We start from the raw sequence: 72,089 nt of genomic DNA, 5'->3' as shown, positions 1-72,089 counted from the left end.
ATCTGCAGTATTTTGCTCCGGTGTTACTTTGAAAGTTAAAACTGACCCACTTGTCTACAATTCACACTGGGGTCTCCCATGAAATGATTCTGTATAATGTTGATGGAAGGAATACAGACTCTGAGCACAGAGCTTCCTGTGGGGAATTGGGGATATGAAAACCAGCAGACTCTGCAGGAATTTCCACTGGGAGCACAAATTCACAAAATCTACCTTTTATATATCGATTCATTTTGATTGTCCTTCTGGAAAATTATTTTGAAACAATTTAAACATCAACCCACAGCTCCATGACTGGGCCAATTATGAGGTCATCCTCTGACACGTCATGTGACAGCTGGAGCCACAAGACATCAGAACCAGATTTGTGACTGGATTAAAACCCTGAATCCTGTCCCAATGGCTTTTCAAATAAAGCTGTTGCTGTTTGAAAACACAGCAGTTAAACTTTCTGCCTGACCATGAGGGGAGCTAGGGAGAAATTTACAAAACTCAATCCTTCAACAAAATAGTTCGAAAACCATTAATATAGAAATCATGTGAGGATTCATATGCAGGAGAAGCAAGCAAAATACAGAAAGTACAAAGGACAGCTGAAAAGGGAAATGAGATCAGCAAGAGAGTGTGTGAGAAAAGATTAGCAGGTCACATAACTGGGAACACTGAAGTCTTTTACCAACATATGGACAGTCAATGAAAGGGTGGGTCAATTAGGAGATCCTGTGGAGGCAGAGGGCGTGCCTGAGGCACTAATTAAGTACATTGCATCTGTCACAAAACAAGCAGATTGTGCAAATGCCACACAGTAAAGGAGGAGGATGTGGAGAAATAGGAGGGGATGAAAATAGATAAAGAGGAAATAATTACAAGGTTAGCAGTGCTCACAGTAGAAAAGTCACCCGGTCTGGATGGGCTGCATCCTGGGTTGCTGAGGGAAGTAAGGGTGGAAATATCAGAGACTCGAACCACAATCTTTCAATCCTCCTTTCTATGGGAATGATGCCAGAGGACTGGAGGATGCAGGTAAGCTTGGGTAGTTCGATCTCAGTTTAACTTGACCATTTTTATAATGTATCTGTTGTAATAACTCATAAGGTCAAGGAAGCCATTTTACAATTAACACATGACCAAAGGAGCCATTTTGTGTTCAGTACTAACGTTTATATCCTGCATAATTAATGAGTAGCTATCCATCATGAAACAGATGATTGTAAAGGTAATGAACCTTGATTGAGTTGTAAATAATGAATCAATAATCATTTTAGAGAGAATGGGTTTTCATTTAAAGTTAGTTCAATCTAATTACTGTGAGTTTCTGTGTCTGTGTGGGAAAGGGCAGTTTCAGCGAAATTTATTCAAACAATGGACCTTTCCAGGACACCTGATAAAACCCATGGTCTGGTACATCGTGACCTTCAAGAGTCTCGATTTAATGAATAGGAAACTTGTTTCAGATCAGATTGGGAGACAGTGTGAAACCACTCCATTGTACTCATGTCTGAGATTCTGAGGACAGGTGACTTTTCGTGGAAGACATCATTAAGAACTTATTAAATGTACCTAGCAACAGCTCGGACCAAATATTATTTTACAAGGTGGTGTGATGGCCATCCAGGGGTTAAAAGTAGGGATTTTGTAAGGTTTCAGTGTGCAGGAACACTAGAAGATCTCAGGGGTAAAGGCTCAGATCATCAACCAATTTCTCCACCTGATGAGGTTTCAGTGTGCAGGAACACTAGAAGATCTCAGGGGTTAAGGCTCAGATCATCAACCAATTTCTCCACCTGATGAGGGATCTAGGCTGGACAAAGAGGACCGTGACATTCTGAGACCAAGCTCGACCAGTCCACACACCTGATCGAGCAGTAAAGTTATATTGTCCAAGTTTGTGAAAGATAATTTTGCTTTCAATTATTAAGCACTATTTTACTCTCAATAAAAGTTCTGGACTTACTAATCAAGTATTCTGTTACTTTAATTGGTTAAAGTCATGCCCAAAGAGATTGTCCACAATAGAATTTCAAGAATTAAAAGATACATCTGCAAGGATTGCTAATTTTACAGCCCTGTTTAAAAAGAGAGATAAACCCAGGAACTACAGACCAGTTAGTCTAATGTCAGTGGTGGGGAAACTTTTAGAGACAAATATCCAGGAGAAAAATAAGTGTCACTTGGTAGAACATGGCCTAATAAATGACAGCCAGTACAGATTGGTTAACAGAAGATTGTGTCTGAATTAATTAATTTCTTTGATGAAGTTTCAGAGAGAGTTGACCAGGGTAGTGGGGTTATTGGTGTGTGTCTGGACTTCAAAATTGTGTTTGAAAAAGTACCATAAAATAGACTTGTGAACAAAATTCGAGCAGATGGGATTAGAGGGGGCAGTGGCAGCATAGATACAAAATTGGCTGAGGGACAGAAAGCATAAAGTAGGGTGAATGCTTGTTTTTCAGAATGGAGGGACTAATCCAGGAATGTCACTGTTGTTGCAGTATGTGCAGTGTCTGACCCTGAGCTGTCCGAGGGAGGGGGCTGTTTGTGATGTTCCTGTGGGGTGCATTATCATCAGGGTATCTCCCTGAGCTGTCACAGGGATGGGGCAGTGTGTGATATCCTTGTGCATGTCATGCAGGCCCACTGGCGTGTGGTTCCATCCTGATGCCAAGAAACAGAGCCCCATCTATGGGCAAAAAGTCTCACTTCCCTGTGGATGGCTTGAGAGAGAAGAAGGCTTAGGGAGTAAACCTGGACAGTAAATCCGGAGTGGAGTCCCATAGGCGGTTACCTGTTACTTATCAGGTAGTTTTCCAGCAACTCCTACAGCAGAGCAATACCAAACAGTACTGTTTTTTCCTTTCCTTTGGACAATACTAGCAATGCTGAGAGGGGGTCCTGATGCTCAGTGTCTCCATACTATTTGCCCAGGCCTGTGCCCTGGAGAGGACACTCCAGCTTTGTGGTTAAACATTAGCACAACACGGGAAGAAACAGTTACTGATTGTAAGCTCTCACTCAATTGGTGTAGAGTATGAGCACCAGGGGTTACTTCTGACAGAGGGAGAGATCATCATGTCTCATTGGATAGCTACCACCAACTCAGTTAACAGCTGTCCTGCCACGACCTACTTGCTTCAATGGGTGCTTGGAGCTTAGAGAGATACCTCTCAACAGGCGGTTCGATAATCAATGCACCAGGCAAGACAAACTTAACAAAGAAGACACCAGTCCTTCGCATCGCAAGCTGGAATGTGAGGACCATGTGTCCTGGCCTTACTGACAACCTTCTGCAGGTTGATGACACACACAAGACAGCTGTGATCGACAAAGAACTCACAAGGCTCAATGTGGACATTGCTGTGCTGCAAGAAACTAGACTCGTTCAAAGTGGATCCCTCAAAGAGAAACACTACACCTTCTTCTGGCAGGGGAAAGCCCAAGAGGCAACTCGTGGGTTTCACAGTAAAAAACACGCTACTTGCAATGAGTGAACCACCCACAGGAGGCTCAGAGAGACTTCATGCTCTTCACTTGTCAACAAGCGCGGGCCCAGTTAATCTCATGTGCATCTATGTCCCGACACTCACCTCCACCCCAGATGTCAAGGATCAATTCCATGAGACACTTGACGCTGCCATCAGTAGAATTCTCAGCACTGAGGGATTGTACCTTCTAGGAGACTTCAACGCAAGTGTGGGTACTGACTATAGCTTGGCCAACGAGCATAGGGCACCAGGGGATTGGCAAGATGATCAAAAATGGACAGAGGTTGCTGGATCTATGCTGTCACCATGGACTCTGTGTGACAAACAGCTACTTCCAGTTCAAGCTGTGCCACAAGGTGTCCTGGAGCCATCCAAGATCACGCCACTGGCACCAGCTAGAACTTAACATCACCAGACGTACCACCCTCAGAAGTGTCCTCATCACTCACAGCTATCACAGCGCTGACTGTGATACTGACCACTCCCTAGTGCGTAGCAAGGTCAGGCTTCAGCGAAGGAAGCTTCACCCATCCAAGAAGAAAGGTCCTTCACGGATCAACACTTGCCGAACCACTGATCCAGAAAGGACCCAGGAGTTCCTCAACATCCTTGATCAGACTCTTTCAGAAAACACCCAAGGCCTCAGTGCGGTGTCAAAGTGGAATCATCTGCACGCCACCATCTATAACTCTGCACTCGCTGTGTATGGGAAAAGAGATGGGAGGAATGCTGACTGGTTTGAGGCTTATTGGACTGAAATGGAGTCAGTTACTGTAACTAAGAAGAGAGCCCTCATGAACTACAAACCAGTCCCCAGTAAACAAACTCGAGACGCTCTCAGAACTACCAGAAACAAGTCTCTGCAGACTGCTCGGCACTGCACCAATCAACAATGGTTAAAACACTGCAACAGTATTCAATCTGCCGCTGAATCTGGGGGATGCTAGAGGGACATAGGAAGGATTTCAACACACCAAGGTTCCTTGGACAGCACCTTCCATACCCGCAACCTCTGCCAACTAGAAGGACAAGGGCAGCAAATTCATGGGAACATCACCACCTGCAAGTTCCCCTCCAAGCCACACACTATCGTGACTTGGAACTATATCGCCTTTCCTTCACTGTCGCTGGGTCAAAATCATGGAACTCTCTTCCTAACAGCACTGTGGGTGTACCTACCTCACACAGACTGCAGCGGTTCAAGAAGGCAGCTCACCACCACCTTCTCATGGGAAATGAGGGATGGGCAATAAATGGTGGCTTAGCCAGTGATGACCACATCAGATGAATGAATAAAAAAAAATTATGAAAGTAACGGGCCCAGCAGTAACTAAATCAGCACCTTTGAAGACAAAGACAGGGACGATCATCACTGAAGCTAACAAGCAGATGGAAAGGTGAGTGGAGCATTACCTTGAACTCTACATAACGGAGAACATTGTCATTGAAGTCGCTCTCAGCGCCAATCCAGACTTCCCTGTCATGGAGGAGTTGGACAGTGACCCCACTATCATAGAGCTCAACAACGCCATTGACCGTCTTGCCAGTGATAAAGCCCTGGGAAATGATGGTCTTCCACCTGGAATCATCAAAAGTGGAAAAGCGGCACAGCTGTAGCATCTCTATGAACTTCTGTGGCTCTGTTGGAAGGAGAGATCTGCGCCTCTAAACATGCCTGATGCAAACATTGTCACCTTGTACAAAAATATAGGGGATCACAGTGACTGCAGCAATTACCGAGGCATCTCCTTGCTAAGTATTGTGGGGAAGGTCTTTGCTCACATTGCTCTGACCAGATTGCAGACCCTGGCATCACACATCTATCCTGAGTCTCAGTGCAGCTTCAGTGCTGGTAGATCGACAGTCGACATGATCGTCTCACTTCGGCAGTTACAGGAGAAGTACTGTGAACAGTACAGACCGCTCTACATTGTCTTTATAGACATCACCAAGGCCTTCGATCTTGTCAGCAGAGACGGACTCTTCAAACTGCGATGGAACATAGGCTGCCCTCCTGAACTCTTGGGCATCATCTCTTCTTTCGACGAGAACATGCACTGTTCCGTCAGTTACAATGGAGCGACATCAGATGTTTTCAAGATCAGCAGTGGGGTCAAGCAGGGCTGTGTCCTGGTAACAACTCTCTCAGAAACAGAGGAACATAGGAGGAGGCCATTTAGCCCGTCGAGACTGTTCTGCCATTCAATTCGATCATGGATGATCATCTACCTCAACACCACTTGCCCGTGCTATCCCCATATCCCTTGATGTCATGAGTATCAAGGTTTCTATCAATTTCTGTCTTGAACACGCTCAATGATTGAACTTCCACAGACGCCTGGGGTAGAGAATTCCAAAGATTCACCACCCTCTGAATGAAGAAACTCCACCCTATCTCAGTTTTAAATGGCCTTTTAAATGAAACTTTGAGGAATACAAGCCCAGTTTCCTCATCCCAGGGATTAGTCTGGTGACCCTCCGTTGCACTCCCTCTGTGGCAAGTATATCCTTCCTTAGATAAGGAAACCAAAACTGTACACAATACTCCAGCGCAGTCTCACCAAGGCTCTATACAATTGCAGCAAGACATCTTTATTCCTGTACTCAAGACCCTTTGTGTGAAGGCCAACATACCATTTGCCTTCCTAATTGATTGCTGCACCTGCACAAGAGCTTTTAGTGTCTCATGAACAAGGACACCCAGGTCCCTTTGGACATTAACACTTATTCAGCTCTCACCATTTAAGAAATACTCTGTCTTTCTGTTTATTCTACCAAAGTGGATAACTTCACACTTATTCATATTATGTTCCATCTGTCATTTCATTGACTTATCCTATCCAAGTCCCCTGGAAGCCTCCTTGTAACCTCCTCACAGCTCACATCCTTTACAATTAGCATACTCTTCTCCATGCTGCAATTGTACATTTTCAGTGACTCAGATGGGGGTGTCCACCTGCATACCAGAGCTGATGACAAGCTGTTCATCTTGGCAAGACTGCGCGCCAAGACTAAAATGAGTCAGTTCCTTGTCTGTGAGATGCTGTTTGCTGATGACGCTGTGCTGACATCCCATAATGAAATTAACTTGCAGCAGTTTGTATATCGGTTCTCCCTGGCCTGCAAGGAGTTTGGACTGACGATCAGCCTCAAGAAGATCAAAGTTATGGGCCAGGACGTCGAGACTCCACCTTCCATCAAAATCGACAACCTCACTTTGGAGGATCAACAATCACCAGCAATCTGTCCCTTGATACTGAAATCAGCACCAGGATTGTCAATGCTGCAGCTGTCATGTCAAAGTTGAGAAGCCGAGTGTGAACCGACAGCAAACTGATCGAAAATACGAATCTCTGCGTGTAACAGGCTTGTGTTCTCAGCACCCTCCTTTATAGTTGAGAAGCATCAACAACTTATACAAGCCAAGAAAAGCAGCTGAACAGCTTCCACCTCCGCTGCCTCAGATGGATATTGGGCATCTCCTGGCAGGACAGAGTGCCGAATGCGGAAGTACACCAGCGTGCAGTGATCAGCAGCAAGTTTGTCCTCGTGCGTCAGCGGTGACTCTGTTGACTGGGTCATGTGTGCTGAATGGATGACGGTCGCATTGCCAAAGACATGCTCTATGGTGAGCTTGCTATCAGCACGAGAGCAACAGGTCACCCACGTCTGTGATACAAGGACATCTGCAAATGAGATCTCCAGCAGACTGGGAGTGTAGTCAATGCATGGGAAGTCCTTCCTGCTGACTGGAATTCCTGGAGAAAGGCATTCAGGAAGACGATGGGAAAAGCAGAGGACAAAAGAAATGACCAGTTGGGGGGAAAGAGAGCTCAGAGGGAGGAAAAATTATCAGTCGACCTCGGGCCAATGATATTCATCTGTACCAGCTGCGGAAGTTATTGTCACTCACGAGTCATCCTCGACAGCCACAACAAACGATGTTTAATACAGAAGTGACCTACACGCCAGGCGTAGCCCATCGCCGTCCGAGACGGACAGTTGCCTATTACTATTACAGCTGCAGCTACAACTACAAGAGCGGGTCAGAGGCTGGGAACTCTGCGGCGACTAACTCACCTCTTGACTCGCCAAAGCCTGCCCACCATCTACAAGGCACAAGTCAGGAATGTGATGGAATATTCATGCCTGGATGAGTGCAGCTCCAACAACACTCAAGAGATTGACACCATCAGGTCAAAGCAGCCCACTTGATTGGCACCCCATCCACCACCTTAAACATTCATTCCCTCTCGCACCAGTGCAGAGGGGCAGCAGTGTGTAACATTTACAATATGTACTGCAGCAACTTGCCAAGCCTCCTTCAACAGCACCTTCCAACCCACAAACTCAACCACCTAAGAGCACAAAGGTAGCAGACGCATGGGAACATCACCACCTTCAAGTTCCCCTCCAAGTCACACAACCTCCTGACTTGGCACTATACCGCCATTCCTTTACTGTTGCAGGGTCAAAAACCAGGAACACCCTCCCAAAAAGCACTGTGGAGGTGCCAGAGGACTGAACAGTGGCAAATGTGACTTCCTATTTCAACAAAGGGTGTAAGGGGTAACTACAGGCCAGTGTGATTAACAGCAGTGGTGAGTAAGGTTTTAGAAACAATATTAGGGAAAAAATCAACAGTCACTTGGAGAGATTTGAGTTAATTGAGGAGATTGAGCATGGATTTATAAATGGGAGTTCATGCTTGACTAACTGCATTTTTTGATGAACTAACAGGAAGATGATGCAGCGAATGTTGTTGATATGGATTTTAAGAAAGGATGGATGGATGGATTCAGAATGAATGATAAGGTAGCACATAAAAGGGTGGTTAACAAAATTGAGGTTCATGGAATAGGAGAGTCACTGTCCAATTGGATAGAAAATTGCTTTAAGGACAGAAAATAGCGAATCATAGTAAACGGTTCTTTGTCAGGCTGGAGGATAGTCGACAGTGGGTGTTCTCCAGTGGTCACTGTGAGAACCACTGCTTTTTCTGCTATATGTAAATGACTCGGATCTTGGAATATCGAGTAGAATCTCAAAATATACCGATAACACCAAACCTGGAGGAGTGGTAAACAGTGAGGATGATATGACCTGCCTGCAACAGGACAGTGATAGGCTAGCAGAATGGGCAGACAGGTGGCAGATAGAATTTAATAGTGACTAGTGTGAGGTGATGCATTATAGCAGAAGGAATTGGGAGAGACAATATATACTTAATAGCACAGTTCTAAATAGAACTAAAAATAATGCACCTTGTAAGTGGCTTGTTGGTCTAGGTGTATGATTCCCACTTTGGGTGTCTGATTGGTTAATATGCGAGAGGTTAACAGACTAGCCCTTCTTCATTTGTGTTTTTAGTTGAAGGTCATCAATTGGTTGCAGCCTTACAGAAAGCGAAATTGACGTTCATACAGATCCTGTTTGAGGACCAGAGAACTGGATTCAAAGAGCCTGTCGACAAAATTGAAATGAACAAAATGTACAGGTCACCAAGTGGGTGTCTGAAGGTGGAGCAGTAACTGAGAGCTGGATACAAAAACAACACGACTAGTAGCTAATATGGAATGGAATTCTTCTGTGTTTCTGTTGTTCGGTTTCGATTAGGTTGGCACAGTGGCGCAGTGATTAGACCCACAAACTCACAGTTTCAGATCCCTGGGCTCAATTCTGAGTACTGCCTGTGTGGAGTTTGCAAGTTCTTCCTGTGTCTGTGTGGGTTTTTGCTGGGTGCTCTGGTTTCCTCCCCCCTCCAAAGACTTGCAGGTGATAGGTAAATTGCCCGTAGTGTAGGTAGGTGGTAGGGAATATGGGATTCCTGTAGGGTTAGTATAAATGGGTGGTTGTTGGTTGCCACAGACTTGGTGGGCCGAAGGGCCTGTTTCAGTGCTGTATCTCTAATAATAATAACTGATCGATTTTCTTGTTTTTCTCTTTTTTGATGCGTTTGAATAATTGTGGATCCTTCTTCAGGGTGTTTCCATTCACCAGGAAGTTCTGACCTCTGATGATGTTGATCATAATAAGCTTCTGATATTTTTGGAACTGAGCAAATTTCCTTTGCTTGAGTCTGCAAGATGTAACTCAGACTGACATGTGGATCCAAGGGAGGATTTGAAAGCCACCCATGCATTGGAGCATACAGTTGTATCCATCCAATAGGAGACTGAGTAGAAGTGACAGTTCAGTCAGTCGAATATGAGACTTTTAATCTCAGGGTTGTGAGTTTGAGTGCCATTCTGTTTTTCCCTTTTTTGAAGCTTCATTAGCAGAGAGTACAAGGAGTGTTTGAAATGAAATTCAACAACAGTATGAGAAAGTCTCACTTTGATTCTTCTCTCTGCAGCATCTCACTGCAAAAGATTGAACTTTATCTCATTTCTTTCTCAGCTCGGGGTCAGTGCGGCTCGATGGGACTTCTGGCTGTCTCCCGCTTCACAATCCATCAGTACTGAGAAAGCAATGGGGAATATTACTCACATGTTGTGTTCTGTAACCTTTCGGAAAAATTGAATGTATGTATTTTCTTCCAAAACAAGGACACAAAGACATTAACAATGTGGGGCTGAAATAGCTCAGTTGGGGGAGTGTTAGATTGAAGATCTAAAGGCAATTTCAATTCTTTATGCGTCCCATGTTTTTGTTCTGATTTTTCAGTTGTACAATTTACTTTGAAATTATTTACCAAGCACCAGTGGATTGAATTTGAGAAACAACACAGAGTCATTTGCAGCATAGAAGGTGGTCATTTGGCCTATCGTGTCCATGCTGGCTCTCCCCGGAGCAATCTAGTCAGTTCCACTCACCAGCTCGATCCCTTTCCTCCTGCAAGTTTCTTTCCTTCAAGTATCCATCCAATTTCCTTTTCAAATCATTGATTGTCTCTGCTTCCACCTCACTCGTGGGTCAGGTCATTACCACCCACAACATAAAAAGCTCCACCTCATCAAGGATGGGAAATATTTATATCTTCTATATTTAGCTTATTGTTTATTTCTATGAGAAGAGAATGGCAGTCAACATGAAAGGGAACCCAAAGATCTTTGAGCAGTATATAAGTAATCAGTGGGTAGTAAGAGGTGGAGTGGGCCTTATTAAAGACAAAGAGGATAGTACATGCTGAGAGGTGCTGGGCAATGTTAATATATTTAATGAGTACTCTGTATCAGTGATCACTAAGGAATTGGAATCTGACAAAATATCAGTAGAAGCGGAGAGAGTAGTGGCAATGGATAGGGTACAAATTGAGAGAGGGAGCTTCTAAAAAGGCAGGCTGTGCTTAGGGTAGCTAAATCACCTGGTACGGATGGCTTACATCCCAGGTTGCAAAAGGAAATGCGGATGCAGATAACAGAAGGGCTAGTTTTAATCTTCCAATCTTCCCTGGATACGGGGGAGGTGCCAGAGGATTGAACAGAGGCAAATGTGACACCCTTATTCAAGAAAGGCTGTAAGGACAGTCTGGGTAACTACAGGCCAGTTAGATTAACAGCAGTGGTGGGTAAGGTTTTAGAAAGAATAATCAGGGTAAAAAATGAACAGTCACTTGAGAGGTTTGAGTTAATTAAGGATAGCGAGCAGGGATTTATAAATGGGAGTTCATGCTTGACTAATCTTAACAGCATTTTTTGATGAACTAACAGAGAAGGTCGATGAAGGGAATGCAGTGGATGCTGTTTATATGGATTTTATGAAAGTATTTGATAAGGTATCACATAAAAGGGTGGTTAACAAAATTGAGGTTCATGGAATAGGAGGATCAGTGTCCAATTTGATAGAAAAGTGGCTTAAGGACAGAAAACAGTGAGTCATATTGAATGGTTCTTTGTCAGACTGGAGGATAGTCGACAGTGGTGCTCCCCAGGGGTAAGTGCTAGAACCACTGCTTTTTTTGCTAAAGATAAATGACTTGGATCTTGAAATATAGAGTAGAATCTCAAAATATGCCGATAACACCAAACCTGGATGAGTGGCAAACAGTGAGGATGATATGAATTGTTTGCAACAGGACAGTGATAGGCGAGCAGAATGGGCAGACAGGTGGCAGATGGAATTTAATAGTGACTGATGTGAGGTGATGTATTTTAGCAGAAGGAATAGGGAGAGACAATATATACTCAATGCTACAGTTGTGAAGAATGTGCAGGAGTAGAGGGACTTGGGTGCATGTCCATCAATCTTTGAAGTTGGCAAGACATATTGCGAGAGTGGTTAGCAAAGTATATGGAATCTTGGGCTTTATAAATAGAGGCATTGAGTACAAAAGCAGGCGAATTATGCTGAACCATTATAAAGCTCTGGTTTGTCCCCAATTGGAGTGTTGCGTCCAGTTCTGCTCACCACACTTTAGAAAGAATGTGCGGATCCTTGAGAGGATGCAGAGGAGATTTACCAGAATGGTTCCAGGTATGGAGGATTATAGTTTCAAGGTTAGTCTCGAAAAGCTAGGGTTGTTCTGCCTGTATCAAAGGAGATTGAGGGGAGAATTGATAGAGGTGTATCAGGCTATGACAGTTTTAGATAAGTTGGCAAGGAAAAATTGTTCCCATTAACTATTGGTACAAGGACTAGGGACACAGATTGAATGTTTTGGGCAAGAGATGCAGGGGGAATGTGCGGAAGAACCTTTTTTACGCAGTGAATGGTAATGATCTGCAACTTGCTGCCCATGAGGGTGATGGAAGTGGAAACAATCGATGATTACAAAAGGAATTTGGATGGGCCCTTGAAGGAAATAAATTTACAGGGCTACGGGGATCGAGCATTCGAGTGGGACTGACTGGATCGTTCCCTGGAGAGCCGCCATGGATTCGATGGGGCGAATGGCCTCCTTTTATCCCACAAATGACTCAGTGACTCAATGACTCCAGGTCACTCGCAGAGTCAAGAAAACAGAGTGATGGATTGAACACAACATTATAAGTTATGTTTGTTTTGACAAAATGCAATAATAACTCGTCTCCACTCCTCGTGTTTCGAAATCCCACACATTCACTATAATGTGAACAATTATTTCCTGTTGTGTCTCTCTCAGATTTGTAAACTTCACTGTATTGGAGTGAGGTGACATCTACTGGCAGGAAACAAGAACTGCAATCAAGCGGCAGAAACTCCATAGTCTGTCAGGGTTAAAGAAACATTGCAATGTGAGGAAATAGCGAAGTGGTTTGATTGGGTAGATGGAGACATGATTCCACTTGTGGTGGTGTCCGAAGCAAGGGCCGGAAATATGAAATTGTCATTCATAAAAGAAATGAGGAATTCATGAAAAATGTAATTACGTAGTGAATGGTTAGAATGTGGATAGAATAGAAAGTGAGATTGGATGGACAGAAGCAGTCTGAAAGGATGGCTGAGACAAAAGGTGAACACCCTGAAATGTTAACTGTGTTTCTCTCTCCACAGATGCTGCCAGAGCTGTTGAACATTTCCAACACTTTCTGTTATGATTTCAGCATTTACAGGATGTTGCTTTGATCTGAAAAAAAATGGATGAACAGCTTTTCCACAGGAGCTAAAAATACATGTACTGTAAGTGGATTGTTGGTCTAGAGGTATGATTCTTGCTTTGGGTGTATAATTGGTTAATATGCGAGAGATCCCGGGTTCAACTCCCGGACGAGCCCATTCTCTTTTGTGTTTTTAGTTGAAGGTCATCGATCGGTTGCAGCCTGATAGCAGGCGGAATTGACTTTCATGCGGAGCCTGTTTGAGGACCAGAGAACTGGATTCAAAGAGCCTGTCGACAAAATTGAAATGAACAAAATGTACAGATCACCAAGGGGGTGTATGAAGGTGGAGCAGTAACTGAGAGCTGGATACAGGAACAACACGACTAGTATCTGGTATGGAATGGAATTCTTCTGTGTTTCTGTTGTTTGCCTTGGATTAACTCATGGATTTATTGGTTTTTCACTTTTTTGATGCGTTTGAAGAATTGTGGATCCTTCTTCAGGGTGTTTTCTTTCACCAGGTAGTTCTGACCTCTGATGATGTTGATCGTAATCAGCTTCAACTCACGGATAGTTTTGGAACTGAGCAGATTTCCTTTGCTTAAGTCTACAACATGTAACTCAGACTGACATGTGGATCCATGGGAGGATTTGAAAGCTGCCCCTGCATTGGAGCATACAGTTGCATCCATCCAATAAGAGACTGAGTAGAAGTGACAGTTCAGTCAGTCGAACATGAGACTTTTAATCTCAGGGTTGTGAGTTTGAGTGCCATTCTGTTTTTCCCTTTTTTTGGGGCTTCATTAGCAGAGAGTACAAGGAGTGTGTGACATGAAATTCAACAACAGTATGAGAAAGTCTCACTTTGATTCGGGACTCCTCTCTCTGTAGCATCTCGCTGTGAGAGATTGAACTTTATCTCATTTCTTTCTCAGCTCGGGGTCAGTGTGGCTCAGTGGGACTTCTGGCTGTCTCCCGCTTCACAATCCATCAGTGCTGAGAAAGCAATGGGGAATATTACTCATATGTTGTGTTCTGTAACCTTTCAGAAACAATTGGATGTATGTATTTTCTTCCAAAACATTCATTCTCAGTACTGGGAAAAATAGAGTATATGATTGACTGTATCAGGAAGTGAGAAATGTTTAAAATATGTTGTGACCAGTGGAGAAATGGGATGAGAATATAGTGCCCTCTTCTGATTTCAACTGTAGAAACATTTGTTATTTGGTTCTGTAGCTTAGTTGGCTAAAACACCTGTTTATTAAATAGGAGATCATGGGTTCAACTCCCAGTGGAGCAATATGTCATTATTAGCAACATGCTTTAGAAGTTCACATCTGTGTCTTGTGAGCTTGAACTCATAATTCAAGTTACATGATGAATTTCAGTCACAGGAGAAAACAACCTTTGTGAAGGATGTGAGTTTGGAATGGCTGTTCCTCCTTGTCCAGAAATTCAGTCCTGATATTTCAAAGGTAACTTCTTTGATAGAAATTTGTTCACCGTTCCATTCAACCTGGAAAACAGCTTGACATTAATCTCACTTAAGGAACGTGTGACCGTGTTCTGTGTTGCAGAGTGTTTGTGTCATTATGTGTTGCTTTTAACCGAGACTGGGACATGACGCAAGTGGGAGATTAGATTTTAGATACAGCACTGAAACAGGCCCTTCGGCCCACCGAGTCTGTGCCGAACATCAACCACCCATTTAGACTAATCCTACATTCCCACCAAACATCCCCACCTGTCCCTATATTTCCCCTACCACCTACCTATACTAGTGACAATTTATAATGGCCAATTTACCTATCAACCTGCAAGTCTTTTGGCTTGTGGGAGGAAACTGGAGCACCCGGAGAAAACCCACGCAGACACAGGGAGAATTTGCAAACTCCACACAGGCAGTACCCGGAATCGAACCCGGGTCCCTGGAGCTGTGAGGCTGCGGTGCGAACCACTGCACCACCGTGCCGTCCACAACTGGGTTTATCTGAGGTTTGGAATATTTGTCAGTCAGGAACAAGAAAAATCAAAGTAACCAAATAAGAAAACCTATGTCTCGTGGTTACCAAGAAAAATTCAGAATATATTAAACTTTGTTCCATTCAATACAACTGTGTGAACTTTGACCTTTCCTGCCTTTTATAAACAGTATTTGAAGTGTCTCAGTAAAAATGTTCAGTGTTGATGAGAGTGGGGTCTGGGTGAGCATCTGCTGAGTGTGACAGGGTCAGGACTGGATGCAGGAAGTTCTCTGACAGTCTCTCTCTCTCTCTCTGATGGGTTGAGTTGATTTTCAACTGGCAGCTGTTGGTGTAGTATAAGGATGGAAAGGGTTAATGCTGAAGACAGTGGGATCAACCCCTCCCACTGTCAGAGTGGTGATGTAACAGTCACATGAGATGAGGTTTGGGAGAAGAGAGAGCAGCACCAAGGATGCTAGCTTCGGAGGCTTGATGAGTGTGTATATAGTATTGTGTAAATTAGAAAAGAGTTCTTAGTTCTTTCAGCAGGAAATGTGTCCAGAAAATATCGAGAAACTCACAATTTTATTATTCAGGAGTCGGAACACAGATATTAACACCAAGTGACAGTTCTGGGTTCATTAACAAAAAAAAGGTAGCGAATAATATTGCTGACTGATTGAAATCCCCCAGTGAGGAGACAGGTAAACAGGTGATCTGTTGGGACATCCTTCGATCCAAGCTTTCTGCAGCGTTTAATCTCCCTTTTTGGTGAAATTCTCTGTTATTTGCAACTTTTTTTAATCCAGCTTTGATGGGCGAGTGGAAAAACTGAAAAAAATTGAACAGTTCCATTCTTTCTTTTCTTCCTTCTTCCCTTCTTTCCATCAGTTTCGCTTTTCTGTCTCAGATCAATATGGTGATGAGAATCCCAATTTAATCTGTTGTTTCTGGTGTTTTATCCATTCCAATCAGAATTCAACATTCCAATCTAATCTATTTGTTATTCCACAGTGTCTCTCCATGTGGTTTATTCTGTTGCATTCTCTCACAGTCTGTTTGATGATCAATGTTACATCTCACTCTCTGTTCTGGTGAAGATCAGAAGCAGTGATATCTGTTTACACCACCCGACAAGTCGGTCTGAGGCTGTGCCTCGCTGATCATGTGGGGTTCGGAACATAGGAACAGGAGTCGGCCATTCAGCCGATCGAGTCTGCCCCGCCATTCAATATGATCATGGCTGATCATCCACTTCAATGTCCTTTTCCCCACACTTTCGTCATATTCCCTTATGTCATTTGTATTTAGAAATCTGTCAATCTCTGCTTTAAACATAGTCAATGACTGAGCTTCCACAGCCCTCTGGGGTACAGAATTCCAAAGATTTACAACCCTCTGAGGAACAACATTTCTCCTCATCTCTGTCCTTAGTGGCTTCCCCCTTATTTTGAAAATGCGTCCCCTGGTTCTCGACTCCCCAACCAGGGGAAACATCTTAGCTGCATCTACCCTGACTGTCCTTTAAGTATTTTGTAGGTTTCAATGAGATCACCTCTCATTCTTCGAAACTCTAGAGAATACAGTCCCAGTTTCCCAATCTCTCTTCATAGAACAGTCCCGCCATCCCAGGAACAAGTCTGATGAACCTTCGTTGAACTCCCTCCATGGCAATAATATCCTTCCTAAAGTAAGGAGACCAAAACTGCACACAGTACTCCAAGTACGGTCTAACCAAGGTTCTATACAATTGAAGCAAGAATTCACTAATCCTGTACTCAAATCCTCTTGTGATGAAGGCTAACATACTATTAGCCTTTCTAATTGAGTGCTGCACCTGCATGTTAGCTGTCAGTGACTTATTGACATGGATACCAGGTCACCCTTATACTTTATACCTCAGTTAATAAAGGAAAGGATTCCATATACCTGCTGAACCACCTTATTGACCTGTACTGCTACTTCAGGGATCTGTGGACATTCACTCCAACGTCCCTCACTTCCTCTGCATCGTTCAGTGTTCTCCCATTAATTGTGTATTCCTTTGCCTTTTTTGACCTCCCAAATGCATCACCTCACACTTGTCCAATTTGAATTCCATTTACCACTTCTCTGCCCACCTGACCAGTCTATTGATATCTTCCTGCAGTGTACAGCTGTCCTTCTCCCGATCAACAACACGGACAATTTCTGTGTCATCTGCAAACCTCTTGATTGTGCCGTCTATATTTATGTCCATATCATTAATATATACCACAAAAAGCAGGGGACCTAGTTCTGAGCCCTGTGGAACACCACTGGAAACAGTCCTCCAGTTGCAAAAACACCTGTAACCAATTCCTTCTTGTTTCCTGCCACTGAGCCAATTTTGTATCCAGCTTGCTACATTCCCCTGGATCGCATGCGCATTTATGTTTTTTTAACCAGTTTGCCATGTGGGACCTTGTCAAAAGCCTTGCTAAAATCCATGTAGACCACATCAACTGCACTATCCTCACAATCCTCATTGTTACTTCTTCAAAAAATTCAATCAAGTTCGTCAGACAGGAGCTTCCCTGAACAAATCCATGCTGATGATACTTGATTAATCTGTGCCTTTCTAAGTGACAGTTTATCCTGTCTCTCAGAATTAATTCCAATAATTCGCCCACTATTGAGGTTAGGCTGACTGGCCTTTAATTGTTCCCTCGCTTCCTTTTTCAAGAATGGTGCAATGTTAGCAATAAGAGCAAAAAGTGCTGGACATACACAGCAGGTCTGGCAGCATCTGTGGAGAGAGAAGCAAAGTTAACATTTCAGGTCAGTGACCTTTCATCAGAACAGAAACATTAACTTTGCTTCTCTCTCCACAGATGCTGCCAGTCCTGCTGTGTATTTCCAGCGCTAATAGTTTTTATTTCAGATTTCCAGCATCTGCAGAATTTTGCTTTTATTGCAACGTTACGAGACCTCCCATCGTCTGGCATCACACCTGTATCCAGTCAGGGATTGGAAACTGATGGTCAGACCTTCCAATATTTCCTTCCTGGCTTCTTTTAACCTCCTGGGGTACATTTCATCCGGCCCTGATGATTTATCCACTTTCAAGGATGCTAATCCCATTTATACTTCTTCTCTCCCTCAGTTTATCATGTCCAATACTTCACACTCCTTCTCCTTAATTACAATATATGCATCACCACCTCATTTGTGAAGACAGTAAAGTATTCATTAACAAACATACCCACATCTTCCACCCTGATGGGCCCTACTCTTTCCTCAGTTGCCTCTTACTCCAATGTATTGATGAAATATCTTTGGATCCATTTTGATTTTGCTTGTCAATATTCTTTCATGCTCTCTGTTTGCTCTTCGTCGCTGCTCCCAAATGCCTCTAGTTAAGTCAAAAGACAACTTATCAGAAGTGGGATCACAAGGCCGAAAGTGGGGATGTTCACTGATGATTGCACAATGTTCAGCACCATTCATGACTCCTCAGATACTGAAGCAGCCCGTGTCCAGATGTAGCAAGACCTGGACAACATCCAGGCTTGGGCTGATAAGTGGTTAATAACATTTGCGTCACATAAATGCCAGGCAATGACCATCTCAAACAAGAGAGAATCTAATCATTTCCCCTTGATGTTCAATGGCATTACCATCACTGAAACCCCCACCATCAACATTGGGGGAGTTACCATTGACCATAAACTGAACTGGACCAGCCACATAAATGCATTTGCTGCAAAAGCAGGTCAGAGGCTAGGAATTCTGCAGTGAGCAACTTACCTCCTGTCTCCCCACATCTTTACATCTTTCCACCATTTACGAGGCACCAGTCAGGAGTTTGATGGAATACTCTCCACTTGCCTGGATGAGTGCAGCTCCAACAACACTCAAGTAGCCTGCTTGATTGCCCCCATCCAGCAGCTTCAACATTCACTCCATTCACCACGAATGCACAGTGGCAGCAGTGTGTACAATCTACATGATGCACAACAGCAACACACGAAGGCTCTTTCAACAGTACCTTCCAAACTCTGAACCTCTACTACCGAGAAGGACAAGGGCAGCAGATGCAAGGGAGCACTACCACCAGCAAGTCCCTCTCCAAGCCACACACCATCCTGACTTGGAACTGTATCGCCATTCCTTCATTGTCGTTGGGTAAAAATCCTGGAACTCCCTTCCAAATTCCTGCATCTCAAGGACTGCAGCGGCTCAAGAAGGCAGCTCACCACCACTTTGTCAAGGGCAATTTGTAATGGGCAATAAATGCTGGCATAGCCAACGATGCCTATGTCCCAGGAACAAATGAAAAAAAGTGAGGAAATAGTGAAGGGCTTTTATAGAATACACGGAGACATGTTTCCACTTGTGGTGGTTTCTGAAATAAGAGCCAAAAATATAAAATCAACATTCATAAAACCAATGAGGAATTCATGAAAAATGTATTTATGCAGTGAATGGATAGAATCTGGAATTTTCTATCACAGGGAGAGGTTGGGGTGAATAGTATTGATGCACTTAAGGGGAGGTGGAACAAATGAACAAGTGTATGGGGAGAAATGAATTGAGGGATATACATATCGGGCTTCATTTTTAAAAATTTGTGCATATGAAGCAGGATGGCTGGAAATATGTGTAGAGCATAGAGCAGTTGGGATGATCCCAATGCAGTGTTTTGTCTGTATGGATCTGCCCAGAACACTTGTGATACAGGAGCTGGGAGGTTCAGTACTTCAGTGGAGGCTGATACTGACACCGGTTTTCATTAGTGGGTGTTCTTAATGATTATTAATTGAGAAATTAAATTCACCTCTTTGATATTTTGCCCCTCACCTGTTCTTGAGTTATAAGATATATTTTTTCTTCATAGAGGCAAATATTTGAAGATATTGTGATGAATGTGATGGTTGCTGCACTCGAGGCACAAGGAACAGTGCAGCCAACTCCTCTCACACACAGTAGGTACATTATCACTCAGAGTACAGAGGGATAGACAGTTCATCAGTTCCCTAGTCTCAGACTGCAGAAGTAGTCAGGCTCACATTGATCCCGAGTTCCAGAGACACATTTTCAATCAAACAAAGCAGGAGAAAAAGAAGTTGTTTCCATTTCGCCCCAATTCAGTCCCACTGACAGTCAGATACATCAATCCCAGGTCAAAATCACACTCATTAACAGATTGAAATACAATGTGTCAATCTAAATATAATGCAGACTTAGCTAGCAAGAAAATACAGGATAGAATTGGCACACGCTACTGATTGAATGGTACAGAATCTAAGCTAATGATGTACCCTGAGATTTAAATTAAATATCATACCCAAAGCTCACACCCAATTCATTATAAAGGATGTTTAAACATCCCCATAGTGTACCCTGAGATACAAGTTACATACAAGTCCAACATTCATTACAGAGAAAGTTTCAAAGATGCTGAAAGATATTGTAAGCTGAGACACAAATTAGATACCAGTTCAGAACTCACGCACGCTGTGAAATTGAAAGATACAGAATCAATTCGATTAGTGTAGATTGATCTAAACATTATATACCATTCTAAAACCTCATCCAATATCAAACTGAAATACAGTATTAATTCCATTAGTGTAGATTGATCTAAACATTATATACCATTCTAAAAACTCATACAACATCAAATTGAAATACAGTATCAATTCTATTAGTGCACATTGACCTAAACATTACATACTATTCCAAAAACTCATACAGCATCAATTCCATTAGTGTAGATTGATCTAATCATTGCCAGTCCAAAAATCACATACAGTATCAGATTGAGCAATGCTGATATGAAGTGTAAACTGTGATGTAAATTAGATGCCTGGACAGAACTCACCCAGACTGCGGAAATAAAAAATACAGTTGTCCATGATACGCATTATTTTCCAGCCAAAAACATCTCATACATGATCAGAGTGAAATAGATTATCAATTCCATTTATGTAGACTGAACTCCACATTATGGCGGCACAGTGGCGCAGTGGTTAGCATTGCAGATTCAAGCTCCACTGACCTGGGTTCAGTTCTGCGGAGTTTGCAAGTTCTCCCTGTGACCGCGTGGATTTCTGCTGTGTGCTCCAGTTTCCTCTTACAGCCCAAGAATTGCAGGTTGTTAGGTAAATTGCCCCTCGTGTGAAGATGTGGGAGGGAATATGGGATTGATGTAGGATTAGTGTATATGGGTGGTTGTTGGTTGGCACAGACTCGGTGGGTTGAAGGGCCTGTTTCAGTGCCGTATCTGAAAATAAAATTACAAACCTGTAAAAACTCTCATCCAGGGGTATGGTGATTTTGTGGTTACTTTACAGGACGAGTAATCCAAAAGTCTCCACTAATGGACCAGAGACATGAGTTCAAATTCCACTGCAGCAGCTGGGTAATTTATAGAATCAAAGTAAGTTTATGGCACAGGAAGAGGCCAGTTGGCCCATTGTGTCTGTGCCAGATGAAAACTGTCCACCCATTCTAATCCCACCTTTCAGCATTTGGTGCATAACCCTGCAGATTACGTCATTTGAGGTGTATATCCAGACTCATTTTGAATGAGTTGAGGATTTCTGTCTCAACTCCCCTATCAGGCAGTGAGTTCCAGACCCCCTCCACCCTCTGGCTGAAAAAAAAACTTTTCCTAATCTCCTCTGTAATCTTTATACCAATAACTTTAAATCTATTCCCCTAGTCACTGACCTCTCTGCTAAGGTGAACAGGCCCTTCACTTCAACTCTATACAGGCCCCGCAAAATGTTGTACATTTCAGTCTGATCTCCCCTCAGCCTCCTCTGTTCCAAGGAGAACAGCTCCATCCTATCCAATCTTTCCCCATAGCTGCATTTTTCCAGTCCCGGCAACATCCTCGTAAATCTCCTCTGTACCCTCTCCAGGGCAATTACATCCTTTCTGTAATGAGGTGATCAGAACTGTACACAGTACTCAAGTTGTGGCCTGACTAATGATTTATACAGTTACAGTACAACCTCCCTGCTCTTATATTCTATACCTCGTCGAAAAAAAAGGATTCCATATGCCTTTTTAACCACCTTATCAACTTGTCCTGTTACCTTCAAGGACCTGTGGACATTTACTCCAAGGTCCCTCACTTCCTCTACACCCCTCAGCATTTTCCTATTAATCGTGTATTCCTTTGCCTTGTTTGACCTCCCCAAATGCATCACCTCACACTTCTCTGGATTGAATTCAATTTGCCATTTTTCTGCCCATCTGACTAGACCATCAAGATCTTCCTGCAGCCTACAGTTATCCTCCTTGCTATTTACCACATGGCCAATCGTTGTGTCATTTGCAAACTTCTTGATCATGCCCCCTACATTTACATCCATGTAGACCACATCATAAACTGCACTACCCTCATCTATTTTCCTTGTTAATTCTTCAAAATTTCGATCAAGTTGTTCAGGCAAGATCTTCCCTTAACAAATCCATGCTGACTATCCTTGATTAATCTGTGCCTTTCTAAGTGACATTTTATCCTGTCTCTCTGAATAGATTCCAATAATTTTCCCACTATTGAGGTTAGACCGACTGGCCTGTAATTATTCGGTCTAGCCCTCACTCCCTTTTTAAACAGAGGTACAATGTTAGCAGTCCTCCAATCCTCCAGCACAACACCTGTATCCAGTGAGGTCTGGAAAACGATGGTCAGACCTTCCGCTATTTCCTCTCTTGCTTCTTTTAACAGCCTGGGGTACATTTCATCCATCCCTAGTGATTTATCAACTTACAAATAAGCTAATTCCATTAGTATGTCCTCTCTCCCTCTGTTGATCATATCCAATACTTCACACCCCTCTTCCTTATCTACAATATCTGCATCGTCCCCCTCTTTTGTGCAGACAGATGCAAAGTATTTATTAAGAACAATGCCAACATCTTTTGCCCCTACATATAGGTTACCTTTATGGTCTTTTCTGTGCCCTCCTCTTTCCTTAGTTATCCTTTTACTCTTAATGTATTGATAAAACATCTTTGTGTTTACCTTGATTTTGATTGCCAATATTCTTTCATGCCTCTCTTAGATTTCCTAATTTCAATGTTGATTTCCCCCCTCCACATTCTATAGACCTCTCAGCTTTCTGTAGTATTGAGTTCTCTGTGTCGGGCATAATTTTTCCTTTACTGCCATATCATACCCATAAGCTCCTTGACATCCATGGGGCTCTTGATTTGGCCTTCCCACCCTTTTTCTTTGAGGGAACATGTTGAGTCTGAACCCCTGGAATCTCCCCTTGAATTCTTCCCATTGCTCTGACACTGATTTACCTTCAAGTACCTGTTTCCAGTCCACTTTCGCTAAATCACTCCTCAGCTTAGTAAAGTTGGCCTTGCCCCAATTGAGAACTCTAACTCTTGTTGTATCCTTGTCCTTTCCATAATTATGTTAAAACTGACTGAATTATGATCACTACCACCAAAATGCTCTCCCACTGCCACTCCTTCCACCTGCCCATCTTCATTTCCTCAAACTGCGTCCTCTCTTGTTGGACTTGCTACATATTCGCTAAAATATTTCTCCTGAATGCATCACAAGAATTCTGCTCCCTCAATTCCTTTTACACTAAAACTATCTCAGTTAATGTTTGGGTGGTTAAAATCCCTTTCTATTGCTGCCGTACTGTTGCTTTGACAAAAATTGCCACTCTCCCTCCTTTCTTATCTCCCTCCCTATCGCGTCTGAAAACCCTGTAACCAAGACTGTTGAGCTGCCATTCCTGTCCCTCCTTAAGCCATGTTTCTCTCAGAGCTATGATATCATACTGCCACCTGTCTATCTGTCCTCAGCTCACCTGCTTTATTTGCTATACTCCTTGCATTGAAATAGATACACTTGAGCACTGACAAACACTTTTTTAATTTTCTAAACTTTGTTTCCTCAGTCTTCCAGACTCATCCATTAATTCTCTGCCTTCCATTTTCATTTCTGATTTTGTCCCATCTGACTCTACCTTCCAGTCCCCATCCCCCTGCCAAACTAATTTAAACCCTCCCCAACAGATCGAGCAAAATGCCCCGCAAGGAACTCCGTCCCAGCTCTGTTCAGGTGCAACCCGTCCGACCGGTCCCAAGAATCTAAAGCCATGCCTCCTGCACCATCTTTCCAGCCACACATTCATCTGTCTTCTTCTATTCCTGTACTCACTTGCGCTAGGCACTGGGAGTAATCCGGAGATGATTACTTTTGATGTCCCATTTGCAAATTTCTTACCTCACTCCCCAAATTCTGACTGCAGGACAACATCCTTATTTCTACCTATGTTGTTTGTTCCGATGTGGACCACAACTGCTGGCTGTTCACCCTCCCCTTTCAGGATGCTCTGTAACTGCTCAATGACATCCTTGATCCTGGCACCAGGGAGGCAACATACCATTCCTGGATTCATGTCTGCGGCTACAGAAATGCCTGATTGTTCCCTTGACTATTGAATCACCTATCACTATGGCTTTTCCAGTCTTCCTTGTACCTCCCTTTGCAGCTGAGTCACCCATGGTGCCATGGGCTTGGCTCTGGCTGCACTCCCCAGGGAAGCATCACTGTCCTCCATATTCAGAACTGAATACCCGTTGGAGAGCGTCATGCAGTCAGGGTGTCCTGCACTACCTACTCAATTTTTTTTGACTGCCTGTTGATCACCCATTCCCTCTCTCCCTGCATACTCTTAAGCTGTGGGGTGACCACATCTATAAACGTGCTATCGATGTAGCTCTCTTCTCACGAATGCACTGCAGTGTCACCAGCTGCCTCTCAAGTTCCAAAACCCAGAGCTCAAGCTGCCACAATTGAGAGCACTTCCTGGCACAAATGTTCTCGAAGATAGTGGAAGCATCCTGGAGCTCCCACATATCACAGGAGGTGCACTCTCAAGGTTGAAACACCCCTGCCATTAGTTGACCATTTGCTACTGCTAAAAAAAACCTTAACAGTACTACAACACCTTAGAATTATAAATAAAACTTTCCTAGTACTGATAAATCCCACTAAAAATCAATACAGTTCACTAGTTAAGATAAACCTTACTCCAAAAAACTCACCAACGATTCACTTGTCCCTTATTATTAATACTTAATTTATACTCTTTTTATTCTGCCTGTTGTTGAAATGCTATAACCCAGCCATTTACACACCCACCCTAACAGTGGTGTACTAACTATTTACAGTTACTCCCTAACAGCCGTTAATCGCAACCAGTCACCTTGCAGCTTTCCTGTGATGTCACTATTCACTTTGTTTCCAAACTTCAGCTTGCTTGGACTCCTGTCCACTCCGCTTTCACCGTTTCCTGCTCTCTGAGTGAACCCTTGCTTACTCTCTCTCTCCCCACCCCGGGCTCTTTATGCTCCACTCTGCTCTCACTGTTTCCCGCTCTCAATGTATGAATATTTGTTTGCGTTGTGTTTAATTTAAAATATGGATTAACTGTATTTCACAGTTGTAGGTTTTATTTGGTAGTCCTGTACAAGTTGTGGATTGGTATTCAATATTTAGCTCTGTGAAAATTATTGTGAATGAAAACATAACTTTCAATCTTATACATGGGCTGGTCTGCAAGCTCCAAGTCCTTCACTTTGTAGTAATGGAACTGATACTGTATCTTTCAGTCTTAATTTCTGTGGGATTTTTGAACTGGTATGTAATGCATAGCTCGGTATAACGTCTGATGTACATTATTGGGATTCATAGGATCATAGGAAATAGGGGCATTAGGCCAATCAGCCCATTGAGCCTGCTCTGCCATTCAAACAGACCGTGGCTGATCATATCCCTCTTTGCCATTTTTCCCTGCTATCTCCATATCCCTTGATCCCGGTAGTATTTAGAAATCTATTGATTTCTGTCTTGAATATGTTCAGTAATTGGGCCTCCACAGCCCTCTGGGATAAAGAATTCCACAGATTACCCACCCTCTGAGTAAAGAAATTCCTGCTCATCTCAGTCTCAAATGGCCTGTCCTTATTCTGAGAATGTGTCCCCTTCTTCCAGACTCACTAGACAGAGGAAACATCCTATCCATATCTACCCTGTCACACCCTGTAAGAATTTTGGAAGTTTCAATGAGATCACCTCTCATTCTTTGAAACTCCAGAGAATTTGGGCCCAGTTTCTGCAGTCTCTCATCATAAGGGGATTAGTCTGGTGAATCTCCATTGCATTCCCTCTGTGACAAGTCTATCCTTCCTTAGATAAGGGGAAGTGATGGCGTAGTGGCATTGTCATGGGCGGCACAGTGGTTAGCACCGCAACCTCACAGCTCCAAAAACCGAGGTTTGATTCTGGCTACTGCCTGTGCAGAGTTTGCAAGTTCTCCCTGTGACCATGTGGGTTTTTGCTGGGTGCTTTGGTTTCCTCCCGCAGCCAGAGACTTGCAGGTGATAGGTAAATTGGCTGTTGTAAATTGCTCCCAGTGCAGGTAGGTGGTAGGGAATATGGGATTACTGCAGGGCGAGTATAAATGGGTGGTTTTTGGTCAGCACAGACTCGGTAGGCTGAAGGGCCTGTTTCAGTGCTGTATCTCTAAATAAATATAAAATAAGGAAACCAAAATTGTACAGAATACAGTGCTCGACCCCAAGGGTCACTTTTGGAACCACTGCTTTTTTTGCTACAGATAAATGACTTGGATCTTGGAATATTGAGTAGAATCTCAAAATATCCCGATGACAACAAACTTGGAGGAGTGGCAAACAGTGAGGATGATATGAACTGCCTGCAACAGGACAATGATAGGCTAGCAGAATGGGCAGACAGGTGGCAGATGGAATTTAATAGTGACTAGTGTGAGGTGATGCATTTTGGCAGAAGAAATAGGGAGAGGCAATATATACTTAATGGCACAGTTCTAAAGAGTGTGCAGGAATAGAGGGACTTGTTCACTATAATGTGAACAATTTTTCTTCTTGTGTGGCTCTCAGATTTGTAAACTTCACTGTACTGGAGTGAGGTGACATCTACTGGCAGGAAGCAAGAACTGCAACCAAGCAGCAGATACTCCATAGTCTGTCAGGGTGAAAGAAACATTGCAATGTGAGGAAATAGTGAATGCGTTTGATTGGGTTGATGGAGACATGATACCACTTGTGGTGGAGTCCAAAGCAAAGGCCAGAAATATAAAATTGTCATTATTAAAAGATATGAGGAATTCATGACAAATGTATTCAGGTGGTGAGTGGGTGGAATCTAGATAGAATAGAAAGTGAGATTGGGTGGACAGAAGCAGTGTGAAAGGATGGCTCAAACAAAAGGGAAACGCCCTGAAAGGTTAACTCTGTTTCTCTCTCCACAGATGCTGCCAGAGTTTCTGAACATTTCCAGCACTTTCTGTTTTTATTTCAGAATTTGCAGGATGTTGCTTTGATCTGAAAAAAAATGGATGATTGGCTTTGGCTGCCAGTGAAATTCCACAGGAGCTAAAAGGAAGTTCTGATATCAGTGGCATGTTGATCTCGGGGTATGATTCTTGCTTAGGGTAAGTGATTAATTAATGTGTGAGAGATCCTGGGTTCAAATCCTGGACAAGCCCTTCTTTGTTGGTGTTTTTAGTTTAAGGTCGTCGATTGGTTTCAGCCTTACAGAAGGCGGAATTGATTTCCATATGGAGCCTGCTTGAGGACCAGAGGGCTGGATTCAAAGAGCTTGTCGACAAAATTGGAATGAATGAAATGTGCAGAGAGCCAAGTAGGAATATAAAGTTGTAACTTTAACTGAAGCCTGGCTCCAAAAAACAACAGAACTGGGTTCTGGTATGGAAAGGAAACCATTCCCATTTCTGTTGTTTGGCTTGCATTGGCTCATTAATTTTCTTGTTTTTCACTTTGTTGATGCATTTGAATAATTGTGGATCCTTCTTCAGGGTGTTTTCTTTCACCAGGTAGTTCTGACCTCTGATGATGATGATCGGAATGAGCTTCACCTCACTGATAGTTTTGGAACTGAGCAGATTTCCTTTGCTTGAGTCTACAACATGGAACTCAGTCTGACATGTGGACCCATGGGAGGATTTGAATGCCACCCCTGCGTTGAAGAATAATGTTGCATCCATCCAATAAGCGACCGAGTAGAAGTGACAGTTCAGTCAGTCGAACATTAAACTTTTAATTTCAGGGTGGTGAGTTTGAGTGCCATTTTGTTTTTCCCTTTTTTAAGGCTTCATGAGCAGAGAGTACAAGGAGTGTTTGAAATGAAATTCAGCAAAACTATGAGAAAGTCTCACTTTGATTCGGGACTCTTATCTCTCTGCAGCATCTCGCTGTGAACGATTGAACTTCATCTCATTTCATTCCCAGCTCGGGATCAGTGCGGCTCAGTGGGACTTCTGGCTGTCTCCTGCTTCACAATCCATCAGTGCTGAGAAAGCAATGGGGAATATTATTCAAGGCTCTGTAACCAGAGGACACCGATTTAAGGTGACTGGCAAAAGAACCAAAGGCAACATGAGGAAAAACTTATTTTGCACAGCGATTGGTTAAGATCTGATATGCACTGTTTGAGAGTGTGATGGAGGCTGATTCAACCATGACTTTCAAAATGGTAAAAGATAATTATCTGAAGTGAAAAAAGTGCATGTTTTCATGGAATACATGAGTCTGTGGCATGAGCTGAGTTGCTCGTGCAGAGAAGCAGCACAAGCACAATGAACTGAATGGCTTCCTTTTGTTCTGTAACTATTCTATGATCTATGATTCTTTTCAGAGTGAAATCAACACTCACATACAAGAAACTGACAGGTACAATGTAAACCCCACACTAACATACCAGCGAATGCTAGGGACAGAGTAAAACCAACTCAGTCCTAGACTAGAAACTGACAGGTGCACTGTAAACTTCGCATTACCAGACAAGAAATTGACAGTTACAGTGTGAAACCCACAGTCACTTAGCAGCAGTTGGCAGGTAACGTGTAAAAATCTTTCTTTCATATCCCAACTGCAAGGTAAAAAGGAAATTAGGGACAAACCCAGGCTCACACTTCAAAGACTGAGAGATGCAAAGCAAAACACATACTCACCTACAAGTGCAGAGAAGAAGACACACTCAGAGGAGGTGCAGATTAAAGACACATGCATGTAACAGAAACTGATAGGGATAGAATCAAACCCTTTCTCACTTCTCAGAAACTGATAGATATAGACAAAAGCTGATGCTCACATACAAGTTGTTGAAAGATATGTGGTGAAACTCACAGAGCAATAGCAGAAACAAACAGGTACTGAATAATACCCACAGTCACAGACCAAAAACTGAAATATACTGAGTTAAACACCACTTTCTCACACCAGAAACTCATGGCTACAAAGTGAAGCTGACTCTATCCTCCCAGGCATTGACAGGTACAAAAGAAAACACTCACGACGATACCAGGACAATAAATGTACGTAATAAAACCTTTCAGCTGAAAGAATAGCATTAATGACAGGTGTGGTACCCAGAATGCTCAGCGGCCCAATCTGTTACAGGAGCGGGGCGCGCAGGCGCAGTAGAGACAGCTCTGTCAGGAGCTGGAGCTGCGGGTTCGGAGTTGGAGCGGGATATTCACAAAGTGCGAGAAGACCGCGCCCTTTGCGGGCTCACACAGCTGGAGCAGGGCCTCCGGGCCACAATAACATGGAACAATCCCATCTGTATCCCTGCGGATGGCGACGGTGAAGCCTTTCCCGGTGAGGCTTCCCGAAACCGCGTCCATAAATGGATAAGAATTGGGGTCTGGGCAGCGAGCGTCTGGAGATGGATAAAATTTGGGTACTGGTCAGGGAGCGTCTGTAAATGGATAAGAATTGGGGACTGGGCAGGGAGCGTCTCTAATTGAATAAAATTAGGGTACTGGTCAGGGAGCGTCTATAAATGGATAAGAATTGGGGTCTGGGCAGGGAGCGTCTGGAGATGGAGAAGAATTCGAGACTGGGCAGGGAGCGTCTCTAAATGAATAAAATTTGGGTACTGGTCAGGGAGCGTCTGTAAATGGATAAGAATTGGGAACTGGGCAGGGAGGGTCTCCAAATGAATAACATTTGGATACTGGTCAGGGAGCGTCTGTAAATGGATAAGAATTGGGGACTGGGCAGGGAGCGTCTCTAAATGAATAAAATTTGGGTACTGGTCAGGGAGTGTCTCTAAATGAATAAGATTTGGGTCCTGGTCAGGGAGTGTCTGTAGATGGATAAGAATTAGGGACTGGGCAGGGAGCGTCTCTAAATGAATAAAATTTGGGTACTGGTCAGGGAGCGTCTGTAAATGGATAAGAATTGGGGACTGGGCAGGGAGCGTCTCTAAATGATTAAGATTTGGGTACTGGTCAGGAAGCATCTGTAAATCGATAAGAATTGGGTACTGGTCAGGAAGCGTCTGTAAATCGATAAGAATTGGAGACTGGGCAGGGAGCGTTTCTAAATGAATAAGATTTGGGGACTGGGCAGGGAGCGTTTTTTTATTCGTTCGTGGGATGTGGGCGTCGCTGGCTCGATCTCAGCTCGAGTAATGTGTCCAGTTCTGGGCACCAGGCTTTAGAAAGGACATCAAAGCTTCTGAGACAGTTCAGAGGAGATTTACCAGAATGATCCCAGAGATGAGGGGTGTCAGTTCTCTGGACAGGCTGGTGAAGCTGGGATTGTTCTCTTCAGAGTAGAGAAGGTTAAGGCAAGATTTAATAGAGGTGTTCAGAATCATGAAGGATTTTCATACGGTAGAGAGGGAGAAACTGTTTCCAATGTCCTGGGGGTCAGTAACCAGAGGACACAGATTTAAAATAATTGGCCAAAAATGTCAAGGGGAGGTGAGGAGAGATCTTTTAACCCAGTAACTGATTCGGATTTGGAATGAATTGTCTGACAGGGTGGTGGAAACAGATTCAATTATAACTTTCATAAAGGAATTGGACAAATATTTCAAAGTGAAATTCTCCAGGATTATGGGGAAATAGGCAGGGGGTTGGACTAATTGCATCTTTTTGTTAGAGAGTCAGCAGAGGCACAATGGGGCCGAATGGCCTCCTTCTGTGCTGTGTGATTCTATGAACATAAGAACTAGAAGCAGGAGTCGGCAATTCAGCCCCTCGAGTCTGCTCTGCCATTCAATACAATCATGGCTGATCTCATCACGGCAGTTCTTGTTTCTTGCCAGTAGATGTCACTTCACTCCAATACAGTGAAGTTTACAAATCTGAGAGAGACAAAACAGGAAAGAATTGTTCACATTCTGGTGAATGTGTGGGATTTAGAAATACTAGGAGTGGAGACGAGTTATTACTTGTCTGCTCGATCCCCATAGCCCTGTAAAATTATTTCCTTCAAGTGCCCATTCAAATTCCTTTTGTAATCCTCGATTATCTCCATTTCCACCGCCCTCGTGGGCAGCGAGTTACAGATCATCACCAATCAGTGTAAAAAAGTTATTCCGCACATTCCCCCTGTACCTCCTGTCCAAAACCTTCAGTCTGTGTCCCCTAGTCCTTGTACCAATAGTTAACGGGAACAATGTTTCCTTGCCAACTTATTTAAAACTGTCATAGCCTAAAACACATCTATCAATTCTTCCCTCACTCTCGTTTGATACAGGCAGAACAACCCTAGCTTTTCCAACCTAACCTTGTAACTAAAATCCTCCATCCCTGGATCCATTCTGGTAAATTTCCTCTGCATCCTCTCAAGGCCCCTCACATTCTTTCTTAAGTGTGGTAAGCAATACTGGAAGCAACACTCCAATTGGGGCCAAATCAGAGCTTTATAATGGTTCAGCATAACTTCCCGGCTTTGTACTCAATGCCTCTATTTATAAAGCCCAAGATCCCATATACTTTGCTAACCACTCTCGCAATATGTCTTGCCACCTTCAAAGATTGATGCACATGAACCCCAAGTCCCTCTATTCCAGCACACTCTTTAGAACTGTGCCATTAAGTATATATTGCCTCTCCCTATTCCTTCTGCCAAAATACATCACCTCACACTTGTCACTATTAAATTCCATCTGCCACCTGTCTGCCCATTCTGCTAGCCTATCATTGTCCTGTTGCAGGCAGTTCATATCATCCTCACTGTTTGCCACTCCTCCAAGTTTGTTGTCATCGGGATATTTTGAGATTCTACTCTGTATTCCAAGATCAAAGTCATTTATCTTGAGCAAAAAAAAGCAGTGGTTCTAGCACTGACACTTGGGGAACACCTCTGTCGACTATCCTCCAGTCTGACAAAGAACCATTTCATAAGACTCGCTGTTTTCTGTCCTTAAACCAATTTTCTATCCAATTGGACACTGACCCTCCTATACCACGAACCTCAATTTTGTTAACCGCCCTTTTATGTGGTACCTTGTCAAACGCTTCCTTAAAATCCATATAAACAACATCCACTGCATTCCCTTCATCAACCTGCTCTGTCAGTTCATCAAAAAATGCAGTTAGATTAGTCAAGCATGAACTTTCATTTATAAATCCATGCTCACTCTCCTTAATTAACTCAAACCTCTCCAAGTGACTGTTGATTTTTTACCCTGATTATTCTTTCTAAAACCTTACCCACCACTGCTGTTAATCTAACTAGCCTGTAGTTACCCAGACTGTCCTTGCACCCTTTCTTGAATAAGGGCGTCGCATTTGCCACTGTTTATCCTCTGGCACCTCCCCCATATCCAGGGAAGATTGGAAGATTATACTGAACCCTTCCGTTATCTGCATCCACATTTCCTTTCGCAACCTGGGATGCAAGCCATCCGGAACAGGTGATTTATCTACCCTAAGCACAGCCAGCCTTTTTAGTACCTCCCTCTCTCAATTTGTACCCTATCCATTGCCTCTACTCTCTTCACTTCTACTGATATTTTGTCCAATTCCACTTCCTTAGTGATCACTGATACAAAGTACTCATTAAGCAGATTAACATTGCCCTGCACCTCTAAGCATATATTATCCTCTTTCTCCCTAATAGGCCCGACTCAACCTCTTACTACCCACTTATCATTTACATGCTGCTCGAAGATTTTTGGGTTTCCTTTCATGTTGACTGCCATTTTATTCTCATAGAAATAGAGAATAAGCTGAATATAGAAGATATAAGTATTTCCCATCCTTGATGAGGTGGAACTTTTTTATGTTGTGGGTAGTAATGACTTGGCCCACGAGTGTGGTGGAAGCAGAGACAATCAATGATTTGAAAAGGAAATTGGATGGATACTTGAAGGAAAGAAACTTGCAGGAGGAAAGGGATCGAGCTGGTGAGTGGAACTGACTAGATTGCTCCGGGGAGAGCCAGCATGGACGTGATAGGCCAAACGACCACCTTCTGTGCTGCAAATGACTCTGTGTTGTTTCTCAAATTCAATCCACTGGTGTTTGGTAAATAATTTCAAAGTAAATTGTGCAACTGGAAAATCAGAGCCAAGGCAAGGGACGCATAAGGAAGCGGAATTGCTGAAACCCGGAATTGAACCAGGGACCTTTAGATTTTCAGTCTAACGCTCTCCCAACTGAGCTATTTCAGCACAACATTAATAGTGGCTTGGTGTCCTTATTTTGGAAGAAAATACATACATTCAAGTTTTCCAAAAAATTAAAGAACACAACATGTGAGTAATATTCCCCATTGCTTTCTCAGTACTGATGGATTGTGAAGCGGGGGAGAGCCAGAAGTGCCAATGAGCCGCACAGACCCTGAGCTGAGAATGAAATGAGATCAAATTCAATCTTTCACAGCGAGATGCTGCAGAGAGGTAAGAGTCCTGAATCAAAGCGAGATTTGCTCATTTCAAACACTCCCTGTACTCTCTGCTCAAGAAGCCTTAAAAAAGGGAAAAACAGAATGGCACTCAAACTCACAACCCTGCCATTAACAGTCTCATGTTCGACTGACAGAACTGTCACTTCTACTCGCTCTCTTATTGGATGGATGCAACTCCAACGCAGGGGTGGCATTCAAATCCTCCCATGGGTCCACATGTCAGACTGAGTTCCATGTTGTAGAATCAAGCAAAGGAAATCTGCTCACTTCCAAAACTATCAGCGAATTGAAGCTGATTACGATCAACATCATCAGAGGTCAGAACGACCTGGTGAAAGAAGACACTCTGAAGAAGGATCCACAATTATTCAAAGGCATCAACAAAGTGAAACACAAGAAAATTGATGTGTCAATGCAAGCCAAACAACAGAAACACTGAAGAATTCCATTCCATTCCAGTCCAGAACCCAGTCCTGTTGTTTTTGGAGTCAGGTCACAATTACAGCAACAACTTTATATTCCCACTTGGCTATCTGTACATTTAGTTAATTGCAATTTTGTCGACAAGATCTTTGAATCCAGTTGTCTGGTCCTCACGCCAGCTCCGTATGGAAGTCAATTCCACCTTCTGCAAGGCTGAAACCAATAGATAACCTTAATCTAAAAATGCCAGCAGACCAGGGCTCATCCGGGACTTAAACCCAAGATCTCTCGCATGTTAATTAACCATACTCCCTAAGCGAGAATCATACCCCTAGACCAACGAGCCACTGGCAGGTCAGGCTTTATTAGCTGCTGTGGAATTTCACTGGAACCCCCCAGCCAATCATCCATTTTTTTTCAGATCAAAGCAACATCCTGCAAATGCTGAAATAAAAACAGAAAGTGCTGGAAATGTTCAGCAGCTCTGGCAGCATCTGTGCTGTGAGAAACACAGTTAACGTTTCAGGGCACTCACCTTTTGTTTCAGCCATCCTTTCAGACTGCGTCTGTCCATCCAATCTCACTTTCTATTCTATCCACATTCTAACCATTCACTACGTTACTACATTTTTCATGAATTCCTCATTTCTTTTATTAATGACAATTTTGTATTTCTGGCCTTTGCTTCAGACACCACCACAAGTGGAATCATGTCTCCATCTACCCAATCAAACCACTTCGCTTTATCCTCACATTGCAATGTTTCTTTCACCCTGACAGACTGTGGAGTTTCTGCTGTTTGATTGCAGTTCTTGCTTCCCGCCAGTAGATGTCACCTCACTCCAATACAGTGAAGTTTACAAATCTGAGAGAGACACAACAGGAAATAATTGTTCACATTATAGTGAATGTGTGGGATTTAGAAATACTAGGAGTGGAGACGTGTTATTATTGCACTCTGCTATTACATCTTTTATCATGGACTCCAGCATTTTCCCCACGACTGATGTCAGGCTAACCGGTATATAATTCGCTGTTTTCTTTCTGCCTCTTTTTTTAAATAGTGGAGTTACATTAACTCCCGTCCAATCCATTGGAACTGTTCCAGAGTCGATAGAATTTTGAAAAAAGACCAGAAATGCATCTGCTATTTCAAGGGCCACTTCCTTAATTACTCTGGGATGTAGATTATCAGGCCCTGGGGATTTATCGACCTTCAATCCCATCAATTTCCCAAACATTCCCTACTAATACTGATCTCATACAGTTCCTCCTTCTCACTAGACCCTATGTTCCCCAACATGTCTGGGAGATAATTTGTATCCTCCGTTGTGAAGACAGATCCGAAGTATGTATTTAATTGGTCTGCCATTTCTTTGTCCCCCATTATAAATTCCCCCGTTTCTGACTGTAAGGGGCCCACATTTGTCTTCACTAATCTTTTTCTCGACACATATCTATAGAAGCTTTTACAGTCAGTTTTTATGTTCTTTGCTAGCTTACTCTCATACTCTAGTTCCCCCTTCTTAATCAATCCTTTTGTCCTCCTCTGCTAAATTCCAAACTGCTCACAATCTTCAGGTTTGCTGCTTGTTCTGGCCATTTTATATTTCTCCTCCTTGGATCTAATACTTTCCTTAATTTCTTTTGTAAGCCACAGTTGAGCCACCCTTCCTGTTTTACTTTTGCACAGACAGGAATGAACAATTGTTGTAATTCATCCATGCGCTCTTTAAATGCTAGCCATTGCCTATCCACTGTCAACCCTTTAAGTAACGTTCCCCAATCTATCATAGCCAACTCCCGCCTCATACCTTCATAGTTTTCTTTGTTTAGATTCAGGACCCGAGTCTCGGAATCAACTCTCTCACTCTCCATCTTAATGAAGAATTTTGTCATATTATGGGTGCACTTCCCCAAGGGACCCCACACAACAAGATTGTTAACTAATCCTTTCTCATTACACAATATCCAGTCCAGGATGGCCTGTTCTCTAGAGGTGTTTTACACCTCTATCAATTCTCCACTCAATCTCCTTTGATATAGGCAGAATAATCATAGCTTTTCCAACCTAACCTTGTAACTAAAATCCCCCATCCCTGGATCCATTCTGGTAAATCGCCTCTGCGTCCTCTCAAGGACCCTCACATTCTTTCTAAAGTCTGCTGAGCAGAACTGGAAGCAACACTCGAATTGGGGCCTAACCAGAGTTTTATAATGGTTCAGCATAACTTCCCTGCTTTTGTACTCAATGCCTCAATTTCAAGCCCAAGATCCCATATGCTTTGCGAACCACTCTCGCAATATGTCTTGCCACCTTCAAAGATTGATGCACATGAACCCCAAGTCCCTCTATTCCAGTGCACTCTTTAGAACTGTGCCATTAAGTATATATTGCCTCTCCCTATTCCTTATGCCAAAATACATCACCTCACACTTGTCACTATTAAATTCCATCTGCCACCTGTCTGCCCATTCTGCTAGCCTATCACTGTCCTGTTGCAGGCAGTTCATATCATCCTCACTGTTTGCCGCTCCTCCAAGTTTGTTGTCATCGGGATATTTTGAGATTCTACTCTGTATTCCAAGATCCAAGTCACTTACCTTGAGTAAAAAAAGCAGTGGTTCTAGCACTGACCCTTGGGGAACACCACTGTCGACTATCCTCCAGTATGACAAAGAACCATTTAATAAGACTCGCTGTTTTCTGTCCTTAAACCAATTTTCTATCCAATTGGACACTGACCCTCCTATACCACGAACCTCAATTTTGTTAACCGCCCTTTTATGTGGTACCTTGTCAAACGCTTCCTTAAAATCCATGTAAACAACATCCACTGCTTTCCCTTCATCAACCTGCTCTGTTAGTTCATCAAAAAATGCAGTTAGATTAGTCAAGCATGAACTCCCATTTATAAATCCATGCTCACTCTCCTTAATTAACTCGAACCTCTCCAAGTGACTGTTGATTTTTTACCCTGATTATTCTTTCTAAAACTTTACCCACCGCTGCTGTTAATCTAACTAGCCTGTAGTTACCCGGACTGTCCTTACACCCTTTCTTGAATAAGGGTGTCGCATTTGCCACTGTTTAATCCTCTGGCACCTCCCCCGTATCCAGGGAAGATTGGAAGATTATAGCAAGCCCTTCCGTTATCTGCATCCGCATTTCCTTTCGCAACCTGGGATGTGAGCCATCCGGACCAGGTGATTTATCTTCCCTGAGCACAGCCAGCCTTTTTAGTACCTCCCTCTCCGAATTTGTACTCTCTCCATTGCCTCTACTTTCTTCACTTCAACTGATATTTTGTCAAATTCCACTTCCTTAGTGATCACTGATGCAAAGTACTCATTAAGTAGATTAACATTGCCCTGCACCTCTAATCTTATATTATCCTTTTTGTCCCTAATGGGCCCAACTCAACCTCTTACTACCCACTTATCATTTACATGCTGTTCGAAGATTTTTGGGTTTCCTTTCATGTTGACTGCCAGTCTATTCTCATAGAAATAGAGAATAAGCAAATATAGAAGATATAAGTATTTCCCATCCTTGATGAGGTGGAATATTTTATGTTGTGGGTTGTAATGTCTTGGCCCACGAGTGTGGTGGAAGCAGAGACAATCAATGATTAGAAAAGGAAATTGGATGGATACTTGAAGGAAAGAAACTTGCAGGAGGAAAGGGATCGAGCTGGTGAGTGGAACTGACTAGATTGCTCCGGGGAGAGCCAGCATGGACGTGATAGGCCAAATGACCACCTTCTTTGTTGTGAATGACTCTGTGTTGTTTCTCAAATTCAATCCACTGGTGCTTGGTAAATAATTTCAATGTAAATTGTGCAACTGGAAAATCAGAACCAAGGCAAGGGAAGCATAAGGAAGCGAAATTGCTGAAACCCGGGATTGAACCAGGGACCTTTAGATCTTCAGTCTAACGCTCTCCCAACTGAGCTATTTCAGCTCTCCATTAACAATGTCTTGGTGTCCTTGTTTTGGAAGAAAATACATACATTCAAGTTTTCCAAAAAATTAAAGAACACAACATGTGAGTAATATTCCCCATTGCTTTCTCAGTACTGATGGATTGTGAAGCGGGAGACAGCCAGAAGTGCCACTGAGCCGCACAGACCCCGAGCTGAGAATGAAATGAGACCAAATTCAATCTTTCATAGTGAGATGCTGCTGAGAGGTAAGAGTCCTGAATCAAAGCGAGACTTGCTCATTTCAAACACTCCCTGTACTCTCTGCTCATGAAGCCTTAAAAAACGGAAAAACAGAATGGCACTCAAACTCACAACCCTGCCATTAGAAGTCTCATATTCGACTGACAGAACTGTCACTTCCACTCGGTCTCTTATTGGATGGATGCAACTCCAACGCAGGGATGGCATTCAAATCCTCCCATGGGTCCACATGTCAGACTGAGTTCCATGTTGTAGACTCAAGCAAAGGAAATCTGCTCACTTCCAAAACTATCAGCGAATTGAAGCTGATTACAATCAACATCATCAGAGGTCAGAACTACCTGGTGAAAGAAGACACCCTGACGAAGGATCCACAATTATTCAAAGGCATCGACAAAGTGAAAAACAAGAAAATCGATGAGTCAATGCAAGCCAAACAACAGAAACACTGAAGAATTCCATTCCATTCCAGTCCAGATGTTTTTGGAGTCAGGTCACAATCACAGCAACAACTTTATATTCCCACTTGGCTCTCTGTCCATTTAGTTAATTGCTATTTTGTCGACAAGCTCTTTGAATCCAGTTGTCTGGTCATCAAGCCAGCTCCGCATGGAAGTCAATTCCACCTTCTGCAAGGCTGAAACCAATAGATCAACTTAATCTAAAAATGCCAGCAGACCAGGGCTCGTCCCGGATTTAAACCCAGTATCTCTCGCATGTTAATTAACCATCCTTCCTAAACGAGAATCATACCCCTAGACCAACGAGCCACTGACAGATGAGGCTTTATTAGCTGCTGTGGAATTTCACTGGAACCCCCCAGCCAATCATCCATTTTTTTTCAGATCAAAGCAACATCCTGCAAATGCTGAAATAAAAACAGAAAGTGCTGGAAATGTTCAGCAGCTCTGGCAGCATCTGTGCTGAGAGAAACACAGTTAACGTTTCTGGGCACTCACCTTTTGTTTCAGCCATCCTTTCAGACTGCTTCTGTCCATCCAATCTCACTTTCTATTCTATCCACATTCTAACCATTCACTACGTTACTACATTTTTCATGAATTCCTCATTTCTTTTATTAATGACAATTTTGTATTTCTGGCCTTTGCTTCAGACACCACCACAAGTGGAATCATGTCACCATCTACCCAATCAAACCACTTCGCTGACTCCTCACATTGCAATGTTTCTTTTACCCTGACAGACTGTGGAGTTTCTGCTGCTTGATTGCAGTTCTTCCTTCCCGCCAGTAGATGTCACCTCACTCCAATACAGTGAAGTTTCCAAATCTGAGAGAGACACAACAGGAAATAATTGTTCACATTATAGTGAATGTGTGGGATTTAGAAATACTAGGAGTGGAGACGAGTTATTATTGCACTCTGCTATTACATCTTTTATAATGGACTCCAGCATTTTCCCCACGACTGATGTTAGGCTAACCAGTATATAATTCGCTGTTTTCTTTCTGCCTCTTTTTTTAAATAGTGGAGTTACATTAACTACCGTCCAATCCATTGGAACTGTTCCAGAGTCGATAGAATTTTGAAAAAAGACCAGAAATGCATCTGCTATTTCAAGGGCCACTTCCTTAAGTACTCTGGGATGCAGATTATCAGGCCCTGGGGATTTATCGGCCTTCAATCCCATCAATTTCCCAAACATTCCCAACTAATACTGATTTCATACAGTTCCCCCTTCGCACTAGACCCTATGTTCCCCAACATTTCTGGGAGATAATTTGTATCCTCCTTTGTGAAGACAGATCCAAAGTATGTATTTAATTGGTCTGTCATTTCTTGGTTCCCCATTATAAATTCCCCCGTTTCTGACTGGAAGGGACCCACATTTGTCTTCACTGCTCTTTTTCTCTTCACATATCTATAGAAGCTTTTACAGTCAATTTTGATGTTCTCTGCAAGCTTATTTCCACTTGTTAATCAATCCCTTTGTCCTCCTCTGCTAAATTCCAAACTGCTCACAATCTTCAGGTTTGCTGCTTGTTCTGGCCATTTTATATTTCTCCTCCTTGGATCTAATACATTCCTTAATTTCTTTTGTAAGCCACAGTTGAGCCACCCTTCCTGTTTTACTTTTGCGCAGACAGGAATGAACAATTGTTGTAATTCATCCATGCGCTCTTTAAATGCTAGCCATTGCCTATCCACTGTCAACCCTTTAAGTAACGTTCCCCAATCTATCATAGCCAACTCCCGCCTCATACCTTCATAGTTTTCTTTGTTTAGATTCAGGACCCGAGTCTCGGAATCAACTCTCTCACTCTCCATCTTAATGAAGAATTTTATCATATTATGGGCGCACTTCCCCAAGGGACCCCACACAACAAGAATGTTAACTAATCCTTTCTCATTGCACAATACCCAGTCCAGGATGGCCTGTTCTCTGGAGGTGTTATACACCTCTATCAATTCTCCACTCAATCTCCTTTGAGAAAGGCAGAATAATCCTAGCTTTTCCAACCTAACCTTGTAACTAAAATCCCCCATCCCTGGATCCATTCTGGTAAATCGCCTCTGCGTCCTCTCAAGGACCCTCACATTCTTTCTAAAGTCTGCTGAGCAGAACTGGAAGCCACACTCCAATTGGGGCCAAACCAGAGTTTTATAATGGTTCCGCATAACTTCCCTGCTTTTGTACTCAATGCCTCTATTTATAAAGCCCAAGATCCTATATGCTTTGCGAACCACTCTCGCAATATGACTTGCCTCCTTCAAAGATTGATGCACATGAACCTCAAGTCCCTCTATTCCAGAACACTCTTTCGAACTGTGCCATTAAGTATATATTGCCTCTCCCTATTCCTTATGCCAAAATACATCACCTCACACTTGTCACTATTAAATTCCATCTGCCACCTGTCTGCCCATTCTGCTAGCCTATCACTGTCCTGTTGCAGGCAGTTCATAGCATCTTCACTGTTTGCCGCTTCTCCAGGTTTGGTGTCATCGGCATATTTTGAGATTCTACTCTGTATTCCAAGATCCAAGTCACTTACCTTGAGCAAAAAAAGCAGTGGTTCTCGCACTGACCCTTGGGGAACACCACTGTCGACTATCCTCCAGTCTGACATAGAACCATTTAATAAGACTCGCTGTTTTCTGTCCTTAAACCAATTTTCTATCCAATTGGACACTGACCCTCCTATACCACGAACCTCAATTTTGTTAACCGCCCTTTTATGTGGTACCTTGTCAAACGCTTCCTTAAAATCCATATAAACAACATCCACTGCATTCCCTTCATCAAGCTGCTCTGTTAGTTCATCAAAAAATGCAGCTAGATTAGTCAAGCATGAACTCCTATTTATAAATCCATGCTCACTCTCCTTAATTAACTCGAACCTCTCCAAGTGACTGTTGATTTTTTACCCTGATTATTCTTTCTAAAACCTTACCTACCGCTGCTGTTAATCTAACTAGCCTGTAGTTACCCGAACTGTCCTTACACCCTTTCTTGAATAAGGGTGTCGCATTTGCCACTGTTTAATCCTCTGGCAGGTCCCCCATATCCAGGGAAGATTGGAAGATTATAGCAAGCCCTTCCGTTATCTGCATCCGCATTTCCTTTCGCAACCTGGGATGTGAGCCATCCGGACCAGGTGATTTATCTTCCCGAAGCACAGCCAGCCTTTTTAGTACCTCCCTCTCCTAATTTGTACTCTCTCCATTGCCTCTACTTTCTTCACTTCAACTGATATTTTGTCAAATTCCACTTCCTTAGTGATCACTGATGCAAAGTACTCATTCAGTAGATTAACATTGCCCTGCACCTCTAAGCTTATATTATCCTTTTTGTCCCTAATAGACCCGACTCAACCTCTTACTACCCACTTATCATTTACATGCTGCTCGAAGATTTTTGGGTTTCCTTTCATGTTGACTGCCAGTCTATTCTCATAGAAATAGAGAATAAGCAAATATAGAAGATGTAAGTATTTCCCATCCTTGATGAGGTGGAATTTTTTATGTTGTGGGTGGTAATGTCTTGGCCCACGAGTGTGGTGGAAGCAGAGACAACCAATAATTTGAAAAGGCAATTGGATGGATACTTGAAGGAAAGAAACTTGCAGGAGGAAAGGGATCGAGCTGGTGAGTGGAACTGATTAGATTGCTCCGGGGAGAGCCAGCATGGACGTGATAGGCCAAATGACCACCTTCGATGTTGTAAATGACACTGTGTTGTTTCTCAAATTCAATCCAATGGTGCTTGGGAAATAATCTCAAAGTAAATTGTGCAACTGGAAAATCAGAACCAAGGCAAGGGACGCATAAGGAAGCGAAATTGCTGAAACCCGGGATTGAACCAGGGACCTTTAGATTTTCAGTCTCACTCTCCCAACTGAGCTATTTCAGCCCTACATTAACAGCAGCTTGGTGTCCTTGTTTTGGAAGAAAATAAATACATTCAAGTTTTCCAAAAAATTAAAGAACACAACATGTGAGTAATATTCCCCATTGCTTTCTCAGTACTGATGGATTGTGAAGCGGGAGACAGCCAGAAGTGCCAATGAGCCGCACAGACCCCGAGCTGAGAATGAAATGAGATCAAATTCAATCTTTCATAGTGAGATGCTGCTGAGAGGTAAGAGTCCTGAATCAAAGCGAGACTTGCTCATTTCAAACACTCCCTGTACTCTCTGCTCATGAAGCCTTAAAAAAGGGAAAAACAGAATGGCACTCAAACTCACAACCCTGCCATTAAAAGTCTCATATTCGACTGACAGAACTGTCACTTCTACTCGGTCTCTTATTGGATGGATGCAACTCCAACGCAGGGATGGCATTCAAATCCTCCCATGGGTCCACATGTCAGACTGAGTTCCATGTTGTAGACTCAAGCAAAGGAAATCTGCTCACTTCCAAAACTTGCAGCGAATTGAAGCTGATTACAATCAACATCATCGGAGGTCAGAACTACCTGGTGAAAGGAGACACCCTGAAGAAGGATCCACAATTATTCAAAGGCATCGACAAAGTGAAAAACAAGAAAATCGATGAGTCAATGCAAGCCAAACAACAGAAGCACTGAAGAATTCCATTCCATTCCAGAACCCAGTCCTGTTGTTTTTGGAGTCAGGTCTCAATTACTGCAACAACTTTATATTCCCACTTGGCTATCTGTACATTTAGTTAATTACAATTTTGTCGACAAGCTCTTTGAATCCAGCTGGTCCTCAAGCCAGCTCCGTTTGGAAGTCAATTCCACCTTCTGCAAGGCTGAAACCAATAGATAACCTTAATCTAAACATGCCAGCAGGCCAGGGCTCATCTGGGATTAGAATCTTGCATTTCTTACATGTTAATCAACCACATTCCCTAAGCAAGAATCATACCCCTAGACCAACGAGCCACTGACCAGTCAGGTTTCTTTAGCTGCTGTGGAATTTCACTGGAACCCCCAGCCAATCATCCATTTTATATTTCAGATCAAAGCAACATCCTGCAAATGCTGAAATAAAAACAGAAAGTGCTGGAAATGTTCAGCAGCTCTGGCAGCATCTGTGCTGAGAGAAACACAGTTAACGTTTCAGGGCACTCACCTTTTGTTTCAGCCATCCTTTCAGACTGCTTCTGTCCATCCAATCTCATTTTCTATTCGATTCACATTCTAACCATTCACTACGTTACTACATTTTTCATGAATTCCTCATTTCTTTTATTAATGACAATTTTGTATTTCTGGCCTTTGCTTCAGACACCACCACAAGTGGAATCATGTCTCCATCGACCCAATCAAACCACTTCGCTGTCTCCTCACATTGCTATGTTTCTTTAACCCTGACAGACTGTGGAGTTTCTGCTGCTTGATTGCAGTTCTTGCTACCCGCCAGTAGATGTCACCTCACTCCAATACAGTGAAGTTTACAAATCTGAGAGAGACACAACAGGAAATAATTGTTCACATTATAGTGAATGTGTGGGATTTAGAAATACTAGGAGTGGAGACGAGTTACTATTGCACTCTGCTATTACATCTTTTATAATGGACTCCAGCATTTTGCCCACGACTGATGTCAGGCTAACCGGTATATAATTCGCTGTTTTCTTTCTGCCTCTTTTTTTCAATAGTGGAGTTACATTAACTACCGTCCAATCCATTTGAAATGTTCCAGAGTCTACAGAATTTTGGAAAAAGACCAGAAATGCATCTGCTATTCCAAGGGCCACCTCCTTAAGTACTCTGGGATGTAGATTATCAGTCCTTGGGGATTTATCGGCCTTCAATCCCATCAATTTCCCAAACATTCCCTACGAATACAGATTTCATACTGTTCCTCCTTCTCATTAGACCCGATGTTCCCCAACATTTCTGGGAGGTAATTTGTATCGTCCTTTGTGAAGACAGAACCAAAGTATGTATTTAATTGGTCTGCCATTTCTTTGTTCCCCATTATAAATTCCCCCGTTTCTGACTGTAAGGGACCCACATTTGTCTTCACTAATCTTTTTCTCTACACATATCTATAGAAGCTTTTACAGTCAGTTTTTATGTTCTCTGCTAGCTTACTCTCATACTCTATTTCCCCCTTCTTAATCAATCCTTTTGTCCTCCTCTGCTAAATTCCAAACTGCTCACAATCTTCAGGTTTGCTGCTTGTTCTGACCATTTTATATTTCTCCTCCTTGGATCTAATACTTTCCTTAATTTCTTTTGTAAGCCACAGTTGAGCCACCCTTCCTGTTTTACTTTTGCACAGACAGGAATGAACAATTGTTGTAATTCATCCATGCGCTCTTTAAATGCTAGCCATTGCCTATCCACTGTCAACCCTTTAAGCAACGTTCCCCAATCTATCATCGCCAACTCCCGCCTCATACCTTCATAGTTTCCTTTGTTTAGATTCAGGACCCGAGTCTCGGAATCAACTCTCTCACTCTCCATCTTAATGAAGAATTTTATCATATTATGGGCGCACTTCCCCAAGGGACCCCACACAACAAGATTGTTAACTAATCCTTTCTCATTACACAATACCCAGTCCAGGATGGCCTGTTCTCTGGAGGTGTTATACACCTCTATCAATTCTCCACTCAATCTCCTTTGAGAAAGGCAGAATAATCTTAGCTTTTCCAACCTAACCTTGTAACTAAAATCTCCCATCCCTGGATCCATTCTGGTAAATCGCCTCTGCATCCTCTCAAGGACCCTCACATTCTTTCTAAAGTCTGCTGAGCAGAACTGGAAGCAACACTCCAATTGGGGCCTAACCAGAGTTTTATAATGGTTCAGCATAACAACCCTGCTTTTGTACTCAATGCCTCTATTTATAAAGCCCAAGATCCCATATGCTTTGCTAACCACTCTCGCAATATGTCTTGCCACCTTCAAAGATCGGTGCACATGAACCCCAAGTCCCTCCATTCCAGCACACTCTTTATAACTGTGCCATTAAGTATATATTGCCTCTCCCTATTCCTTATGCCAAAATACATCACCTCACACTTGTCACTATTAAATTCCATCTGCCACCTGTCTGCCCATTCTGCTAGCCTATCACTGTCCTGTTACAGGCAGTTCATATTATCCTCACTATTTGCCGCTCCTCCAAGTTTGGTGTCATCGGCATATTTTGAGATTCTACTCTGTATTCCAAGATCCAAGTCACTTACCTTCAGCAAAAAAAGCAGTGGTTCTGGCACTGACCCTTGGGGAACACCACTGTCGACTATCCTCCGGTCTGACCAAGAACCATTTAATATGACTCGCTGTTTTCAGTCTTTAAAACAATTTACTATCCAAATGGACACAGACCCTCCTAATCCATGTACCCCAATTTTGTTAACCACCCTTTTATGTGGTACTTTATAAAATGCTTTCGTAATATCCATATAAACAACATCCACTGCATTCCCTTCATCAGTATTCTCAGATAGTTTGTCAACAAATGCAGTTAGATTCGACAAGCATGAACTCCCATTGATAAATCCATGCCCCTCTCCTGAATTAACTCAAACCTCTCCAAAGGACTTGATTTTTTTCCCTGACCTGTTGATCTCATGCTGATAGCAAGCTCACCATTGAGCATGTATTTGGCAATGTGACCGTCATCCATTTGGCCCAGTCAACAGAGTCACCGCTGACTCAAGAGGGCAAACATGCTGTGGATCCCTGCACGCTGGTGTACTTCCGCATTCGGCACTCTGTCCTGCCAGGAGATGCCCAGTATCCATCTGAGGCAGTGGAGGTGGAAGCTGTTCAGCCGCTTTTTTTGGCTTGTATAAGTTGTTAATTCTTCTCTACTATAAAGGAGGGTGCTGAGAACACAAGCCTGGTACACGTGGAGCTTTGTATTTTCGGTCAGTTTGCTGTCGGTTCACACTTGTCTTCTCAACTTTGACATGACAGCTGCAGCATTGGCAATCCTGGTGCTGATTTCAGCATCAAGGGCCAGATTGCTGGTGATTGTTGATTGAAGGTATGTGAAGCTGTTGACAACCTCCAAAGTGAGGTTGTCGATGTTGATGGAAAGTGGAGTCTCTACGTCCTGGCCCGTAACTTTCATCTTCCTGATGCTGATTGTCAGTCCAAACTCTTTGCAGGCCAGGGAGAACCGATCTGCAAGCTGCTGTGACTGAACTTCATTATGGGATGTCAGCACAGCATCATCAGCAAATAGCAACTCACAGCCTAGGAATTTACCCACTTTGGTCTTGGCGCACAGTCTTGCCAAGTTGAACAGCTTGTCGTCAGCTCTGATGTGCAGGTGAACACCTATATCTGAGTAATTGAAAGTGTACAATAGCAGCATGGAGAAGAATATGCCAATTATAAAGGATGTGATAACTAGACAGTTCGAAAATGATGACATGATTGGGCAGAGTCAACATAGATTTATGAGAAGGAAAACAGGTTTGAAAAACCTGTTGAGATTTTTGAGGATGTTACCTATAGAACAGATAAAGGAGAACCAGTGGATGTGTGGTATTTGTATTTTCCTTTGGTAAGGTCCCACACAGGAGGTGAGTAAACAAAATTAGAGCACATAGGCTTGGGGATAATATACTGATATGGATTGAGAATTGGTTAACAGACCGAAAACAGAGAGCAGGAATAACGGGTCCTTCTCAGGATGGCAGGCTGTTACTATTGGGGTACTGCAAGGATCAGTGTTGGAGCCACAGCTGTTAACAACCTATATAAATGATTTGGACGTGGGGATTAAATGTAATATTTCCAAGTTTGCAGATGACACAAAGCTCGGTGAAGTGTGAGTTGTGAGGAGGATGCAGAGAGGCTTCCAGGGGACCTGGAGAGGCTAAGTGAATGGGCAAGAACATGGAATATAATGTGAATAAGTGTGAAGTTATTCACTTTGGTAGAATAAACAGAAAGACAGAGTATTTCTTAAATGGTGAGAGGTTGGGAAGTGTCGATGTCCAAAGGGACCTGGGTGTCCTTGTTCCTGAGACACTAAAAGCTCTTGTGCAGGTGCAGCAATCAATTAGGAAGGCAAATGGTATGTTGTACCCACACGAGGGGTCATGAGCACAGGAGTAAAGATGTCTTGCTGCAATTGTATAGAGCCTTGGTGAATCCGCACTGGAGTATTGTGTACAGTTTAGTCTCCTCACCTTGTGAAGGATACACTTGCCATAGAGGGGGTGAAACAGAGGGTCAACAGACTAATCTTTTTTTTGCATTTATTTCATTTCATCTCAGTTTGTTCAGTTTGCTTACCTACTGTTTTTTTTCAGGTTTGTACTTCCTGCTGTTCAATATTCAGTCCATTAACACCTAATCTGGACTAATGCTTTGTCATTCAACACACCATTAACATATTGTTTGCCTTTGCTGCATGACCTTTTGGTCAGCTATGTGGCCTTGTCCAATCTACACCTTCTCCTTTGTTATCTCTTGCCCCACCCCCACCCCACTTGCTTATAACCTGTGACTTTTCTAATATATGTCAGTTCCGAAGAAGGGTCACTGACCTGAAACGTTAACTCTGCTTCTCTTTTCACAGATGCTGCCAGACCTGCTGAGTGGTTCCAGCATTTCTTGTTTTTATGTCACCAGACTAATCCCTGGGATGGTGGGATTGTCTTATGAGGAAACTGGGCCTGTATTCCTTAAAGTTTCGAAGAATGAGAGGTGATCTGATTGAAACTGACAAAATTCTTACAGGGCGTGACAGTGTGGATGTAGACAGGATGTTTGCCCTGGTTGGTGAGTCTAAAACCAAAGGACATCGTCTCAGAATAAGGAGTAGGCCATTTAAAACTGAGATGGGTGGAATTTCTTCACTCAGACGGTGGTGAATCATTGGAATACTGTGCCCCAGAGGGCTGTGGCAGCTCAATCATTGAGCATGTTCAAGACAGAAATTGATAGAAATCTTGACACTCATGACATCAAGGGATATGGGGATAGCATGGGAAAGGGGCTTTGAGGTCGGTGATCAGCCATGATCGAATTGAATGACAGAGCAGGCTCGACGTGCTGAATAGCTTACTCCCATGTTCCTCTGTTCCGAAGAGAGTTGGCGCCAGCACGCAGCCCTGCTTTACCCCACTGCTGATCTTGAAAGCGTCTGATGTTGCTCCATTGTAACTGATGGAACTGTGCATGTTCTCGTGGAAAGAAGAGATGATGCCCAAGAGGTCAGGAGGGCAGCCTGTCTTCCATTGCAGTTTGAAGAGCCCGTCTCTGCTGACAAGATCAAAGTCCTTAGTGATGTTGATATAAATGTGTAAGTCTCTGTGGCGCAGCGGATAGCGTGTTGGACTTCTAAATAATGATTAAGACGATATCCAAAGGTTGTGGGTTCAAATCACACCAGAGTCAGATTTTGGACCAGAAACAGAGGAGCACAACGGAACAACAAATGAAGAAATGCGCCCAAAGCACAGACTCGGAGACAGAGCGAGAGAGAGAGGAGCAGAGCAGGGGAAAAAATCGAGGAGTGACATCACAATGGAGAGTGAGAGCAGGGAAACAGAGAGCCGCTGGGGTGAGGACACAGGATTTGGTTCTTTCTTCGGTGCAGTGGAAGGAGCTGTTTGGTGAGGATCTGGTAAGCTGTGACATCACAGGCAAGCAGGTAGTTGATTGGTTTGGAAGAACCGACCTGCTTGATGCGCATCTGGTAAGTGATTAAGATGCATTTTAGTCCTCACGTTTAAAATAGTAAACAAACTAATGGTAAGTTTAATAAAATATGCAATAAAATGAATAATTGAATAAAATATTTAAGTAGTTAATTGAAACACGTTAAGGATGACAGGACAGGTGATGTGTCACAGCTGCAGCATGTGGGAGTTCCTGGATGCCAGTGTGATCCAGGGCAAACACGTCTGCAGTAAGTGTTTGCGGCTCAAACAGGGAGAAAAAAGGAATGTAGTGGTAGTAGGGGACAGTATAGTAAGGTGGATTGACTCTGTTCTCTGCAGCAAAAGCAAGAGTCCAGACGGCTGTGTTGCCTGCCGATGCCTGGATTCAGGACATCTGCTCAGGGCTGGAGCGAAACATACAATGGGAGGGGGAGGATCCAGTCGTCGTGGTCCATGTCGGTACCAAAGACATAGGCAGGACAAGGATAGAGGTTCTGCAAAGTCAGCATGAGGAACAAGGCACCAAATTAAGAAGCAGAACCTCAAAGTTAATCATCTCTGGATTATTACCTGAGCCATGTGCAAATTGGCATAGGACAAATAAGATTAGAGAAAGTAATGTGCGGCTGAAAGACTGGTGTGGTAATAGTGGGTTCTGGTTCATGGTGCATTGGCACCAGTACTGGGGAAAGAGGTGGCTGTACCGTTGGGACGGTCTACACCTGAACCGTGCTGGTGCCGGTGTTCTAGCGAGCCACATAACGAGGGAAGTCGAGACGGTTTTAAACTGAATAGTGGGGGCAAGGGATCAAATTTGGGAAGATATGGTGAATCAAGGAGGAGAGACAAGGCAAGAGAGAAAGGTATAAATATGGGTAATGATAAACAGACTGTGACAGGAAGGGACAGAATGTACAAATCGAAGAGTAAATCGACAGATAAGGCTAGAGGTGACAAAAATAATAAAAGGACAAAACTAAATGCTCTGTATCTGAATGCATGGAGCATTTGAAACAAAACAGATGAACTGGGAGCACAAATAGAATAAATAAGTACGATCTGATAGTCATTACAGAGACATGGCTGCAGGGCGACATAGATTGGGATGTGAATATTGGAGGTGACATGGCATTTTGGAAGGACAGGAAGCTAGGAAAAGGTGGCGAGGTAGCTCTGTTAATTAATGATGGTATTAGCGTAATAGAGAGGGATGACCTGAGTTCTGGAGATCAGGATGCAGAAGCAGTTTGGGTACAAATGAGAAATCATAAAGGCAAGAAGTCACTTGTGGGAGTGGTGTACAGGCCACCTAACATTAACCACACTGTCGGATGGGATATAAAGGAAGAAGTAATGGTAGCTTGTCAGAAAGGTACTGTGATAATTATGGGGGATTTTAATCTACATATAGATTGGAAAATTCAGATGGGCAGAGGTAGCCTAGATAAGGAGTACATAGAATGTTTTGGGGATAATTTCTTGGAACAATACATTCTGGAGCCAACCAGAGAGCAGGCTATACTAGACCTGGCATTGTGCAACGAGATAGGATTAATTAATGACCTCATAGTTAAGGTGCCCCTAGGTAGTAGCGATTATAATATGATTGAATTTTACTTTCAGTTTGAGGGAGAGGAGAGTGGGTCCCAGACTAGTATTTTAAATTTAAATAAGGGCAATTATAAGGTCATGAAAGCAGAGCGAGCTAAAGTGAACTGGCAAATTAGGTTAAGGGATAAGTCAATAGAGATGCAGTGGCAGACATTTAAGGGGATATTTCAGAATACACAGAATAGATACATTTCAACGAGAAAGAAAAGTTCCAAAGGTGGGACTCACCATCCATTGCTCACGAAAACAGTTAAAGATACTATCAAACTTAAAGAAAAAGCCTATAATTGTGCAAAGGTGGGAGGCAGGTCAGAAGATTGGACAGAATATTTAAAAAAAACAGCAAAGAATTACTAAAAGATTGATAAGGAAGGTAAAATTAGAGTATGAGAGAAAGCTCGCAAGGAATTTCAAGACAACTAGTAAGAGTTTCGATAGATATTTTAAAAAGAAAAGAGTTAACAAAGCGACTGTTGGTCCAATAGAAAGTGTGTCTGGGGAATTAATAATGGATAATTAAGAGATGGCAGATGAATTGAACAGATACTTTGCATCGGTCTTCACTATTGAGTATACAAATAACATCCCAGTATTAGCCGTATATCAGGAAATTGAAGGGATGGAGGAACTCAAGAAAATTACAATCACCAGGGAAGTGGTACGAAACAAATTGTTGGAGCTGCGGGTTGACAAGTCGCCAGGTCCTGAATTGGCTAGTGAGATAGTTGATGCGCTGGTTTTAATATTCCAAAATTCCCTAGATTCGAGAAAGTTCCGTTAGATTGGAAAAGAGTGAATGTAACTCATTTATTCAAAAAGGGAGGGAGACAGAAAGCAGGAAACGACAGGCCAGTTAGCTTAACATTTGTCTGAGGGAAAATGTTTGGAGCTATTACAGAGGATGTTATAGCAGGGCATTTAGAAAAAAATTAAGGTAATCAGGCAGAGTCAACATGGTTTTTTGAAAGGGAAATCATGTTTAACCAATTTATTGGAGTTCTTTGAGGCAGTTACATGTGCTGTGGATAAAGGGGAACCAGTGGATGTATTGTATTTCGATTTCCAGAAGGATAAGGTGCCATATCAAAGGTTATTGCAGAAAATAAAAGCTCATGGTGTCGGGGGTAACATATTGGCATGGATAGAAGATTGGCTAGCTGACAGGAAACAGAGAGTCAGCATAAATGGGTCATTTTCTGGTTGGCAAGAAGTAACGAGTGGTGTGCCACAGGCCTCAACTTTTTACAATTTATATAAATGACTTAGATGAAGGGACCGAAGGTATTGTTGCTAAATTTGCTGATCACAAAGATAGGTAGGAAAGTAGGTTGTGAAGAGGACATAAGGGGGCTACAAAGGGATATAGATAGGTTAAGTGATTGGGCAAAGACCTGGCAAATGGAGTATAATGTGGGAAATTCGGAAATTGTCCACTATGGCAGGAAGAATAAAAAAGCATATTATCTAAATGGTGAGAGATTGCAGAGCTCTGAGATGCAGAGGGATCTGGGTGTCCGAGGGCATGAATTGCAAAAGGTTAGTATGCAGGTCCAGCATGTAATTAGGAAAGCTAATAGAATGTTATCATTTATCACCATGGGAATTGAATACAATAGTAGGGAGGTTATGCTTCAGCTATACAGGACATTGGTGAGACCTCTTCTGCAGTACTGAGTACTGTACTGGTCTCCTTATTTGCGGAAGGATGTAAATGCATTGGAGGTAGTACAGAGAAAGTTTACGAGACTAATACATGGAATGGGTGGGCTGTCTTACGAGGAAAGATTGGACAAGCTAGGCTTGTCTCCGCCAGAGTTTAGAAGAGAAAGAGGCGACATGATTTGTTATTTAATTTATTAATTAACAAATTAGCTATCCTCCAGTCTTCCGGTACCTCACCCGTGGCTAACGATGATACAAAAATCTCTGCCAGCGCCCCAGCAATCTCCTCCCTTGCTTCCCTTAGCATCCTAGGATACATCTGATCAGGCCCTGGGGATTTATCCACCTTAATGCGCTTCAAAACCTCCAACACCTCCTCCTTTGTAATGTTGATATGCTGCAGGATATCGATGTTCCCTCCCTTGAACTCACTAGCTTCCATTACCTTCTCCACGGTAAATACAGACGAGAAATATTCATTTAAGACCTCGCCCATTTCGCGTGGCTTCACACATAGATTGCCACACTGATCCTTAAGGGGACCTACTCTCTCCCTAGCTACCCTTTTACTCTTAATACACTTATAGAATCTTTTAGGATTCTCCTTTATCTTATCTGCCAGGGAAATCTCATGGCCCCTTTTCGCCCTCCTAATTTCCTTCTTAAGTATACTCCTATATCCCCTATACTTCTCGAGGGACTCGCTCGATCCCAGCTGCCTATACTTGACGTATGCCTCCTTCTTTGTCCTGACCAGACCCTCAATATCCCTCGTCAACCAAGGTTCCCTAAACTTGCCAGCCTTGCCCTTCCATCTAACAGGAACATGCTGGCCCTGAACTCTTCCTATCTCACTTTTAAAAGCCTCCGACTTGCCAGACGTCCCTTTACCTGTAAACAGCCTCTCCCATTCAACTTTTGAGAGTTCCTGTCTGATGCCATGGAAATTAGCCTTCCCCCAATTTAGGACTTCAACCTGAGGACCAGTCCTATTCTTTTTCATAACTATCTTGAAGCTAATACAGTTATGGTCACTGGTCCCAAAGTGCTCCCCTACTGCCATATCAACCACCTGCCCATTCTCATTTCCGAAGAGGAGATCGAGTGTAGCCCCTTCTCTAGTCGGGCCATCCACGTACTGCTTCAGAAAACTATCCTGGACTCACTTAACAAATTCTTCCCCATCTGATCCCTTAGCACTTAGGCTGTCCCAGTCAATATTAGGGAAGTTAAAATCACCTACTATTACAACCCTATAATTCCTATACCTATCTGTGATTTCCCTACATATATGCTCCTCCACTTCCCTCTGACTATTGGGGGGCCTATCGTATAATCCCATCAAAGGGATCACCCTTTTATTATTTCTATATTCTACCAGTATGGCCTCACTGGACATTCACCCAGGGATATCCTCTCTAAGTGCTGCCGTGATGTCCTCCCTAATCAATAGTGCAACTCCCCCTCCTCTCTTACCTCCACCTCTGTCACGCCGGAAGGATCGGTACCGCGGAACATTGAGCTGCCAGTCCTGCCCATCCCTCAACCACGTTTCCGTAATAGCTACAATACCACAATCCCATGTACCGATCCATGCTCTGAGTTCATCTGCCTTACCTGTAAGGATACTTGCATTAAAGTAAATGCAGTTTAGCCCACCAGACCTTCCACGCTCCCTGTCCTGCCCCTGCCTGGCCTGCCTACTGGACTTGCTTGCTTTAACCTCTCCATTTGCCTCAACTATCTCATCGGAGAGACTACTACTTTGGGTCCCACCCCCGCTGCAAGACTAGTTTAAACCCTCCAGTGTATTACTATAAAATCTCCCTACAAGGATATTGGTCCCCTTCCAGTTCAGATGCAACCCGTCCCTCCTGTACAGGTCACCTCTGCACCAGAAGAGATCCCAATGATCCAAGTACTTGAAGCCCTCCCGCCTTCGCCAGTCTTCAGCAATGCATTCATTTGCCTAATCCTCCTATTCCTACCCGCACTAGCACGTGTCACAGGGAGTAATCCTGAGATTACAACCCTCGAGGTCCTGCTCTTTAACCTTCTGCCTAACTCCCTATATTCACTTTGCAGAACCTCATCTCTCTTCCTGCCTATGTCGTTCGTACCAATATGGACCACGATCTCTGGCTGCACACCCTCCCCTTTCAGAATTTCCGGCAGCTGCTCCGAAACATCCTTGACCCTAGTATTAGGGAGGCAACATACCATCCTGGAGTCTCGTTTGCGGCCACAGAAACGCCTATCTGCAACCCTTATGACAGAATCCCCTATCACAATAGCTCTTCCACCCCTTTTCCTCCCCTGCTGTGCAGCAGAGCCCTCGTGGTGCCACGGACCGCGCTGTTGCTCTTTTCCCCTGGGAGGTCTTCCCCCCAACAGTAACCAAAGCGGTGTATCTGTTTGAGAGGGGGATGGCCACAGGGGACTCCTGCACTACCTGCCTGCTCCTACTATTCCATCTGGTGGTCACCCATCCCTTTTCTGCCTGTGCATCCATTACCTGCGGTGCGACCACCTCACTAAACATGCTATCCATGACGCCCTCAGCTTCGTGGACGCTCCACAGTGAAACCACCCGCAGGTCCAGCTCCATAATGCGAGTAGCCAGTAGCTGCAGCTGGATACACTTCCTGCACACATGGTCGTCATGGAGACTGGGAGGGTTCCTGAATCCCCACAAAGCGCAGGAGGAGCATATCACGGGGCTGAGCTCTCCTGCCATGACTTACCCTTAGATTAATTAGTTACTCCCTTAATTAAAAAATACTAATGACACTAGGGGCCTTGTTCTACCCACTACAATCTAAAGTCCTTCATAAGCTACACTGAATAAAAAAAACACTTTAGTAGCACTCACCTTATCAGCAGAGGTTTTTTTCTCAAGTAAAAAACTTTGCCCTTTTCTTTAAGATATTTAAATACACAAACAGCAGTGACTCACCAACCAATCACCTTGTAGCTCTCCTCTGACATCAGAGTTGGCTTCTTTTTTTTTTCAAAACTCCAGCACACTGGAAGAGCTCCACTCCACTCCTGGAAGGGAAGAGACTGGGCCTCGATCCTCGGATTGGATTTATAGGCTCCGCTCTCAACGTTCTCCTCATATCGGTCCATGCAGGTCTGCTCCGCTCCGCTCCTCTCCGCTCCCGGAAGGTAATTCACCAGCTTTTGCAGAAAAGTAGGACTTAAGCTGTTGCAGTACCTGTTAGAAAGATAGTCTAAGTTATTCTGAAGTCATCTTCCAATGTCATCCACATGGAAGCAGGATTTTAAAGGATAAGATGTAGTTTTTAAAAGTCACTTCAATCTTGCTCAAGAGTCTTTTCAAAGAAGCCAAGTAAATCTTGATAAAAAGTCATATACATTTAGAGATCTTTTAAAAGCACTTCAATCTTGTTAATAAAAAGTCAGATGTAAATTTAAGAACTCTGATCAGGCCATGCTAAAAACTTACATACAATTAAGAAATAAAATACAACATTTAAAATGTCTGAACTCCCTCTGAAAGTTGACAACTGCTGCTGCCGGTGTCTTCCTGGAATAGTGGAGCTGTTGTGTCAACAGAAAAGTCCTTCCCGAGCAACCCTGAGCCTGTTGGTACCGGCTTTAATCCAACCCAGGTAAAAATCAGGGTACATTGGGGGCAATGAGCCCAAATTGCTGAACTACAGGTCCCTGTCACTTTAAAGAGTGGGCTGGTGCGATTATGATCAGAGGCTCCTTCTAAGCACATTTCTCACCACCACAACTTCCAGATGCTGGTGTTAGTGTGTGCATGTACCAGCAGTTGCAGTGCTGTTCAGACCCTCAATAGCAGTGAAAGTCTCAGAGTTCACCGCTATTGGGGCTGTAAAATCCAGGCCAATATCTCACAGCCCTGTTAGATTTGCTCTCCCTCTGTACAAAATCAAACTCCACACATGGTCTTTCACTCACTCCTGTTTCCAGCAAATCAAATGTTCACCCGGCCCCGAGAGAGTCAAATACTGGGGAAAAGGACACAGGGAGATAGAGAATCAGCGAAAGCTGACAATGTAAATATTTCCCATCATTGATATCTCTCTATTCCAATCCAACCTTCAGAGTTGGGTAAATAATTTCAGTGTAAATTGTGCAGTTCAAGAGTCAAAACCAAAGGGCGATGCAGAATAAAGGACAACTGCCAAAACCCCAGATTGAACCAGGGATCTTCAGTCCAACACACTCCCAACTGAGCTATTTCAGTCTCACAGGCTTGGGATGATAAGTGGCAAGTAATATTCGCACCACACAAGTGCCAGGCAATGACCATCTCCAACAAGAGAGAATCTAACTATCTCCCCTTGACATTCAATAGCATGACAATCACTGAATCCCCCACCATCAACATCTTGGGGGTTACCATGGGTAGCCATACAAATAACGTGACTAGAAGAGCAGGTCAGAGGCTTGGAATCCTGAGGTGAGTAATTACAGTGCACCTGTTGGCTCCACCCCAGGGGCTGAATTTGTTCTGTAAACCATGAAGCAGCTTCCTCTCAAATCCCAGGTTTATCAATAAATCCTCTTACAAAAGCCCCAAAGTGTGATATATTCCTCTCACTCATCCATGACTCCTGACTCCCCAAAGCCTGTCCACCATCTGCAATTCACAAGTCAAGAGTGTGATGGAATACTCTCCACTTGCCTGGATGGGTGCAATTCCAACTCAAGAATCTCAACACCGTCCAGGACAAAGCAGCCCACTTGATTGGCACCCCATCTACAAACATTCACTCCCTCCACCATCGGCACACAGTGGCAGCAGTGTGTACTGTCTACAAGATGCACTGCAGCAATGCACCAAGACTCCTCAGACAGCACCTTCCAAACCCAGCGACATTTACCACCGAGAAGGGCAAGGGCAGCAAATGCAGGGGATACCACCACCTGCAAGTTCCCCTCCAAGCCACACACCATCCTGACTTGGAACTATATCGCCGTTCCTTCACTGTCGCTGGGTCAAAATTCTGGAACTCCCTTTCTCACAGCACTGTGGGTGTACCTACCCCACATGGACTGCAGCGGTTCAAGAAGGCAGTTCACCACCACCTTCTCATGGGCAATTAGGGATGGGCAATAAATGCTGGCCTAGCCAGCGATGCCCACATCGCATGAATGAATGAATAAAAATGTGAAGTATCCCTTGTGTCATTCTTTTGGTAGAAAATATAACCCTGGTGGAATTGCCCCTCCCAATCACACCTCACTTCATGGAACATAGAAAATCGAGAAAATTTATGGCACAGAATGAGACCATTTAGCAATCGTGTCTGTGCCAGCTGAAAAAGAGCGATCCAGCCCAATCCCACTTTCCAGGTCTTGGGAATGGAATCTGAACAGATGTCAGAGCTCACATTATGTGAATGTTCTGTTGAAGTGTTGGTGAGCTGATATACCAGGGGAGATTCACACTGTTGGACACAGTGTGAAATACATTCAAGTATTTATAAAACATTACAACATGTGAGTAATATTCCCCATTGATTTCTCAGCACTGATGAATTGTGAAGTGGGAGACAGCCAGAAGTCCCAGTGATCCACACTGACCCTGAGCTGAGAATGAAATGAGAAAAAGTTCAATCTTCAGCAGCGAGATGCTGCAGAGAGGTAAGAGTCCTGAATCAAGGAGAGACTTTCTCATACTGCTGTTGAATCTCATTTCAAACACTCCTTGAACTCTCTGCCGAGGAATTCAGAGCTGGATAACGCCTGTAAAATCAGCCTAAAAAGGAAATAGAAAACACCCACCGTGGGCTCAAACTCAAAAACTTGAGATTCAGAGTTTCATGCTTTCATCGACTGAGCTCACTGGGCCTGAGACAGTGTCCCCGTCCTGTCTGTTATTGGACGGTGCAGCTGTTGGCTCCACTCCAGGGGCTGAATTCGTTCTGTAAACCTTGAAGCAGCTTCCTCTCAAGTCCCAGGTTTATCAGTAAATCTTCTTACAAAAGCCCCAAAGTGTGATATATTCCTCTCACTCATCCAGAATAAAAGTTACATCTTTTGCTCTTTTTACCTTCCAAACATTGACTTCTATTTTACTCAGCATTTATTTCTCTCTCCTTTTTATGTTGTGTATTTCCTAATAAACATTTCATTTCAATTATTTATGAGGGATGAAATGAACAGAAAAGATTTTCTGCAATGGTACCGGGGTGTGGGACAGAGTGAGTGGTTCGGATCTGGAATACACTGCCTGAGAGTGTGCTGGAGGCAGATTCAATCGTGGCTTTCAAAAGGGAATTGGATAAACACCTAAATAGAGAAAATTTGCAGGGCTACAATGAAAGGGCAGAGGAGTGGAATTAGCTGATCTGCTCTTGCAAAGAGCTGTCATGGACATGATGGACTGAATGGTCTCCTTCTGTACTGCAACTATTTGATTCCTTGATTCGAACTCTGTCAAAGTTGTTCTGAACTTGCTCTGCTCCAAGGAGAACAACCCCAGCTTTTCCAGTGTCTGCACATAACTGAAGTTATGAGGAACCATGGGGAACCCACTGTAAACCTTCCTCCAGACAGAAATACAACTGTTCACCACCACACTGTGACCCAGCTGTTCACATGATTTGGATGCGGGGACCAAATGCAGTATTTCCAAGTTTGCAGATGACACAAAACTATATGGGAATGTGTGTTGTGAAGAAGATGCAAAGCGGCTTCAAGGGAATTTGGACAGTCTTAGTGAGTGGACAAGAAAGTGGCACATGAAATATAATGTGTCAAAATGTGAGGTTATCCACTTTGGTAGGAGAAACAGATGTGCAGATTATTTGTTAAATGGTAAGAGTGTGAATGTACAAAGGGGCCTGGGTGTCCTTGTCAATAAGTGACTGAAAGCTAACATGCAGGTGCAGCAAGCAATTAGGAAGGCTAATGATATGTTAGCCTCTATCACAAGAGGATTTGAGTACAGGAGCAGTAAAGTCTTGCTTCAATTGTATATAACCTTGGTTGGACTGCACTTTGGAATACTGTGTGAAGTTTTGTTCCCCTTACCTTAGGAAGGATATCATTGCCATGGAGGGAGTGCAACGAAGGTTCACCAGACTTGTTCCCGGGATGACGGGACTGTAAAATGAAGAGAGATTGGGGAAACTGGGACTGTATTCTCCAGAGTTTTGAAGAACGAGAGGTGATCTCATTGAAACTTACAAAATATTGAAAGGGATAGACAGGGTCGATGAAGCTAAGATGTTTCCCCCGGTTGAGGAGTCTAGAACCAGGGGACACAATTTCAACGTAAGGGGAAAGCCACTTAGGACAGCGATGAGGAGAAATTTCTTTACTCAGTGGGTTGTGAATCTTTGGAATTCTCTATCTCAGAGGGCTGTGGAAGCTCAGTCATTGAGTATGTTTAAAGCAGAGATTGACAGATTTCTCAATACAAATGACATAGGGGAGATGGAGATAGTGTGGGAAAAAGGCATTGAAGTGGACGATCAGTCATTATCATATTGAATGGCAGGGTGGGCTCGACGGGCTGAATGGCCTGCTCCTGCTCCTATGTTCCTATCAGTCTGCAAACTTCATATGCATGCTGTCATTGTCCCTTTTATTCCATGGGCTTCAGTTTTACTGGCAGTCTAGTATGTGACATCATCAAGAAGGTTTCAATAAGTTGAATAAGGAGAAATTGTTTCCAGTAGCAAAAGGGTCAGTAACCAGAGGATGTATTTATCAGGTGATTGAGAAAAGACCAGAGGCGAAATGAGGAATGATTTTTTTATACAGTGATGTGTTGTCATCTGGAATGCACTGTCTGATCAGGACTTGAAAGCAGATTCAGTAGTAACTTTGAAAAGCAATTAGGATAAATACTGGAAGGAAAATGTACAGATTACAGGAAAAAGCTGAACACCAGGACTAATTGGATAGCACAACCAAAGAGACAGCACTGACACAATGGACCAAATGGTCTCCTTCTTTGGGTATCATTCTATGGTTTTATGAACATAATGTTGGTACAATTGCCTGAGTTGGAAGGGAAGTGAACCCAGATTCTGGGTATTCTAAACACCAGACCCAAACCAAATGAACAAGCCCGTTGTTTAATCTCTGTTTTTCACACCAGCTTCTCCTCGCTCTTTCTGTGTTTCCAGCCTGGTCTGTTCCTCTGCCCTTCATTCCTGACACTCTATTGAGAATGGCCAACTCACTGCGCCTCTCACTCACACCGTCACTCCACCCCTTCACCCACTTCCAAACCTCTCTGTTCAACAGTACCTCACATCTGCTCCTCTGCTCCATTAATATAACAGGAAAACATTTTCAAACAGACATCTCCAGACAGTGAACGTTCCAGTAAGACAAGGCAAAGAGCAGATTCATTCACTTTAAACATAGAGAGAGCAGCTCTCCCTGTTCAGTCTAAGGAGCAGGTGTGGTTTCACTCCCATTAGTCTTAGAGACATGCGCCAGAATTTTAAGGGACCGTTGGAGACGGGAATGGAGGCCGGGGAGGGGGAGGGGGGTGTATAAAATAGGGATGGAAGACGTTGGACCGGATTTTTCTGTCGGCGGCTGACATGGAGGGCAGACTTCGCACATCCACACGGCAAGAAGGCATTTCAAGTATTTATGAGTCCAATTGTCAGCAATTTTATTCACTGGATCCAATTGAACTAATAGCACACGGGAACCACGGGTCTTCAGAGCCTCGCCTGGTTAAAGGAGGTGACTGGGAGGTGGGAGCTGAGTGTTGTCTTCACTGGGAAGCTATCGGGTGAGGCAGCAAAACTTGGCAGAAAGGGCATCGGGAAACACTGTCAGGAGTGGGAGCCAATGTGCCAGCTCTGCAGAGGGAACAACACCAGGGTGCCATTGGGGCAGTGCCACTTCATTGAGGGTGACAAGTGAGGTAAATGTGGCTGGGTGTTGTTTACTGTGAAGGCCTTGCACTCAGGGAGGGGCAACCTGTCATGGGCCTCATTCGAGGCTCTCATTGGATTCGAGGCTCCCATTGAGGAGGAGGAGGAGGAGTAGAGAGGAAGGGAGGGAGGCGCAGGCACCAGCAGGGGCACCACAGCAGCTTGGGGGCCCACAGGAAGGCCAGCCTCGAACAGGAGGCTGGAGAAGGAGGCAGAGGAACACGTCAGCCGAGGTTCAACTACCTGCAGATGTCAGAGTGACGGTGTCTCCGCAGACTGCACCTCTCCACGGAGGTCGTCACTGATCTCTCTGCCATAATGCAGCTGTGCCCCATGCGACTTGGTGGGCACCTGATGCCAGTGTCACTGAAGGTCACCGTGCCACTGAACTTCTTCACCACCAGATCATTGCGGGGATCCACTGGAGATATGTGTGGAATCTCACAGTCTGTAGTGAATCAGTGCATCAAGGAGGTCACCAATGTCCTGTTCAGGAGGGCCGGTGACTATGTGCACATTGATCCAAACAGTCAAGCTGAGAGAGCTATAGGATTCGGGGATATCGCTGGATTCCACCAGGTGTAGGGTGTCATTGACTGCACCCATGTGACCATCATGGCTCCTGCAGACCAGCCAGCAGCCTTCAACAGGAAGGGCTTCCACTTGCTCAGTGTGCAATTGGTCTGCGACCACTGCAAATGGATCCCATAGGTGTGTGCACAAATCCCGGGAAGCAGCCACAACGCCTGCATACCAAGGCACTCCCAGGTGCCAGAACCTTTCCGCGGCCCCATCCGCTTTCAGAGATGGATCCTTGGAGACAAGGGCTACCCACTGAGGACATGACTACTGACGTCTGTGAGGAACTCACGCACGGATGCAGAGGAGAGGTACAACACCTGCTGCGGGTCAACCCGAGCGACCATCAAGGAGGCCATTGGTCTCCTGAAGATGAGATTCAGGTGCCTAGATCGATCCAGTGGAGCCCTTCAGTATGTCCCGGCGAGGGTCTCGCATATCGTGGTGGTTTGCTGTGCACAGCACAACCTGGCATTACAGAGGGGCGAGGTGTTGACTATTGAGGATATCGTGGAGTGTGATGTCTCCTCTGATGATGAGGATGTGGAGGAGGATGCTACCCAAGCAGTGCCAGATGAAGAACCTCAGGCACAGCAGGAAAGGGGCCATGAGATACACACAAGGGAGACATGAGACACCCTTATACATTCAAGTTTCCTTTGAGCTTTACCACCTTCTGGAACCAAGGCAATAAAGTCTTAGCTTTAAACAGCCCTGTTGTCGCCTCCTTCCTTCTGCACTGCAGCATCCAGGTACACATCGCACAGTGACAAGGCCGAAGCTTTGTGAACTCAGGGCTTGGTCCCTCACTTCCAGCCCCTTGGGTGGAAGGGTTTAAGTGAAGTCCCAAAGGGCATCAACAATAGGAAGGAGACATAGTGAGAGAACATCATTTCTTTCTTCCGTGTGACAACAAACGCAACCCTATCCATCTGGAATGTACATACACCGTGAACCCTAAGTGAATCTAGGTGCTCTTCTGAAATCTTTTCCGCGTGCTCCTACGTGGTGCTCCCCCTGCTCTGTCAGCTGATGTGGAGACAGGCTGCTGACCTTGCTGCCCCATGGCTTGGGATGACATTGGTGGCCGCCCTCTTGCTGCCTGAGGCCTGGAGGGCCCCGGCACACTGAGGGCCTCCTGCACAGGTACAGGGACCCCCCTCTGTCATCGAGGGTGATGGAGGCAGGCACTGGCATCACTTGTGTCACTGGCAGAGGGGCTTTGGAGCTACTGTCCACACCAGGAACATCCTGAGAGGAGACCCCAGATGTAGCAGCCAGCTGCTCCTCCCCCTTATAAGACACACTTGTAACTCGCTGCTGACCTGAGAGGGACGTGGACCTGGTGAAGAGTTCAGGTGCCTCGTCCCCCCTCTCACCTTGTCACCGCTGGATGGATCTCATGGACAAAGCGATGGAGTGCAGGTCTGCACACATCTCCGGCAGCCACTGATTGGTCGGCTGGATCTGGCTCTCCATCAGAGTCACCAATCTCTCAAGGAAGGAAGCCAGACACACCCCCATCAGAGACAGTACAGCATGCAAGGTCTGGATGGACTCCTCCATCATCCGAACTTGGGTACACATAACCTCCGGCAACTCTGCCAGATGTTGCCTGACCTCTTGCTGCAGCTTCAGCATTTCCCGTGTTGCTGGTGACACCAGAGGCACATCATCAGCCTGGGACTCAGCATGGGCCTGGCCTCCCACAGACTTCCAACTGCCAGTGGCCTCGGCTGTCACTGCATCCGTCATCTGCCCGGGCCTGTCTGTGACGTGCTCACCAGCTTGTGTGCCCAAATCTAACAGCGAGTGGATACCCACCGAGTGAGGGTTTCTGTGCTGGTGGAGGGTGCAGGGGAATGATGTGACGGTGCACCCTCTGAGGCTCCCTCCTCCTCCTCAGAGGTGTCTGGCTGTCCCCCAGTCTCTCCAGCTCTTCGCTCTTGTCTTTCATCCTAGCCTGCATGTGAAAACAGGGACATTGAAGGGTTAGGGTCTGCCCATCGTGACATTCCAACCACCCCTACTGTGCAGCTCCATTGATGCAGTGGTGAACAGATGAGCAGTGTGGCTCCTTTGCAGCGGATGCACCCTTGTGCCCCAGGAGATGTTCATTCACTCTCTTAGGTAGGTGTCCCTGTCTCTCCATCAGCTATGGATCAGCTGCTTTGCTTCCCGGCCTGTTCCATGGCCTCCTCCTCCATCGGGATGAGGACATGGAGATTAGGCATCCACTGCCAGTCTTGACATGCTCTTACCGATTGTGGGCTGTCTTCTCCTGCAGCCACTATGATCAACAAAGTTAGTCTCCCAGCGGGGACAAACCCAATATCTCTGATGGTGATAGTCCAGCAGTCCATGATGTGGACACACATATTCCTCCTGCATGTGGCCCCTCTCGAGGGACTGTGTGAGTTTATACAATGACTGACGTGCACCTCCCACCGAGATGCAGCCAAGCCTCAGGCAGCATGTCCTGCTGCCCTTCCCCAATACACATGACTGGGTGGCCACTCCCTTTCCACCAAACACTCCCTCTCACTCTGCCATGCGCAATGTCCAAAAGGTCCAAAGTGTTTTGAGTTTGCGCCTGAGCAGCCCGGATCCGGTCATTGACCCACTTCTTGCACTCGATCCATGTCTTGGGGGTGACCCCACGGCTGCTGACTTCACCTACTATCTCAAAGCAGCTTTGCTTGGTCAGGTGGACAGGCCTCCACCTCCCATCCATGGGGAAGAGGATCTTCCACCTATCTGTTGTCACCTGGAGGCGAACCTGCAGGAAGGCATCGCTAAACTATTGGACCATGGTCACTGCAGGCTCGCATTCAGCTCCTTACCTATCAGGCAGCAGAGACAGCAGAACGGGTCCTGGGGCATCAGTGACAGCAGAACGGGTCCTGGGACAGCAGAATGGGTCCTGGGCAGCAGAGGCAGCAGAACAGGTCCTGGGGCAGCAGATGCAGTAGAACAGGTCCTGGGGCAGCAGAGGCAGCAGAATAGGTCCTGGGGCAGCAGATGCAGCAGAACAGGTCCTGGGGCAGCGGAGGCAGCAGAACAGGTCCTGGGGCAGCAGATGCAGCAGAACAGGTCCTGGGGTAGCGGAGGCAGCAGAACAGGTCTTGGGGCAGCAGATGCAGCAGAACGGGTCCTGGAGCAGCAGAGGCAGCAGAACGGGTCCTGGGGCAGCGGAGGCAGCAGAACAGGTCCTGGGGCAGCAGATGCAGCAGAACAGGTCCTGGGGTAGCGGAGGCAGCAGAACAGGTCCTGGGGCAGCAGATGCAGCAGAACGGGTCCTGGAGCAGCAGAGGCAGCAGAACGGGTCCTGGGGCAGCAGAACGGGCCCTGGGGCAGCAGAGGCAACAGAACGGGTTCAGGGGCAGCAGAGGCAGCAGAACGGGTCCTGGGGCAGCAGAGGCAGCAGAACGGGTCCTGGGACAGCAGAACGGGTCCTGGAGCAGCAGAACGGGTCCTGGGGCAGCAGAGGCAGCAGAACGGGTCCTGGGGCAGCAGAACGGGTCCTGGAGCAGCAGAGGCAGCAGAACGGGTCCTGGGGCAGCAGAACGGGTCCTGGGGCATCAGAGGCAGCAGAACGGGTCTTGGGGCAGCAGAACGGGTCCTGGGGCAGCAGATGCAGCAGAACGGGTCCTGGAGCAGTAGAGGCAGCAGAATGGGTCTTGGGGCAGTAGAACGGGTCCTGGGACAGCAGAACGGGACCTGGGGCAGCAGAGGCAGCAGAACGGGTTCTGGGACAGCAGATGCAGCAGAAGGGGTCCTGGGGCATCAGAGGCAGCAGAATGGGTCCTGGGACAGCAGAACGGGACCTGGGGCAACAGAGGCAGCAGAACGAGTTCTGGGACAGCAGAGGCTGCAGAACGGGACCTGGGGCAGCAGAGGCAGCAGAACGGGTTCTGGGACAGCAGAGGGCTCTCAGGAAGACACTTCTTTAAACCAGGCAGCAGTGAATACAGGTCTGGCAGTCCTTTCAATATGGTGCCAGCACCTGCCGTTGTGTCAGATGTCGGTGCCATCGGTGCCTCGTTCCCTGCCTCTGGTCCTTGTTTGCATGGGCCCCACGCCTCCCCTTCATTAATTGGTCAGCTGCTCCGTGATCGGGGTCGGCCGGCCACATTTCACTCGTGTGGTGACGGCACCCACTCACGGTGTCTCTGCCGAGAGCCGCACCGTTAGTTTAAAATTCAGCCCATGGGGTCAAGAGTGGAAAATCTCCCCTCTGATTCTCTCTAGTTAAACTGATGGAGACACCAAATTAAAACTGATGAAACCAGGGTTTGTATCCTGGTTCTTCAATCTAGTGTCCTCCCAACTGAGCTATTCCATCCTCACTGTGAACTCATCTTCATTGGAGACAAATATAACTCCAGGCAGAATTTCCCCACCCATTCATTCCTCACTTCAGGGGAATGGGACCCGACCAGATCGCGGAGCTCAGATTATGTTAATGTTCTGCTCTTGATATCTTAATATTATCTTGCGTTTGAGCCACTTTTAATCAGGTTCACGGACAAATTCTTCCATCATCCCTTCTCCCACATTCTCTCTCTCTCATTCATTCTTTCTTCCTCACAGTCCAGAAAGAGTTAGGAATCAGAGCTCACTCCCACACCCTCTGCACACAGACCTCTGTCTGTTACCCTGTTTGATCCAAGAGACCAGTCAATAAATTACACTCTTTATAAACACAGAAAGCTGCCTCAGAGTGTTGGACAGAGATAAATACACTGAAGTCTTTTGAAAAAAGTTCATCTTACGGGTTGTTACTGAGCCCACAGAGCAGGGCGGGCCCAGGCTCCAGCCCCAGCCCCAGCCTGTGCTGTGTTAGCTGATGCCACCTGGTGTGATACTGAGCCACACGGAGCAGGAAAGGGCCTGATTGTATTCATGGCCTGTGTTGAGTTAACTGATCCCACTCAGTGTGGTAGGAGCCACACAGAACAGAATGGGCCCAGGCTCCTTCCTCAGCCTGAGGGATGATAGTTCTTCTCACACATTGTTGTACAGAGCCCCACACAGAACAGGGAAATCTCAGGCTCCATCCCCGGCCTTTGGTATTTTACTTCATCGCACCTGGTATGGTACGGAGCCCCCAGAGCAGGAAAGATCCAGCTTCCATCTCCGGCCTGTGCTGAATTAGCTGATCTTACCTGGTTGGTACTGAACCGCAATCAGGGAAGGATGGGCCGAGGCTCCATGGCCTGTGGTGTGTTAGTTATTCTCATTTGGTGAGGTACTGAGCACTATATAGAGCAGGATGGGCCTGTGCTCAGTGAGCTGATCTCACCTTCTGTGATTCTGAGACCACACACAAAGCAGGACAGGCCAAGGCCTCATCCCCGGCCTGTGTTCAATTAGCTGATCTCATCCAAAAGATTTTGATAAGGTTCCACACAAGAGACTTCTCTATAAGATTAAAGTCCCTGGTATCAGTGGTAATATATTGATCTGGATTGGGAACTGACTGGCAGGACGTAGGCAGAAAGTAGTTACAAATGGATCTGGATCTGTTTGGAGACCAGTTACCAATGGTATCTCACAGGGATCGGTGTTGGGTCTGTTGCTCTTTATTATTTTTATTAATGATCTGGATGGAGGTGTAGGGGGCACCATCTGTAAATTTACAGATGATTTGAAGATCTGTGCGAGTGTTCAGACTGTAGACGATACTCGACTGTTTCAGGCTGATCTTAATGTGTTGGGAGATTGGGTTCATGACTGGTAAATTATGTTTAATTTGGGTAAGTGCAGTGTTATTCATGTGGACAGGGCGAATGCTCAACATTCATACACCCTTCAGGGAAAAACATTAAAGTAGGTGGAAAAAAGAAAATAATTTTGAGCAGAGATCTGGATATTCTAGTGCACAGATCTCTAAAGGTACAGCAGCAATGCTGTGAAGTGATAGTTGGAGCAAATAGGGGGTTGGGCTGCATTCAGAGGACAATTGAGTATAAAATGAGGCATATTCTTTCATGGGATGTGAGCGACACTGGCAAGTCCAGAATTTGTTACCCATCCCGAATTGTCCTTGACAAGGTGGCGGTGAGCTCCCTTCTCGGATTGCTGCACTCCATGTGGTGTAGGTACACCCACAGTGCTGTTAGGAAGGGAGATCCAGGATTTTGACCCAGCATCAGTGAATGAACAGCGATATATTTGCAGATCAGATGGTGTGTGACTTGGAGGGGAGCTTGCACATGGTGGTGTTTCCATGCATCTGCAGCCCTTGTCCTTCAAGGTGGTGGAGGTCTTCGGTTTGGAAGGTGCTGTCAGCGGAGCCTTGGTGAGTTGCAGCAGTGCATCTGGTAGATGGTACACACTACTGCCACTGTGCGTCAGTGATGAAGGGAGTGAATGTTTAAGGTGGTGAATGGGGTGACAATCAAGGCGGCTGCTTTGTCCTGAACAGTGTCGAGTTTCTAGAGTATTGTTGGTGCTGCACTCATCCTGGGTTGTGCCTTGTAGATGGTTGACAAGTTTTGGAGAGTCAAAAATCACAAAATTATTACAGTGGAGAAGGAGGCCATTTGGCCCATTGTGTCTGCACAGAATCATGGAACATAGAAAGTTTACAGCACAGGCAGGCCAAAAAACGAGCCACCCAGCTGAATCCCATTGTCCAGCATTTGGACCGTAGCTCTGCAGGTTCAGGTACTTGAGGTGCACATCCAGACTCCTTTTAAATGAGTTGAGGGTTTCTGCCTCAGCTACCCTTACAGGCAGTGAGTTCCAGACTCCCACAGCCCTCTGGGTGAAAAAACCTTTTCTCATCTCCCCTCTAATTGTTCAACACATCACTTTAAATCTATGCCCCCTAGTCACTGACCTCCCTACTAAGGTAAATAGACCCTTCCCATCCATTCTATCCAGACCCCTCACAATTTTGTACATTTCAATCAAATCTCCCCTCAGCCTCTTCTATTCCAAGGAGAACAACCCCAGTCTATCCAATCTTTCCTCATAGCTGCATTTTTCCAGTCCTGGCAACATCCTCGTAAATCTCCTCTGTAACCTCTCTAGTGCAATTACATCCTTTCTGGAATGAGGTGACCAGAACTGCACACAGAACTCAAGTTGTGGCCTAACTAATGATTTATACAGTTCCAGCATAACCTCCCTGCTCTTATATTCTATACATTGGCGAATAAAGGAAAGGATTCCATAAGCCTTCTCAACCAACTTTTCAACCTATCCTTCTACTTTCAGGGATTTGTGGACATTCACTTCAAGGTCCCTCACTTCCTCGACACCTCTCAGCATTCACCCATTAATTGTGTCTTACTTTGCTGTGTTTGACCTCACCAAAGGCATCACCTCACACTTCTCCAAGTTGAATTCCATTTGCCACTTTTCTGCCCACCTGACCAGTCCATTTCTCCAGCTCTCCAAATGAGCTTTTCACCATGTGCCTTGCGCTGAGTTACTCATCACAGAATTCCCACTATCTGATTTAGTCTTGTCGCCAGAGTATGTATATGAATGGTCCAGTTAAGCTTTTGTCAATGGTAACCCCCAGGATGTTGATGGTGGGGGGATTCAGCGATGGTAATGCTGTTGAACGTCAAAGGGAGATGGTTACATTCTCTCTTGTTGGAGATGGTCATTGCCTGGTATTTATGTGGTGTGAATGTTACTTGCCACTTAGCAGCCCAAGTCTGAATGTTGTCCAGGTCTTGCTGCTTCTGGACATGGACTCCTTCAGTATCTGAGATGTCCCGAATTTGTCCTTTTATGAAACCTTGGTCAGGACTCACTTGGAATATTGTATCCAGTCTTGGTCTCCTCACATGATGGGTGATATTGAGGCTTTGGAAAGGGTACAGAGGAGAGAAATTCGACGAATTCCCAGTATAAGACATCTTGGTTATCAAGTTAGACTAAAAGAGTTGGGACCCTACACCTTAGAGAAACCTAGACTGAGGGGTGATCCGATTGAGGTTCATAAATAATGAAGGGTCCAATTCAGCATGGGAGAGGAGTCATAACTTTGTATTGTAAAAGGCCAGATGGCACCCGAATCACATTAAATTTCATTTTCAGTGGTTGGTTACTGTACCAGGATGGCCGAGTGATTAAGGCGTTGGACTTAAGATCCAATAGACATGTGCCTGCGTGGGTTCAAACCCCCCTCCTGGTATCTGTGCTTACAAAATGTTACTTTTTCTTTCCCTGACTTTTGCCTTGCACCATCATCTCTTCTGTCATTTAATCACTCTTGCCTTCCAACTGATCACAGCTTCCTATTATTTGATCTGCCCCAGCACCGTTCCTTGGCTCTGCGCTTGCTTATAAACTGGTAAATCTTTAACTTAATCTCCTCTGTACCCTGACAATGACCTTCTCATCCTTCCTGGATTGTGGTTCCTCACAGGATCCGCTGCCTCTCCGACTCCCCTCCAGGTAACTGAAGGCCCTGAGCCTTGGTCTCGCTTTATACGCTAGCTGGTAGTTGCTTCCTTGCAGGTCTGCCACCGCTCAGGAGAAGCTCAAAACCCAGATCAAGCAAAATATCAAGAGGAATGTGAACAAAGGTTCCCTGGTGCAGAGCAAGGGACAGGGAGCCTCCGGCTCATTCAAAATCAGCAAGAAGGAAAACCTAGGGAAAAGTGGGAAAGAAGGTGAAGAAACCAGCACACAAGAACTCTTCAGTGAAGAAACCAGCAGACAAGAAATCTTTAGTGAAGAAACCAGAAGACGTGGAAGTGACAACAAAGAAAGTAACAGCCAAGAAAACGAGCAGCAAGGCGGCGGCAACGCCAAATAAGGTGGTGAAGAAAGCAGCGCTTCAGAAAAAGCCTCCTGCGAAGAAGGTCAAAAAAGGCAAGAGTGCGGCGGGCGGAAAGGCGCTGAAGAAAGTGCAGACATGGAAGAGCAAGGTCAAGCCGAAAGCAGCGAAGGCTCAGAAAGCAGGGTCTGGAAAGAAGTGAAAGACCGCGGGAAACTTGGAAACATCTGAACACAAAGGCTCTTCTCAGAGCCACCCACATCTCTCAGGAAAGAGCTGATCCCCTGATCAAATGATCCCTGTCCCGGCCCCGCCTGCAGATTCCACATGGAAATGATTTGGAGTAAATCCAGGATCCCTGGTGACTCCCCTCCACCCAGCCCTTTCCCCACTCTCTGTAATAAAACAGAGGGATATCCGGCCCTCACTCTAACTGGAGATGTGTTCGGTGCAGTCTCAGTTCACAAATTCAGGGGGAGAGTCTGTAAGACAGGAACACTGGCGGAGAAACCCCACCTCACAACTCAAACCCCAACACATGAGTTTCTCCAATTCAGCTGGAGTCGGGTGACAACAGGAGCTGGGATAGGCTGTGATCGGGAATGTGAGGAATGGATTTGTTCAGGGATGAATGTACCTGTAATCTCCGAAAATAATAGTTCCTTATTTTGCCCAGATGACACATTCTGCAGTGAGAGTGAAAAGTCTCTTCACTGCTTCACATTTACTAATTGTTTGGTTCGAGATGAATAATGAGTCAGAGAGTAATGACAGGATCTGAAGCTTTTCTCACACCAGCCCTTGAATGACTCAGTGTGAAGTGTCCAATGTGTGAAGCTACTGCCAGGGTTTGTCAATCTGAACAGTTTCAGCTCAGTTCCTGGGGGCCTGAAATTCCAACAGTTTGACTCTGTCTCTGATTGGTCACCCGCTTCTCAATCCAATTCTTAACCAATAGGAGAATCACATATAAGTAAATAGAAGTTCTCATTGGCTTAAATTTTCCAATTGGAAAAAGCCCGGCAATTCCAGAGCAGGAAGGAATTGAAGTGATGGAAAATTTCAATTTTCAGGCAACAATTTTAAAACCTCTCATTTTATGTTCTGTTTTACTGTATTTACCGTCACAAAATCCTGACGCGATTTTAGGAATCGTTTTCATTTGTCAATCTGTTAACTGTAAGCGGCGGGAGGAAGGTCCGGTTCAGCAATTTAAAACGGGACAAATATCAGCTTCCACTCTGTAAAAGGAACAAATTAGCGACTAACC

At 44.5% G+C, this 72,089-nt stretch overlaps 4 non-coding genes across 4 annotated transcripts; 2 read left to right on the top strand and 2 right to left on the bottom strand.

Moving 5' to 3' along the window:
* Positions 1–33,324: 33,324 nt before the first annotated feature.
* trnaf-gaa (transfer RNA phenylalanine (anticodon GAA)) lies at positions 33,325–33,397 on the bottom strand. The gene has a single exon. It is a non-coding gene; the product is annotated as a tRNA-Phe (tRNA).
* Positions 33,398–37,947: 4,550 nt separating this feature from the next.
* trnaf-gaa (transfer RNA phenylalanine (anticodon GAA)) lies at positions 37,948–38,020 on the bottom strand. The gene has a single exon. It is a non-coding gene; the product is annotated as a tRNA-Phe (tRNA).
* A 10,938-nt stretch (positions 38,021–48,958) lies between these two features.
* trnar-ucu (transfer RNA arginine (anticodon UCU)) lies at positions 48,959–49,049 on the top strand. Its single transcript is given in 2 exon segments — positions 48,959–48,995; positions 49,014–49,049. It is a non-coding gene; the product is annotated as a tRNA-Arg (tRNA).
* Positions 49,050–70,148: 21,099 nt separating this feature from the next.
* Positions 70,149–70,231, top strand: trnal-uaa (transfer RNA leucine (anticodon UAA)). The gene has a single exon. It is a non-coding gene; the product is annotated as a tRNA-Leu (tRNA).
* Positions 70,232–72,089: the final 1,858 nt, after the last annotated feature.

The sequence above is a fragment of the Heterodontus francisci genome, unplaced genomic scaffold, assembly GCF_036365525.1.
Source record: "Heterodontus francisci isolate sHetFra1 unplaced genomic scaffold, sHetFra1.hap1 HAP1_SCAFFOLD_618, whole genome shotgun sequence".
Taxonomy (NCBI): domain Eukaryota; kingdom Metazoa; phylum Chordata; class Chondrichthyes; order Heterodontiformes; family Heterodontidae; genus Heterodontus; species Heterodontus francisci.
This window is presented reverse-complemented; position numbering and strand designations above follow the sequence as displayed.